The sequence below is a fragment of the Oncorhynchus keta genome, chromosome 30 (assembly GCF_023373465.1).
Source record: "Oncorhynchus keta strain PuntledgeMale-10-30-2019 chromosome 30, Oket_V2, whole genome shotgun sequence".
Taxonomy (NCBI): Eukaryota; Metazoa; Chordata; class Actinopteri; order Salmoniformes; family Salmonidae; genus Oncorhynchus; species Oncorhynchus keta.
This window is the reverse complement of record NC_068450.1, coordinates 6,236,088-6,308,176: the sequence shown is the minus strand read 5'-3', so window position 1 is coordinate 6,308,176 and position 72,089 is coordinate 6,236,088.

Sequence of the window (72,089 nt, the reverse complement as noted above, 5' to 3'; positions counted from 1 at the left end):
GGGAAAGGTGTTGTTCCTAATGGCAGACTGTCTCAGGGAAAGGTGTCATTCCTAATGGCAGGCTGTCTCAGGGAAAGGTGTTGTTCCTAATGGCAGACTGTCTCAGGGAAAGGTGTTGTTCCTAATGGCAGACTGTCTCAGGGAAAGGTAACATTCCTAATGGCAGACTGTCTCAGGGAAAGGTGTTGTTCCTAATGGCAGACTGTCTCAGGGAAAGGTGTTGTTCCTAATGGCAGGCTGTCTCAGGGAAAGGTGTTGTTCCTAATGGCAGGCTGTCTCAGGGAAAGGTGTTGTTCCTAATGGCAGACTGTCTCAGGGAAAGGCAACATTCCTAATGGCAGACTGTCTCAGGGAAAGGCAACATTCCTAATGGCAGACTGTCTCAGGGAAAGGCAACATTCCTAATGGCAGACTGTCTCAGGAAAAGGCATTGTTCATAATGGCAGACTGTCTCAAAGGCATTTTCATAATGGCAGGCTGTCTCAGGGAAAGGCAACATTCCTAATGGCACACTGTCTCAGGAAAAGGCATCGTTCATAATGGCAGGCTACGCTCATGTGTTCTCACTATGTTGAACCCTCTGGTCTGCCCATGCAAGGCCTCTTATATCCAGACAGACATGGTATTGGTTAGGGGGACGTCCCACAGCTGTCCAGACAGACATAGTATTGGTTAGGGACGTCCACAGCTGTCCAGACAGACATGGTATTGGTTAGGGGGACGTCCCACAGCTGTCCAGACAGACATGGTATTGGTTAGGGGGACGTCCCACAGCTGTCCAGACAGACATAGTATTGGTTAGGGGACGTCCCACAGCTGTCCAGACAGACATAGTATTGGTTAAGGGACGTCCCACAGCTGTCCAGACAGACATGGTATTGGTTAATGGGACGTCCCACAGCTGTCCAGACAGACATGGTATTGGTTAGGGGACGTCCCACAGCTGTCCAGACAGACATGGTATTGGTTAGGGGACGTCCCACAGCTGTCCAGACAGACATGGTATTGGTTAGGGGACGTCCCACAGCTGTCCAGACAGACATGGTATTGGTTAGGGGACGTCCCACAGCTGTCCAGACAGACATGGTATTGGTTAAGGGACGTCCCACAGCTGTCCAGACAGACATGGTATTGGTTAGGGACGTCCCACAGCTGTCCAGACAGACATGGTATTGGTTAGGGACGTCCCACAGCTGTCCAGACAGACATGGTATTGGTTAAGGGACGTCCCACAGCTGTCCAGACAGACATGGTATTGGTTAGGGGACGTCCCACAGCTGTCCAGACAGACATGGTATTGGTTAGGGACGTCCCACAGCTGTCCAGACAGTCATAGTATTGGTTAGGGGACGTCCCACAGCTGTCCAGACAGACATGGTATTGGTTAGGGGACGTCCCACAGCTGTCCAGACAGACATGGTATTGGTTAGGGGACGTCCCACAGCTGTCCAGACAGACATGGTATTGGTTAGGGGACGTCCCACAGCTGTCCAGACAGACATGGTATTGGTTAGGGGACGTCCCACAGCTGTCCAGACAGACATGGTATTGGTTAGGGGACGTCCCACAGCTGTCCAGACAGACATGGTATTGGTTAGGGGACGTCCCACAGCTGTCCAGACAGACATGGTATTGGTTAGGGGACGTCCCACAGCTGTCCAGACAGACATGGTATTGGTTAGGGGACGTCCCACAGCTGTCCAGACAGACATGGTATTGGTTAGGGGACGTCCCACAGCTGTCCAGACAGACATGGTATTGGTTAGAAGATAGCATGTGGAAATTGAAAAGAAACTGAGACAGATTAAAAGTTTAAACATCGTACACAGCTTGTTGAATGTCTTTGAGATTGCATTCTGTTGTTGATATTGAGATTGCATTCTGTTGTTGATATTGAGATTGCATTCTGTTGTTGATATTGAGATTGCATTCTGTTGTTGATATTGAGATTGCATTCTGTTGTTGATATTGAGATTGCATTCTGTTGTTGATATTGAGATTGCATTCTGTTGTTGATATTGAGATTGCATTCTGTTGTTGATATTGAGATTGCATTCTGTTGTTGATATTGAGATTGCATTCTGTTGTTGATATTGAGATTGCATTCTGTTGTTGATATTGAGAATTAAATGTTTTCAGCATGTGTAACGGTTGTCGTCGTCTGATGAGGAGGAATCGGACCAAAGCGCGGCGTTGTAAGTGTTCATGACTTTTATTAAACTGAACACTGAAACAAAAAACAACAAAGTGAATAACGAAACCAAAACAGTCCTGTCAGGTGCAGAAAACACTAAACAGGAAACACTAAACAGGAAACAGTCCTGTCAGGTGCAGAAAACACTAAACAGGAAACACTAAACAGGAAACAGTCCTGTCAGGTGCAGAAAACACTAAACAGGAAACACTAAACAGGAAACAGTCCTGTCAGGTGCAGAAAACACTAAACAGGAAACAGTCGTGTCAGGTGCAGAAAACACTAAACAGGAAACACTAAACAGGAAACACTAAACAGGAAACAGTCCTGTCAGGTGCAGAAAACACTAAACAGGAAACAGTCCTGTCAGGTGCAGAAAACACTAAACAGGAAACACTAAACAGGAAACACTAAACAGGAAACACTAAACAGGAAACACTAAACAGGAAACAGTCCTGTCAGGTGCGGAAAACAACTACCCACAAAACATAGGTGGGAAAAAGCTGCCTAAGTATGATTCACAATCAGAGACAACGATAGACAGCTGTCCCTGATTGAGAACCATACCCGGCCAAAAACAAAGAAATACAAAAACATAGAAAAAATAACATAGAATGCCCACCCCAAATCACACCCTGACCAAACCAAAATAGAGACATACAAAGCTCTCTAAGGTCAGGGCGTGACAGCATGTAGTCTGTCATTTATCCATGTTGTCATAACAACACTTGATATTGCTCCATAACTAACTATTTTTTTATATTTTTTTTTCATTCTATTTTCCAAAAGGTAAAACATTACATTCAATTGATATTTCAAATGTACAGTTTACTAAGCATATCAATTAATCTTCCCTGGTCCCTGGTTCTCATGGTAACGCAGACAGGATGTGGTGACTGACCTTGGGACACACACACACACACACACACACACACACACACACACACACACACACACACACACACACACACACACACACACACACACACACACACACACACACACACACACACACACACACACACACACACACACACACACAACAAGGTAATTCCCTGTCCCTTTAATATGCAGTAAAGGACCTCTGGTGCTTTGTGTTTCTCTCTCTATCTGTGATCGGGGTTAAACTGCAGCTGCTGTCCATTTGTTTAAGCCAATAAAAATGGCCCTGGCCCTCATTGTTTTGAACCAATCAAAATCAAACTGAGTGTTTATTTCTGTGACCTCTCTTGGTTGAATACAACGAGAGTTGAATTGCTCTATATGCAAAGGTATACCCTGAGCAGGAATACCGTATGTCCCCAATGACACTATAGTGCACTACTATTAACCAGGGCCCATAGGGCTCTTATCAAAAGTAGTGCACTAAATAGGGAATAAGGTATTCAGACCCTGAATACGTGTAGGCCTCTTGAAGCTGTTTAATGGTTTGGGTTGCTGGACTGGGAGAATAGAGCAGGAATAATCTGGGGATCCTCACTGGACTGGGAGAATAGAGCAGGAATAATCTGGGGATCACCACTGGACTGGGAGAATAGAGCAGGAATAATCTGGGGATCCTCACTGGACTGGGATAATAGAGCAGGAATAATCTGGGGATCCTCACTGGACTGGGAGAATACGGCAGGAATAATCTGGGGATCACCACTGGACTGGGAGAATAGAGCAGGAATAATCTGGGGATCACCACTGGACTGGGAGAATAGAGCAGGAATAATCTGGGGATCACCACTGGACTGGGAGAATAGAGCAGGAATAATCTGGGGATCCTCACTGGACTGGGATAATAGAGCAGGAATAATCTGGGGATCCTCACTGGACTGGGAGAATAGAGCAGGAATAATCTGGGGATCCTCACTGGACTGGGAGAATAGAGCAGGAATAATCTGGGGATCACCACTGGACTGGGAGAATAGAGCAGGAATAATCTGGGGATCCTCACTGGACTGGGAGAATCGAGCAGGAATAATCTGGGGATCCTCACTGGACTGGGAGAATAGAGCAGGAATAATCTGGGGATCACCACTGGACTGGGAGAATAGAGCAGGAATAATCTGGGGATCACCACTGGACTGGGAGAATAGAGCAGGAATAATCTGGGGATCACCACTGGACTGGGAGAATAGAGCAGGAATAATCTGGGGATCACCACTGGACTGGGAGAATAGAGCAGGAATAATCTGGGGATCACCACTGGACTGGGAGAATAGAGCAGGAATAATCTGGGGGTCCTCACTGGACTGGGAGAATAGAGCAGGAATAATCTGGGGATCCTCACTGGACTGGGAGAATAGAGCAGGAATAATCTGGGGATCCTCACTGGACTGGGAGAATAGAGCAGGAATAATCTGGGGATCCTCACTGGACTGGGAGAATAGAGCAGGAATAATCTCGGGATCCTCACTGGACTGGGAGAATCGAGCAGGAATAATCTGGGGATCACCACTGGACTGGGAGAATAGAGCAGGAATAATCTGGGGATCCTCACTGGACTGGGAGAATAGAGCAGGAATAATCTCGGGATCCTCACTGGACTGGGAGAATCGAGCAGGAATAATCTGGGGATCACCACTGGACTGGGAGAATAGAGCAGGAATAATCTGGGGATCCTCACTGGACTGGGAGAATAGAGCAGGAATAATCTGGGGATCACCACTGGACTGGGAGAATAGAGCAGGAATAATCTGGGGATCCTCACTGGACTGGGAGAATAGAGCAGGAATAATCTCGGGATCCTCACTGGACTGGGAGAATCGAGCAGGAATAATCTGGGGATCCTCACTGGACTGGGAGAATAGAGCAGGAATAATCTGGGGATCACCACTGGACTGGGAGAATAGAGCAGGAATAATCTGTGGGATAAACGAACAATGTGATCGTGTGGTGTGGTTGAATGTTGAGCCTTTAGGGGGCACTCTAGCACTATCACCATGTCTCTCTCTCTTCTCCTCTTCTCTTTATGCATGTCCCTCGTTCTCTGCCCTCCGCTTTCGCTCCCTCTCGCTCTTTCTCTTTATCTCTCTCTCTCTGTCCCCGTCTCTCTCTCATTCCCTGCACCTCTTCGCACTCAATACCTATTTTCTCCCTCTTTCTATCACTGCTTTACTCTCTCTGTAACGCCCACCCCCTCTCTCTCTTTCCATTTCTCCATTACTGCTTCTCTCTCTGTAAACCCCCCCTCTCTTTCTCCTTCTGCCACAGTTTGTCTCACTCTGAAACAGTCCACTCCCCATTACAGTTTGTCTCACTCTGTAATGGTCCCCACCGCCAGTCTGTTTCTCTCTGTAGCTGTCCCCCTCCCTCTGATACAGTCTGTTTCTCTCTGTAGCTGTCCCCCCTCGTCACAGTCTGTCTCTCTCTGTAGCTGTCCCCCCTCGTCACAGTCTAATATATAATATAATAATAATATATGCCATTTAGCAGACGCTTTTATCCAAAGCGACTTACAGTCATGTGTGCATACATTCTACGTATGGGTGGTCCCGGGAATCGAACCCACTACCCTGGCGTTACAAGCACCATGCTCTACCAACTGAGCTACAGAAGGTATGACGATATATGACAGTCTGTCTCTCTCTGTAGCTGTCCCCCCTCGTCACAGTCTGTTTCTCTCTGTAGCTGTCCCCTTCGTCACAGTCTGTCTCTCTCTGTATCTGTCCCCATGTCACAGTTTGTCTCTCTCTGTAGCTGTCCCCATCACAGTTTGTCTCTCTCGTTAACTGTCCCCCTCCCCCCTTCACAGTTTGTCTCTCTCTGTAACAACCCCCCTTCACAGTTTCTTTCTTTCTCTTGAACCCCCCGACATCATTAAAGTTTTTCTCGTTCTGTCATGCACCCCCTTTTGCAGGTCAAGACTCTCTCTCTTTCCCCCACTCTCTTTTCTACTCTCCCAACCATTCTCTTTCTCCCCCACTCTCTACCCCAATCTATTTTCCACTCTCACATCACCTCTCTCTCCCCACTCTCTTTTCTACCCTCCCAACCATTATCTTTCTCCCCCACTCTCTTTTCTACTCTCCCAACACCTCTCTCTGTGCCACTCTCTTTTCTACTCTCCCAACACCTCTCTCTCTGCCACTCTCTTTTCTACTCTCCCAACACCTCACTCTCTCCCCCACTCTCTTTTCTACTCTCCCAACACCTCTCTGTCCCCCACTCTCTCCCCCACTCTCTTTTCTACTCTCCAAAAACCTCTCATTCTCCCCCACTCTCCTTCCTTCTCTCCCAACACCTCTCTCTCCCCCACTCTCTTTTCTACTCTCCCAACTCCTCTCTCTCTCTCCCCGACTCTCTTTTCTACTCTTCCAACACCTCTCTCTCTCACCCACTCCCTTTTCTACTCTTCCAACACCTCTCTCTCTCTCTCTCTGCCACTCTCTTTTCTACTCTTCCAACACCTCTCTCTCTCTGCCACTCTCTTTTCTACTCTCCCAACACCTCTCTCTCCCCACTCTCTTTTCTACTCTTCCAACACCTCTCTCTCTCTGCCACTATCTTTTCTACTCTCCCAACACCTCTCTCTCTCCCCACTCTCTTTTCTACTCTCCCAACACCTCTCTATCCCCCACTCTCTCCCCCACTCTCTTTTCTACTCTCCCAACACCTCTCTATCCCCCACTCTCTCCCCCACTCTCTTTTCTACTCTCCCAACACCTCTCTCTCTCCCCCACTCTCTTTTCTACTCTCCCAACACCTCTCTCTCCCCCATTCTCTCCCCAACTCTATTTTCTTCTCTCCCAACACCTCTCCCTCCCCCACTCTCGTTTCTACTCTCCCAACACCTCTCTCTCTGCCACTCTATTTTCTACTCACCCAACACCTCTCTCCCCCACTCTCTTTTCTACTCTCCCAACACCTCTCTCTCCCCCACTCTCTTTTCTACTCTCACATCACCTCTCTCTCCCCCACTCTCTTTTCTACCCTCCCAACCATTATCTTTCTCCCCGACTCTCTTTTCTTCTCTCCAACACCTCTCCCTCCCCCACTCTATTTTCTACTCTCCCAACACCTCTCTGTCTGCCACTCTCTTTTCTACTCTCCCATCACCTCTCTCTGTGCCACTCTCTTTTCTACTCTCCCAACACCTCTCTCTCTGCCACTCTCTTTTCTACTCTCCCAACACCTCACTCTCTCCCCCACTCTCTTTTCTACTCTCCCAACACCTCTCATTCTCCCCCACTCTCTTTTCTACTCTCCCAACACCTCTCTGTCCCCCACTCTCTCCCCCACTCTCTTTTCTACTCTCCCAACACCTCTCATTCTCCACCACTCTCTTTCCTTCTCTCCTAACACCTCTCTCTCCCCCACTCTCTTTTCTACTCTCCCAACACCTCTCTCTCCCCCACTCTCTTTTCTACCTTCCCAATACCTCTCTCCCCCACTCTCTCCCCCACTCTCTTTTCTACTCTCCCAACACCTCTCATTCTCCCCCACTCTCTTTTCTTCTCTCCCAACAACTCTCTCTCCCCCACTCTCTTTTCTTCTCTCCCAACACTCTCTCTCCCCATTCTTTCCCCAACTCTCTTTTCTACTCTCAAACACCTCTCTCTCCCCACTCTCTTTCTACTCTCCCAACACCTCCCTGTCCCCCACTCTCTCCCCCACTCTCTTTTCTACTCTCCCAACACCTCTCATTCTCCACCACTCTCTTTCCTTCTCTCCCAACACCTCTCTCTCCCCCACTCTCTTTTCTACTCTCCCATCACCTCTCTCTCCCCCACTCTCTTTTCTTCTTTCCCAACACCTCGCTCTCCCCAACTCTCTTTTCTTCTCTCCCAACACCTCTCTCTCCCCCACTCTCTTTTCTACTCTCCCAACACCTCTCTGTCCCCCACTCTCTCCCCCACTCTCTTTTCTACTCTTCCAACACCTCTCTCTCTCTGCCACTCTCTTTTCTACTCTTCCAACACCTCTCTCTCTCTGCCACTCTCTTTTCTACTCTCCCAACACCTCTCTCTCCCCCACTCTCTTTTCTACTCTCCCAACACCTCTCTCTCCCCATTCTTTCCCCAACTCTCTTTTCTACTCTCCGAACACCTCTCTCTCTCCCCCACTCTCTTTTCTAATCTCCCAACACCTCTCTCTGTCCCCCACTCCCTTTTCTACTCTCCCAACAACTCTCTCTCCCACATTCTCTCCCCAACTCTCTTTTCTTCTCTCCCAACACCTCTCAATCCCCTAGTCTCTTTTCTACTCTCCCAACACCTCTCTCTCCCCCACTCTCTTTTCTTCTCTCCCAACAACTCTCTCTCCCCCACTCTCTTTTCTACTCTCCCAACACCTCTCTCTCTCCCCGACTCTCTTTTCTACTCTTCCAACACCTCTCTCTCTCCCCACTCCCTTTTCTACTCTTCCAACACCTCTCTCTCTCTGCCACTCTCTTTTCTACTTTCCCAACACCTCTCTCTCCCCCGACTCCCTTTTCTACTCTTCCAACACGTCTCTCTCTCTCCCCACTCTCTTTTCTACTCTTCCAACACCTCTCTCTCTCTGCCACTCTTTTTCTACTCTCCCAACACCTCTCTCTCCCCAACTCTCTTTTCTACTCTCCCAACACCTCTCTCTCCCCACTCTTTTCTACTCTCCCAACACTCTCTCTCTCCATTCTTTCCCCAACTCTCTTTTCTACTCTCCCAACACCTCTCTCTCTCCCACTCTCTTTTCTACTCTCCCAACACCTCTCTCTCTCTGCCACTCTCTTTTCTACTCTCCCAACACCTCTCTCTCGCCCCCACTCTCTTTTCTACTCTCCTAACACCTCTCTCCCCACTCTCTTTCTACTCTCCCAACACCTCTCTCCCCACTCTCTTTCTACTCTCCCAATACTCTCTCCCCCACTCTCTCCCCCACTCTCTTTTCTACTCTCCCAACACCTCTCATTCTCCCCCACTCTCTTTTCTTCTCTCCCAACAACTCTCTCTCCCCACTCTCTTTTCTACTCTCCCAACACCTCTCTCTCCCCCACTCTCTTTTCTACTCTCCTAACACTCTCTCTCCCCCACTCTCTTTCTACTCTCCCAACACCTCTCTCTCCCCCACTCTCTTTTCTACTCTCCCAACACCTCTCTCTCCCCACTCTCTTTTCTACTCTCCTAACACCTCTCTCTCCCCCACTCTGTTTTCTACTCTCCCAACACCTCTCTCTCCCCCACTCTCTTTTCTACCTTCCCAATACCTCTCTCCCCCACTCTCTCCCCCACTCTCTTTTCTACTCTCCCAACACCTCTCATTCTCCCCCACTCTCTTTTCTTCTCTCCCAACAACTCTCTCTCCCCCACTCTCTTTTCTACTCTCCCAACACCTCTCTCTCCCCATTCTTTCCCCAACTCTCTTTTCTACTCTCCAAACACCTCTCTCTCTCCCCCACTCTCTTTTCTACTCTCCCAACACCTCCCTGTCCCCCACTCTCTCCCCCACTCTCTTTTCTACTCTCCCAACACCTCTCATTCTCCACCACTCTCTTTCCTTCTCTCCCAACACCTCTCTCTCCCCCACTCTCTTTTCTACTCTCCCATCACCTCTCTCTCCCCCACTCTCTTTTCTTCTTTCCCAACACCTCGCTCTCCCCAACTCTCTTTTCTTCTCTCCCAACACCTCTCTCTCCCCCACTCTCTTTTCTACTCTCCCAACACCTCTCTGTCCCCACTCTCTCCCCCACTCTCTTTTCTACTCTTCCAACACCTCTCTCTCTGCCACTCTTTTCTACTCTTCCAACACTCTCTCTCTCTGCCACTCTTTTCTACTCTCCCAACACTCTCTCTCCCCACTCTCTTTTCTACTCTCCCAACACCTCTCTCTCCCCATTCTTTCCCCAACTCTCTTTTCTACTCTCCGAACACTCTCTCTCTCCCCACTCTCTTTTCTAATCTCCCAACACCTCTCTCTGTCCCCCACTCCCTTTTCTACTCTCCCAACAACTCTCTCTCCCACATTCTCTCCCCAACTCTCTTTTCTTCTCTCCCAACACCTCTCAATCCCCTAGTCTCTTTTCTACTCTCCCAACACTCTCTCTCCCCCACTCTCTTTTCTTCTCTCCCAACAACTCTCTCTCCCCCACTCTCTTTTCTACTCTCCCAACACTCTCTCTCCCCGACTCTCTTTTCTACTCTTCCAACACCTCTCTCTCTCCCCACTCCCTTTCTACTCTTCCAACACCTCTCTCTCTGCCACTCTCTTTTCTACTTTCCCAACACCTCTCTCTCCCCGACTCCTTTTCTACTCTTCCAACACGTCTCTCTCTCCCCACTCTCTTTTCTACTCTTCCAACACCTCTCTCTCTCTGCCACTCTCTTTTCTACTCTCCCAACACCTCTCTCTCCCCAACTCTCTTTTCTACTCTCCCAACACCTCTCTCTCTCCCCCACTCTCTTTTCTACTCTCCCAACACCTCTCTCTCCCTTCTTTCCCCAACTCTCTTTTCTACTCTCCCAACACCTCTCTCTCCCACTCTCTTTTCTACTCTCCCAACACCTCTCTCTCTCTGCCACTCTCTTTTCTACTCTCCCAACACCTCTCTCTCTCCCCCACTCTCTTTTCTACTCTCCTAACACCTCTCTCTCCCCCACTCTCTTTTCTACTCTCCCAACACCTCTCTCTCCCCCCCTCTCTTTCTACTCTCCCAATACCTCTCTCCCCACTCTCTCCCCACTCTCTTTTCTACTCTCCCAACACCTCTCATTCTCCCCACACTCTTTTTTCTTCTCTCCCAACAACTCTCTCTCCCCCCACTCTCTTTCTACTCTCCCAACACTCTCTCTCCCCCACTCTCTTTTCTACTCTCCTAACACCTCTCTCTCCCCCACTCTCTTTTCTACTCTCCCAACAACTCTCTCTCCCCACTCTCTTTCTACTCTCCCAACACCTCTCTCCCCCACTCTCTTTTCTACTCTCCTAACACCTCTCTCTCCCCCCACTCTGTTTTCTACTTCTCCCAACACCTCTCTCTCCCCACTCTCTTTTCTACCTTCCCAATACCTCTCTCCCCACTCTCTCCCCCACTCTCTTTTCTACTCTCCCAACACCTCTCATTCTCCCCCACTCTCTTTTATTCTCTCCCAACAACTCTCTCTCCCCACTCTCTTTTCTACTCTCCCAACACCTCTCTCCCCATTCTTTCCCCAACTCTCTTTTCTACTCTCCAAACACCTCTCTCTCTCCCCCCACTCTCTTTTCTACTCTCCCAACACCTCCCTGTCCCCCACTCTCTCCCCACTCTTTTCTACTCTCCCAACACCTCTCATTCTCCACCACTCTCTTTCCTTCTCTCCCAACACCTCTCTCTCCCCCACTCTCTTTTCTACTCTCCCATCACCTCTCTCTCCCCCACTCTCTTTTCTTCTTTCCCAACACCTCGCTCTCCCCAACTCTCTTTTCTTCTCTCCCAACACCTCTCTCTCCCCCACTCTCTTTTCTACTCTCCCAACACCTCTCTGTCCCCCACTCTCTCCCCCACTCTCTTTTCTACTCTTCCAACACCTCTCTCTCTCTGCCACTCTCTTTTCTACTCTTCCAACACCTCTCTCTCTCTGCCACTCTCTTTTCTACTCTCCCAACACCTCTCTCTCCCCCCCACTCTCTTTTCTACTCTCCCAACACCTCTCTCTCCCCATTCTTTCCCCAACTCTCTTTTCTACTCTCCGAACACCTCTCTCTCTCCCCCACTCTCTTTTCTAATCTCCCAACACCTCTCTCTGTCCCCCACTCCCTTTTCTACTCTCCCAACAACTCTCTCTCCCACATTCTCTCCCCAACTCTCTTTTCTTCTCTCCCAACACCTCTCAATCCCCTAGTCTCTTTTCTACTCTCCCAACACCTCTCTCTCCCCCACTCTCTTTTCTTCTCTCCCAACAACTCTCTCTCCCCCACTCTCTTTTCTACTCTCCCAACACCTCTCTCTCTCCCCGACTCTCTTTTCTACTCTTCCAACACCTCTCTCTCTCCCCCACTCCCTTTTCTACTCTTCCAACACCTCTCTCTCTCTGCCACTCTCTTTTCTACTTTCCCAACACCTCTCTCTCCCCGACTCCCTTTTCTACTCTTCCAACACGTCTCTCTCTCCCCCACTCTCTTTTCTACTCTTCCAACACCTCTCTCTCTCTGCCACTCTCTTTTCTACTCTCCCAACACCTCTCTCTCCCCAACTCTCTTTTCTACTCTCCCAACACCTCTCTCTCTCCCCCCACTCTCTTTTCTACTCTCCCAACACCTCTCTCTCTCCATTCTTTCCCCAACTCTCTTTTCTACTCTCCCAACACCTCTCTCTCTCCCACTCTCTTTTCTACTCTCCCAACACCTCTCTCTCTCTGCCACTCTCTTTTCTACTCTCCCAACACCTCTCTCTCTCCCCCACTCTCTTTTCTACTCTCCTAACACCTCTCTCTCCCCCACTCTCTTTTCTACTCTCCCAACACCTCTCTCTCCCCCACTCTCTTTTCTACTCTCCCAATACCTCTCTCCCCCCACTCTCTCCCCCACTCTCTTTTCTACTCTCCCAACACCTCTCATTCTCCCCCACTCTCTTTTCTTCTCTCCCAACAACTCTCTCTCCCCCACTCTCTTTTCTACTCTCCCAACACCTCTCTCTCCCCCCCACTCTCTTTTCTACTCTCCTAACACCTCTCTCTCCCCCACTCTCTTTTCTACTCTCCCAACACCTCTCTCTCCCCCACTCTCTTTTCTACCTTCCCAATACCTCTCTCCCCCACTCTCTCCCCCACTCTCTTTTCTACTCTCCCAACACCTCTCATTCTCCCCCACTCTCTTTTCTTCTCTCCCAACAACTCTCTCTCCCCCACTCTCTTTTCTACTCTCCCAACACCTCTCTCTCCCCCCCACTCTCTTTTCTACTCTCCTAACACCTCTCTCTCCCCCACTCTCTTTTCTACTCTCCCAACACCTCTCTCTCCCCCACTCTCTTTTCTACCTTCCCAATACCTCTCTCCCCCACTCTCTCCCCCACTCTCTTTTCTACTCTCCCAACACCTCTCATTCTCCCCCACTCTCTTTTCTTCTCTCCCAACAACTCTCTCTCCCCCACTCTCTTTTCTACTCTCCCAACACCTCTCTCTCTCCCCGACTCTCTTTTCTACTCTTCCAACACCTCTCTCTCTCCCCCACTCCCTTTTCTACTCTTCCAACACCTCTCTCTCTCTGCCACTCTCTTTTCTACTTTCCCAACACCTCTCTCTCCCCGACTCCCTTTTCTACTCTTCCAACACGTCTCTCTCTCCCCCACTCTCTTTTCTACTCTTCCAACACCTCTCTCTCTCTGCCACTCTCTTTTCTACTCTCCCAACACCTCTCTCTCCCCAACTCTCTTTTCTACTCTCCCAACACCTCTCTCTCTCCCCCACTCTCTTTTCTACTCTCCCAACACCTCTCTCTCCCCATTCTTTCCCCAACTCTCTTTTCTACTCTCCCAACACCTCTCTCTCCCACTCTCTTTTCTACTCTCCCAACACCTCTCTCTCTGCCACTCTCTTTTCTACTCTCCCAACACCTCACTCTCTCCCCCACTCTCTTTTCTACTCTCCCAACACCTCTCTCTCTCCCCACTCTCTTTTCTACTCTCCTAACACCTCTCTCTCCCCCACTCTCTTTTCTACTCTCCCAACACTCTCTCTCCCCCACTCTCTTTTCTACTCTCCCAATACCTCTCTCCCCCACTCTCTCCCCCACTCTCTTTTCTACTCTCCCAACACCTCTCATTCTCCACCACTCTCTTTCCTTCTCTCCCAACACCTCTCTCCCCCACTCTCTTTTCTACTCTCCCAACATCTCTCTCTCCCCCGACTCCGTTTTCTACTCTTCCAACACCTCTCTCTCTCTGCCACTCTCTTTTCTACTCTTCCAACACCTCTCTCTCTCTGCCACTCTCTTTTCTACTCTCCCAACACCTCTCTCTCTCCCCCACTCTCTTTTCTACTCTCCCAACACCTCTCTCTCCCCATTCTTTCCCCAACTCTCTTTTCTACTCTCCGAACACCTCTCTCTCTCCCCCACTCTCTTTTCTAATCTCCCAACACCTCTCTCTCTCCCCCACTCCCTTTTCTACTCTCCCAACAACTCTCTCCCACATTCTCTCCCCAACTCTCTTTTCTTCTCTCCCAACACCTCTCCCTCCCCCAGTCTCTTTTCTACTCTCCCAACACCTCTCTCTCCCCCACTCTCTTTTCTACTCTCCCAACACCTCTCTCTCTCTGCCACTCTCTTTTCTACTCTCCCAACACCTCACTCTCTCCCCCACTCTCTTTTCTACTCTCCCAACACCTCTCTCTCTCCCCCACTCTCTTTTCTACTCTCCTAACACCTCTCTCTCCCCCACTCTCTTTTCTACTCTCCCAACACCTCTCTCTCCCCCACTCTCTTTTCTACTCTCCCAATACCTCTCTCCACCACTCTCTCCCCCACTCTCTTTTCTTCTCTCCCAACAACTCTCTCTCCCCCACTCTCTTTTCTACTCTCCCAACACCTCTCTCTCTCCCCCACTCTCTTTTCTACTCTCCTAACACCTCTCTCTCCCCCACTCTCTTTTCTACTCTCCCAACACCTCTCTCTCCCCCACTCTCTTTTCTACTCTCCCAATACCTCTCTCCCCCACTCTCTCCCCCACTCTCTTTTCTACTCTCCCAACACCTCTCATTCTCCCCCACTCTCTTTTCTTCTCTTCCAACAACTCTCTCTCCCCCACTCTCTTTTCTACTCTCCCAACACCTCTCTCTCTCCCGACTCTCTTTTCTACTCTTCCAACACCTCTCTCTCTCCCCCACTCCCTTTTCTACTCTTCCAACACCTCTCTCTCTCTGCCACTCTCTTTTCTACTCTTCCAACACCTCTCTCTCTCTGCCACTCTCTTTTCTACTTTCTCAACACCTCTCTCTCCCCGACTCCCTTTTCTACTCTTCCAACACGTCTCTCTCTCTGCCACTCTCTTTTCTACTCTTCCAACACCTCTCTCTCTGCCACTCTCTTTTCTACTCTCCCAACACCTCTCTCTCCCCAACTCTCTTTTCTACTCTCCCAACACCTCTCTCTCTCCCCCACTCTCTTTTCTACTCTCCCAACACCTCTCTCTCCCCATTCTTTCCCCAACTCTCTTTTCTACTCTCCCAACACCTCTCTCTCTCCCACTCTCTTTTCTACTCTCCCAACACCTCTCTCTCTCCCCACTCTCTTTTCTACTCTCCCAACACCTCTCTCTCCCCCACTCTCTTTTCTACTCTCCCAATACCTCTCTCCACCACTCTCTCCCCCACTCTCTTTTCTTCTCTCCCAACAACTCTCTCTCCCCCACTCTCTTTTCTACTCTCCCAACACCTCTCTCTCTCCCCCACTCTCTTTTCTACTCTCCTAACACCTCTCTCTCCCCCACTCTCTTTTCTACTCTCCCAACACCTCTCTCTCCCCCACTCTCTTTTCTACTCTCCCAATACCTCTCTCCCCCACTCTCTCCCCCACTCTCTTTTCTACTCTCCCAACACCTCTCATTCTCCCCCACTCTCTTTTCTTCTCTCCCAACAACTCTCTCTCTCCCCCACTCTCTTTTCTACTCTCCCAACACCTCTCTCTCTCCCGACTCTCTTTTCTACTCTTCCAACACCTCTCTCTCTCCCCCACTCCCTTTTCTACTCTTCCAACACCTCTCTCTCTCTGCCACTCTCTTTTCTACTCTTCCAACACCTTTCTCTCTCTGCCACTCTCTTTTCTACTTTCTCAACACCTCTCTCTCCCCGACTCCCTTTTCTACTCTTCCAACACGTCTCTCTCTCTGCCACTCTCTTTTCTACTCTTCCAAAACCTCTCTCTCTCTGCCACTCTCTTTTCTACTCTCCCAACACCTCTCTCTCCCCAACTCTCTTTTCTACTCTCCCAACACCTCTCTCTCTCCCCCACTCTCTTTTCTACTCTCCCAACACCTCTCTCTCCCCATTCTTTCCCCAACTCTCTTTTCTACTCTCCCAACACCTCTCTCTCTCCCACTCTCTTTTCTACTCTCCCAACACCTCTCTCTCTCTGCCACTCTCTTTTCTACTCTCCCAACACCTCACTCTCTCCCCCACTCTCTTTTCTACTCTCCCAACACTCTCTCTCGCCCACTCTCTTTTCTACTCTCCTAACACCTCTCTCCCCACTCTCTTTTCTACTCTCCCAACACCTCTCTCTCCCCACTCTTTTCTACTCTCCCAATACCTCTCTCCCCCACTCTCTCCCCCACTCTCTTTTCTACTCTCCCAACACCTCTCATTCTCCCCACTCTCTTTTCTTCTCTCCCAACAACTCTCTCTCCCCACTCTCTTTCTACTCTCCCAACACTCTCTCTCCCCACTCTCTTTTCTACTCTCCTAACACCTCTCTCTCCCCAACTCTATTTTCTACTCTCCCAACACCTCTCTCTCCCCCCCACTCTCTTTTCTACTCTCCCAATACCTCTCTCCCCCACTCTCTCCCCCACTCTCTTTTCTACTCTCCCAACACCTCTCATTCTCCCCCACTCTCTTTTCTACTCTCCCAACACCTCTCTCTCTCCCCCACTCTCTTTTCTACTCTCCTAACACCTCTCTCTCCCCAACTCTCTTTTCTACTCTCCCAACACCTCTCTCTCCCCCACTCTCTTTTCTACTCACCCAATACCTCTCTACCCCACTCTCTCCCCCACTCTCTTTTCTACTCTCCCAACACCTCTCATTCTCCCCCACTCTCTTTTCTACTCTCCCAACACCTCTCTCTCTCCCCGACTCTCTTTTCTACTCTTCCAACACGTCTCTCTCTCCCCCACTCCCTTTTCTACTCTTCCAACACCTCTCTCTCTCTGCCACTCTCTTTTCTACTCTTCCAACATCTCTCTCTCTCAGCACTCTCTTTTCTACTTTCCCAACACCTCTCTCTCCCCGACTCCCTTTTCTACTCTTCCAACACCTCTCTCTCTCTGCCACTCTCTTTTCTACTCTTCCAACACCTCTCTCTCTCTGCCACTCTCTTTTCTACTCTCCCAACACCTCTCTCTCCCCAACTCTCTTTTCTACTCTCCCAACACCTCTCTCTCTCCCCCACTCTCTTTTCTACTCTCCCAACACCTCTCTCTCCCCATTCTTTCCCCAACTCTCTTTTCTACTCTCCCAACACCTCTCTCTCTCCCACTCTCTTTTCTACTCTCCCAACACCTCTCTCTCTCTGCCACTCTCTTTTCTACTCTCCCAACACCTCACTCTCTCCCCCACTCTCTTTTCTACTCTCCCAACACCTCTCTCTCCCCCACTCTCTTTTCTACTCTCCTAACACCTCTCTCTCCCCCACTCTCTTTTCTACTCTCCCAACACCTCTCTCTCCCCCACTCTCTTTTCTACTCTCCCAATACCTCTCTCCCCCACTCTCTCCCCCACTCTCTTTTCTACTCTCCCAACACCTCTCATTCTCCCCCACTCTCTTTTCTTCTCTCCCAACAACTCTCTCTCCCCCACTCTCTTTTCTACTCTCCCAACACCTCTCTCTCCCCCACTCTCTTTTCTACTCTCCCAACACCTCTCTCTCTGCCACTCTCTTTTCTACTCTCCCAACACCTCTCTTTTATTTATTTTTTATTTCACCTTTATTTAACCAGGTAGGCTAGTTGAGAACACCTTTATTTAACCAGGTAGGCTAGTTGAGAACACCTTTATTTAACCAGGTAGGCTAGTTGAGAACACCTTTATTTAACCAGGTAGGCTAGTTGAGAACACCTTTATTTAACCAGGTAGGCTAGTTGAGAACACCTTTATTTAACCAGGGAGGCTAGTTGAGAACACCTTTATTTAACCAGGTAGGCTAGTTGAGAACACCTTTATTTAACCAGGTAGGCTAGTTGAGAACAAGTTCTCATTTGCAACTGCGACCTGGCCAAGATAAAGCATAGCAGTGTGAACAGACAACACAGAGTTACACATGGAGTAAACAATTAACAAGTCAATAACACAGTAGAAAAAAGGGGGAGTCTATATACAATGTGTGCAAAAGGCATGAGGTAGGCGAATAATTACAATTTTGCAGATTAGCACTGGAGTGATACATGATCAGATGGTCATGTACAGGTAGAGATATTGGTGTGCAAAAGAGCAGAAAAGTAAATAAATAAAAACAGTATAAAAACAGTATGGGAATGAGGTAGGTGAAAATGGGTCGGCTATTTACCAATAGACTATGTACAGCAGCAGCGATCGGTTAGCTGCTCAGATAGCTGATGTTTGAAGTTGGTAAGGGAGATAAAAGTCTCCAACTTCAGCGATTTTTGCAATTCGTTCCAGTCACAGGCAGCAGAGTACTGGAACGAATGGTGGCCAAATGAGGTGTTGGCTTTAGGGATGATCAGTGAGATACACCTGCTGGAGCGCGTGCTACGGATGGGTGTTGCCATCGTGACCAGTGAACTGAGATAAGGCGGAGCTTTACCTAGCATGGACTTGTAGATGACCTGGAGCCAGTGGGTATGGCGACGAATATGTAGCGAGGGCCAGCCGACTAGAGCATACAAGTCGCAGTGGTGGGTGGTATAAGGTGCTTTAGTGACAAAACGGATGGCACTGTGATAGACTGCATCCAGTTTGCTGAGTAGAGTGTTGGAAGCCATTTTGTAGATGACATCGCCGAAGTCGAGGATCGGTAGGATAGTCAGTTTTACTAGGGTAAGCTTGGCGGCGTGAGTGAAGGAGGCTTTGTTGCGGAATAGAAAGCCGACTCTTGATTTGATTTTCGATTGGAGATGTTTGATATGAGTCTGGAAGGAGAGTTTGCAGTCGTGCCAGACACCTAGGTACTTATAGATGTCCACATATTCGAGGTCGGAACCATCCAGGGTGGTGATGCTAGTCGGGCATGCGGGTGCAGGCAGCGATCGGTTGAAAAGCATGCATTTGGTTTTACTAGCGTTTAAGAGCAGTTGGAGGCCACGGAAGGAGTGTTGTATGGCATTGAAGCTCGTATGGAGGTTAGATAGCACAGTGTCCAATGACGGGCAGAAAGTATATAGAATGGTGTCGTCTGCGTAGAGGTGGATCAGGGAATCGCCCGCAGCAAGAGCAACATCATTGATATATACAGAGAAAAGAGTCGGCCCGAGAATTGAACCCTGTGGCACCCCCATAGAGACTGCCAGAGGACCGGACAACATGCCCTCCGATTTGACACACTGAACTCTGTCTGCAAAGTAATTGGTGAACCAGGCAAGGCAGTCATCCGAAAAACCGAGGCTACTGAGTCTGCCGATAAGAATATGGTGATTGACAGAGTCGAAGGCCTTGGCAAGGTCGATGAAGACGGCTGCACAGTACTGTCTTTTATCGATGGCGGTTATGATATCGTTTAGTACCTTGAGTGTGACTGAGGTGCACCCGTGACCGGCTCGGAAACCAGATTGCACAGCGGAGAAGGTAGTGGGATTCGAGATGGTCAGTGACCTGGTTGTTGACTTGGCTTTTGAAGACCTTAGATAGGCAGGGCAGAATGAAGCATATCCCAGTTTAGGTCACCTAACAGAACAAACTCTGAAGCTAGATGGGGGACGATCAAGTCACAAATGGTATCCAGGGCACAGCTGGGAGCTGAGGGGGGTCGGTAGCAGGCGGCAACAGTGAGAGACTTATTTCTGGAGAGAGTAATTTTCAAAATTAGTAGTTCGAACTGTTTGGGTATGGACCTGGAAAGTATGACATTACTTTGCAGGCTATCTCTGCAGTAGACTGCAACTCCTCCCCCTTTGGCAGTTCTATCTTGACGGAAGATGTTATAGTTGGGTATGGAAATCTCTGAATTTTTGGTGGCCTTCCTGAGGTCACCGCATGTGTGGGAGGTGGGACAAAGGAGGTAACAGGGGTATGAAGAGTGGAACTAGGGGCTCCATTGTGAACTAAAACAATGATCACTAACCTGAACAACAGTATACAAGGCATATTGACATTTGAGAGAGACATACAGCGAGGCATACAGTAATCACAGGTGTTGAATTGGGAAAGCTAGCTAAAACAGTAGGTGAGACAACAACAGCTAGTCAGCTAGCACAACAACAGCAGGTAAAATGGCGTTGACTAGGCAACGGGGCCGACAGATAAAACAAACAAGCAGAATGGAGTACCGTGATTAATGGACAGTCCAGCGTGCATCAGCTATGTAGCCAAGAGATCAGTGTCCAGGGGGCAGCGGTGGATGGGGCAGGGGGGCTGGACTGGCGAGTGTTATCCAGGTTAAAAAAAACTAACAATGACTAAATAGCTTGTAGCTAGTTAGCTGGTTAGCGTCTGGAGGTTCTTGAGTGTGTTCTAAAATATTAAAAATAATAGTGATTCCGTATCACATTGGGTGAGGCAGGTTTCCGGAAGGTATAAACAATTTAAAAATCAAAAAGAGATAGAAAGTAAATATGGGTTCAGAGAGTGTTTGGGACGCGGCGATTCAGACGGTTAGCAGGCCTGTGCTAACAAGCTAACAGTTCGTAGGCCCGGGCTAGACAGGGTAGCAGGGGTGTGCTACAGGTGCTCTGGCCGGGCTAGCTTCAAGCTAAGTGGGTGGAAACGCTAGCCAAGGGTAATCATCCGGGGTTGCAGTTTAGCTAGATAGCTAGTTGTGAAGATCCAGCTGAAAAATGTTCCGTTTGCGGTGGGAATCCGGGGATGAAAAATAAATAGGTCCGTTATGCTCTGGTTAGAGTCGCGTTGTTCGAACTGGCGAGAGCTTTCCGGGCTAAAGGTTAGCTTTTCTACTCTCCCCTACACCTCTCTCTCTCCCCCACTCTCTTTTCTACTCTCCCAGTCAGTCTCTTTCTCCCCACTCTCTCCCCCATTCTCTTTTCTACTCTCCCAACCCCTCTCTCTCTCCCCCACTCTCTCCCCCATTCTCTTTTCTACTCTCCCAACCCCTCTCTCTCTCCCTCACTCTCTCCCCCATTCTCTCTTCTACTCTCCCAACCCCTCTCTCTCTCCCTCACTCTCTCCCCCATTCTCTTTTCTACTCTCCCAACCCCTCTCTCTCTCCCTCACTCTGTCCCTCTCCTCCCACATCCATATGAAAGACATAAAATATGAATCACAGTATGTTAACCTTTTTCCACCACTCCTATTCTTTATTCATTACATTTACATAATGCAGATGGATATAATTAATATGCCATTCCTATCCACATAGTCTGGGACATGACAATGTCGCCTTACAAACACGATATAATAATGGAAGTCTCATGATAAAATAAAATAGTTTTGTATTTATCATCTCTCTTCATCTGTTTGTTTTTTCTAAAATTCTGGCTCGGTGTATTGCTCACTAGTTTTAATGGTACTTCAGAGGAGAAGTCCTTCACCATTCACATCTACTCAAGATTAGCACATCTGCCTCCCTGTGTAGATTGTTTAGTATAGGTACAATATAAAAAACACTAATGAGTTACCCGTAGAGACCATGGTTGATTGCATCTCAGATTATTTATAGTTTATGTTTAGATAGCAGCCTGGCAGGCGTCACCTTGGAGACCAGTAGCAGGCTGAGATCTTAAGCATTCTGTTGTTGTCGTGAGAAAAAAAGCAGAGCGATATCTGTCTCTGTCGTTTCAAATGACGAGAAGAGGACATGCGGAAAACATTTTAAATATTGTTTTTGTTCCTAAATCTTTTTTTAACAAACATTCACAAACATTAAGGTAGCCAGTACAATTATCTGTAGTTTAAACTCTAAGGATCCGCCTATTTTTTTTCAATTTTGCCTAAAATGAGATACCCAAATCTAACTGCCTGTAACTCAGGCCCTGAAGCAAGGATATGCAGATTCTTGGTACCATTTGAAAGGAAACACTTTGAAGTTTGTGGAAATGTGAAAGGAATGTAGTAGAATATAACACAATAGATCTGGTAAAAGATAATACAAAGATAAAAACCAACCGTTCTTATTTTTTTGTACCATCATCTTTGAAATTCAAGAGAAAGGCCATAATGTATTATTCCAGCCCAGGTGCAGTTTAGATTCTGGCCACTAGATGGCAACATTGTATGTGCAAAGTGTTATACTGATCCAATGAAACATTGCATTTCTGTTCAAAGTTAAGCATCAAGACTGTCCAACTGTTCCGTCCGCTAGGGACATTTTCCTTTATGACGTCATTGGTAATCAATGTATGATTCATTCTGTGTATATGTAATTCTGTGTGGTTAATTAGGTATTTAGTAAATATATAATTCAACCCAATATTGTATTGCTGATTCAGCTAGTTAGCCAGGGTTCGTGAAGATAACCAATAATTCTACGATGTTCAGATGAGACTGAAATAAGGTGATGATTAATTTTGACTGCTATTGATGTAAAATATTACTAGGTCTTTAAGAGTTTATTCGGAAGATACTGAATGAACCCATATGGCTCTAGTCAAAAGTAGTTCACTATTTAATGAAATGGGTGTGATTTGGGACACAGACAAAATACGTTGAAGTTACTGTCTGGTCAGCAGTTTCTCAGCAGACAGAGATGTAGTTAGAGGGATGATTGATATTATATTTAATACCCAGAGTTATTATTGGACCAGACAGAAGGAGAGGTGTCCATACAGCAGACAGAGATGTAGTTAGAGGGAAGATTGATATTATATTTACTACCCAGAGTTATTATTGGACCAGACAGAAGGAGAGGTTTCCATAAAGTAGACAGAGATGTAGTTAGAGGGATGATTGATATTATATTTACTACCCAGAGTTATTATTGGACCAGACAGAAGGAGAGGTTTCCATACAGTAGACAGAGATGTAGTTAGAGGGATGATTGATATTATATTTACTACCCAGAGTGATTATTGGACCAGACAGAAGGAGAGGTTTTGAAGACTTCCCCCCACCACTACAGTTGACTAATGCAGTTTCATCTTGTCACTTAATGAATTAGATTCTTATTTAAATCTGCACAAGTAATGAGATGAATTCAAATGATATAGCAGAGACTGTGCATTAATTCACGCAGGCAAACACACGTGCCCGTACACACAGACAGACAGACAGACAGACAGACAGACAGACAGGCGCGCGCGCACACACACACACACACACACACACACACACACACACACACACACACACACACACACACACACACACACACACACACACACACACACACACACACACACACACACACACACACACACACACACACAGCCTCCAACCAGCAGCAGAGTTGGAGTTGGTTAAAGGCGCTAGTCTCCCGTCCTGACAGCACTGCAGCGACTGGCTGAGGAACGGGATCCCATTAGTGCTCAAAATGGCTTAAAAATGCCACAGTCACGCTACCCATTACGGCTCAAAATGTCACAGTCCCATGTTGTTAACAACGCTTTATTACTGCTGGCAAAATGACAGGAACTAACTACTGCAGTGGAGCGGACACTGACAGGTTTTTTCATACAATATACTTTATTGAAGCTACACAATACACTAAGAAAATGTTCCATTCACTAACTACATGTCGTGTCAATGTCTTGGTTAAATTACATGTTAGTTAAACTGACCCCCCAAAAAAAAAAACCTGTTGTTTTAAAATCTCTAAATCCTATGTAAAATATCTTTGATAACAAATCTTGTGAAATGACATGCTCTTACAAACAAAAGGAAATACATGTTGAGCTACGGTAGGTGTAGTATTGTGGAGAAACAGGTGGCTGTTCAGCTGCCATTGTGTTGATGAGAGTGGAATACGGACGTGGTCTAACTACGGTATCATGTTGACACTTTGCTTTAGTCTCCTAGGTAACGGCAGTTGTGTAATTCCATATTATTACCTGACCAGAAGTTGAACCAGTCCATTGTTGCGTGTTTCACAACAACACTTATTGTGAAGCAGAGGGTGTGTCATCGAGGTTAGTGATGCTGGAGAAGAGAAGCTGGACCTGTCTAGGAAAAAGCTGAAAGATAAGGGCTGCCAACGCCACAACCTACATCATTCCTGACTATGTGTATCTATGTGTATGAGGTCTATAATGCTGCTAAAAGAGTTAAATAAGAGGACCTTTCCAGTGAGACATCCAACCATAGACCTCTCATCTCCATCTGTTAAGTTCCTCTCACTCACTCACTCATTCACTCACTCATTCACTCACTCATTCACTCACTCACTCACTCACTCACTCACTCACTCACTCACTCACTCACTCACTCACTCACTCACTCACTCACTCACTCACTCACTCACTCACTCACTCATCTCCATCTGTTAAGTTCCCCTCACTCACTCACTCACTCACTCACTCACTCACTCACTCACTCACTCACTCACTCACTCACTCACTCACTCACTCACTCACTCACTCTCTCACTCACTCATCTCCATCTGTTAAGTTCCCCTCACTCACTCACTCACTCACTCACTCACTCACTCACCACTCACTCACTCACTCACTCACTCACTCACTCACTCATCTCCATCTGTTAAGTTCCCCTCACTCACTCACTCACTCACTCACTCACTCACTCCTCACTCACTCACTCACTCACTCACTCATCTCCATCTGTTAAATTCCCCTCACTCACTCACTCACTCACTCACTCACTCACTCACTCACTCACTCACTCACTCACTCACTCATCTCCATCTGTTAAGTTCCCTCACTCACTCACTCACTCACTCACTCACTCACTCACTCACTCACTCACTCACTCACTCACTCACTCACTCACTCACTCACTCACTCACTCACTCACTCACTCACTCACTCACTCACTCACTCACTCACTCACTCACTCACTCACTCACTCACTCACTCACTCACTCACTCACTCACTCACTCACTCACTCACTCACTCACTCACTCACTCACTCACTCACTCACTCACTCACTCACTCACTCACTCACTCATCTCCAAGATTCCTGGCCATGTGTATGTGGTCTATACACTCCTAAGATAATAGGCCTTACGTCAACATTCCCCAAGCAGTCACTTCCTGACTCTTGGACGTCTCTTCTCATTTGTTTAGATTCCCCCGTCCACCCCCTTCCTCTGTATCTGAATCAGATGAATACAATCTAGCATGCCAGGGAATCAAACAGGAATCAAACAGGAATCAAACAGGAATCCAACAGGAATCAAACAGGAACATGGAATCTGCATGGCAAAACAGCTAGTTCACAGATCCTAGACTGACTGACATGTATTTACATGACTGTGAAGTATATTTGTATTTACATGACTGTGAAGTATAGTTGTATTTACATGACTGTGAAGTATAGTTGTATTTACATGACTGTGAAGTATAGTTGTATTTACATGACTGTGAAGTATAGTTGTATTTACATGACTGTGAAGTATAGTTGTATTTACATGACTGTGAAGTATAGTTGTATTTACATGACTGTGAAGTATAGTTGTATTTACATGACTGTGAAGTATAGTTGTATTTACAGGACTGTGAAGTATAGTTGCATTTACATGACTGTGAAGTATATTTGTATTTACATGACTGTGAAGTATAGTTGTATTTACATGACTGTGAAGTATAGTTCTATTTACATGACTGTGAAGTATAGTTGTATTTACATGACTGTGAAGTATAGTTGTATTTACATGATTGTGAAGTATAGTTGTATTTACATGACCGTGAAGTATAGTTGTATTTACATGACTGTGAAGAATGCCTGCCTGACCACACTGCCTGCCCCCGACCCTGAGCCTGCCTGACTGACCACACTGCCTGCCTCTGACCCTGAGCCTGCCTGCCTGACTGACCACACTGCCTGCCCCTGACCCTGAGCCTGCCTGCCTGACCACACTGCCTGCCCCTGACCCTGAGCCTGCCTGCCTGACCACACTGCCTGCCCCTGACCCTGACCCTGACACTGAGCCTGCCTGCCTGACCACACTGCCTGCCCCTGACCCTGACCCTGAGCCTGCCTGCCTGACCACACTGCCTGCCCCTGACCCTGACCCTGCCTGCCTGACCACACTGCCTGCCCCTGACCCTGAGCCTGCCTGCCTGACCACACTGCCTGCCCCTGACCCTGACCCTGCCTGCCTGACCACACTGCCTGCCCCTGAGCCTGACCCTGACACTGAGCCTGCCTGCCTGACCACACTGCCTGCCCCTGACCCTGACCCTGACCATGAGCCTGCCTGCCTGACCACACTGCCTGCCCCTGACCCTGACCCTGCCTGCCTGACCACACTGCCTGCCCCTGACCCTGAGCCTGCCTGCCTGACCACACTGCCTGCCCCTGACCCTGACCCTGCCTGCCTGACCACACTGCCTGCCCCTGAGCCTGCCTGCCTGACCACACTGCCTGCCCCTGCCCCTGAGCCTGCCTACCTGACCACACTGCCTACCCCTGAGCCTGCCTGCTTGACCACACTGCCTGCCCCTGCCCCTGAGCCTGCCTACCTGACCACACTGACTACCCCTGAGCCTGCCTGCCTGACCACACTGCCTACCCCTGACCCTGAGCCTGCCTGCCTGACCACACTGCCTGCACCTGACCCTGAGTCTGCCTGCCTGACCACACTGCCTGCGCCTGACCCTGAGCCTACCTGCCCGACCACACTGCCTGCCCCTGACCCTGAGCCTGCCTGCCTGACCACACTGCCTGCCCCTGCCCCTGAGCCTGCCTACCTGACCACACTGCCTACCCCTGAGCCTGCCTACCTGACCACACTGCCTGCCCCTGACCCTGCCTGCCTGCCAGACCACACTGCCTGCCCCTGACCCTGCCTGCCTGCCTGACCACACTGCCTGCCCCTGACCCTGCCTGCCTGCCAGACCACACTGCCTGCCCCTGACCCTGCCTGCCTGCCTGACCACACTGCCTGCCCCTGACCCTGCCTGCCTGCCTGACCACTGCCTGCCCCTGACCCTGCCTGCCTGACCACACTGCCTACCCCCCCTGACCCTGAGCCTGCCTGCCTGACCACACTGCCTGCCCCTGACCCTGCCTGCCTGACCACACTGCCTACCCCTGACCCTGACCCTGAGCCTGCCTGCCTGACCACACTGCCTACCCCTGACCCTGAGCCTGCCTGCCTGACCACACTGCCTGCCCCTGACCCTGACCCTGCCTGCCTGACCACACTGCCTGCCCCTGAGCCTGCCTGCCTTATCACACTGCCTGCGCCTGACCCTGAGCCTGCCTGCCTGACCACACTGCCTGCCCCTGCCCCTGAGTCTGCCTGCCTGACCACACTGCCTACCCCTGACTCTGAGCCTGCCTGCCTGACCACACTGCCTGCCCCTGAGCCTGAGCCTGCCTGCCTGACCACACTGCCTACCCCTGAGCCTGCCTGCTTGACCACACTGCCTACCCCTGACCCTGAGCCTGCCTGCCTGACCACACTGCCTGCCCCTGACCCTGACCCTGAGCCTGCCTGACCACACTGCCTACCCCTGAGCCTGCCTGCTTGACCACACTGCCTAACCCTGACCCTGACCCTGAGCCTGCCTGACCACACTGCCTACCCCTGACCCTGAGCCTGCCTGCCTGACCACACTGCCTGCCCCTGACCCTGACCCTGAGCCTGCCTGACCACACTGCCTACCCCTGAGCCTGCCTGCTTGACCACACTGCCTGCCCCTGACCCTGACCCTGAGCCTGCCTGACCACACTGCCTACCCCTGAGCCTGCCTGCCTGACCACACTGCCTACCCCTGACCCTGAGCCTGCCTGACCACACTGCCTACCCCTGACCCTGAGCCTGCCTGCCTGACCACACTGCCTGCCCCTGACCCTGACCCTGAGCCTGCCTGACCACACTGCCTACCCCTGAGCCTGCCTGCTTGACCACACTGCCTGCCCCTGACCCTGACCCTGAGCCTGCCTGACCACACTGCCTACCCCTGAGCCTGCCTGCTTGACCACACTGCCTGACCCTGACCCTGAGCCTGCCTGCCTGACCACACTGCCTGCCCCTGAGCCTGAGCCTGCCTGCCTGACAACACTGCCTACCCCTGAGCCTGCCTGCCTGACCACACTACCTACCCCTGACCCTGAGCCTGCCTGCCTGACCACCACACTGCCTGCCTCTGACCCTGAGCCTGCCTGACTGACCACACTGCCTACCCCTGACCCTGAGCCTGCCTGCCTGACCACACTGCCTGCCTCTGACCCTGAGCCTGCCTGACTGACCACACTGCCTACCCCTGACCCTGAGCCTGCCTGCCTGACCAAACTGCCTGCCCCTGACCCTGAGCCTGCCTGACTGACCACACTGTCTGACCCTGACCCTGAGCCTGCCTGCCTGACCACACTGCCTGCCCCTGACCCTGCCTGCCTGACCACACTGCCTGCCCCTGACCCTGAGCCTGCCTGCCTGACCACACTGCCTGCCCCTGACCCTGATCCCCCTCTGGTTTCCTGACCTCTGACCTGCCTTGACCTGCCCCTGTTGGACTATTATATCATTGTTTATTCAACGTGGTCTGCATCTGGCTCTTAACTTCATACCTGATTGGTTTGTCCAGTTAATTCATGTATTTTTTAATTCATACTTGTTTCTGTACTGTTTGCCAACTTCTTATGTAAAGAAACTGGTACCTATTGACAATAGTTGTACTATATTACTGTATGCTACTAGTTTCAAGACGTTTTTATGAGATTCTCCTTCATTCTAAGAATATGCAGAAAATAACATTCAGATTCTAAATGAGAACATGTACAAAGGAACACTGAGTTCAAGTACCATTCAGTTTTCTGTGCTTCTCTCTCTCTCTCTCTCTCTCTCTCTCTCTCTCTCTCTCTCTCTCTCTCTCTCTCTCTGTAGTGGGAAGCTTATTAAATCTGCACGCTAGTGTAATAACCTATTATTTTTTGTCATATAAAAGTTTGCTCTCCTCCCTCCCCCCTCCTATCTCCCTCCTCTTCAATAGAGAGGCTGAACAGCTTGATGTTATCCTTGTAGCTTTGCCACAGAGAACAAAATGGCTTCCGGCGGAATGGTTTGAATGGAAACTATGGAAACTATGGAAACTATGGACCGCGCTCATCTCCAATATTCCGGAACCAACTTGGATACTATGGACCGGGCTCATCTCCAATATTCCGGAACCAATTTGGATACTATGGACCGGGCTCATCTCCAATATTCCGGAACCAACTTGGATACTATGGACCGGGCTCATCTCCAATATTCCGGAACCAACTTGGATACTATGGACCGGGCTCATCTCCAATATTCCGGAACCAACTTGGATACTATGGACCGGGCTCATCTCCAATATTCCGGAACCAACTTGGATACTATGGACCGGGCTCATCTCCAATATTCCGGAACCAACTTGGATACTATGGACCGGGCTCATCTCCAATATTCCGGAACCAATTTGGATACTATGGACCGGGCTCATCTCCAATATTCCGGAACCAACTTGGATACTATGGACCGGGCTCATCTCCAATATTCGGAACCAACTTGGATACTATGGACCGGGCTCATCTCCAATATTCGGAACCAACTTGGAAACTATGGACCGGGCTCATCTCCAATATTCCGGAACCAACTTGGATACTATGGACCGGGCTCATCTCCAATATTCGGAACCAATTTGGATACTATGGACCGGGCTCATCTCCAATATTCCGGAACCAACTTGGATACTATGGACCGGGCTCATCTCCAATATTCCGGAACCAACTTGGATACTATGGACCGGGCTCATCTCCAATATTCGGAACCAACTTGGATACTATGGACCGGGCTCATCTCCAATATTCTTGGATACTATGGGAACCAACTTGGATACTATGGACCGGGCTCATCTCCAATATTCCGGAACCAACTTGGATACTATGGACCGGGCTCATCTCCAATATTCGGAACCAACTTGGATACTATGGACCGGGCTCATCTCCAATATTCCGGAACCAACTTGGATACTATGGACAATATTGGGATACCAACTTGGATACTATGGCGCTCATCTCCAATATTCGGAACCAACTTGGATACTATGGACCGGGCTCATCTCCAATATTCCGGAACCAACTTGGATACTATGGACCGGGCTCATCTCCAATATTCGGAACCAACTTGGATACTATGGACCGGGCTCATCTCCAATATTCGGAACCAACTTGGATACTATGGACCGCGCTCATCTCCAATATTCCGGAACCAACTTGGATACTATGGACCGGGCTCATCTCCAATATTCCGGAACCAACTTGGATACTATGGACCGGGCTCATCTCCAATATTCCGGAACCAACTTGGAAACTATGGACCGGGCTCATCTCCAATATTCCGGAACCAACTTGGAAACTATGGACCGGGCTCATCTCCAATATTCCGGAACCAACTTGGATACTATGGACCGGGCTCATCTCCAATATTCGGAACCAACTTGGATACTATGGACCGGGCTCATCTCCAATATTCCGGAACCAACTTGGATACTATGGACCGGGCTCATCTCCAATATTCCGGAACCAACTTGGAAACTATGGACCGGGCTCATCTCCAATATTCCGGAAGCAACTTGAATATCTTCACTCAGAATCTATCACCACTTAATTTATTTTATTTTGTTATGTAGGCAGTTAAGAACAAATTCGTATTTACAAAGACGGCCTACCCTGGAAAAAACATGAACTCGGACGAACCTGGAGCCAATCTCCCCCTATAGTCAGTCAATCAATCAGAGCTCTTGTTCTAACTAGCGTCGCTGCATATTACACTACCTTGGATGTATCACAGTGACACCCTATTCCATATGTATTGCACTGCTTTCGACCAGAGTCGTATGGGGCTTAAGATGCCATTGAGGACATAGCCATATTCTCTGGCCAGACTAGGAGCGTGACGACGACGACGACGACGGGGGACCAACTTGAATATCTTCACTCAGAATCTATCACCACTTAATTTATTTTATTTTGTTATGTAGGCAGTTAAGAACAAATTCGTATGTACAAAGACGGCCTACCCTGGAAAAAACACTAACTCGGACGAACCTGGGTAAATTGGACAGAAATCACGATGACTCTTCTGACACACGAGTCAAGGCCTTCATAGTCCAACGTTAACAGATTAGCTGTCTGGGCGGCTGACATGATTTGACTGGCAGAGCGACAGAGCCCCGGCATCATCCCTCATCGTCTGTGACAAAGTCCCCTCACTTAGTGTCAGCTTAGATGTGAACTCTGCATGCCAGCCCCGATGGGAGATCTACCGACGACAGAAACAAGGAGCTTTTAGCCAAGGTTTCCAATCGTGTGGTTCTGGAAACAATCATTAAAGTGTGATTACAACTGGAGTTATTGCTCCCCTTGTTGAGAATATTAACGTGGGCATCCTACAGAATGCCTTTGCTAAAAGAAACACGTCAAATTACAATATGCAAACGATATGCAAATGTTTGGCCAATCACAAATAAGGCACATGTGAATGCCAGCCATATGAAAAAGTATCACATTCAATCATCATCAACCAACAAACGTAAAGTCATGTTGAACCTTGAAAACACGAAAGACCGCTTTTTAAGTTTTGCCAGCCAAGTACAACCACCTTTACAACCACCCCAGGAGGATCGGGTGGTTCAAAAGTAGAATTAACTCATGGTAGGTAATACTTTCTATTATTAGCTTAACTAGCTAGCTATGTTATCATTTGTTATTTAACTGTATATCCGTTCGAGTAAACTAGGCTTTTCTATTGCTGTTATGTTCCTTGACTTTTAATTCAAATATCGCCTGAACGTGAAGCGTCGTTGAACTGAACTGACGAGCTAGCAGCAGCTACCGTGGTACGTGCACGAGCACGGACGGCGTCGATTAAGCTGAGTGTCATTATTGTAACTTTTATAGCAATTGCACCCGTCAGATTTCAACCATTCAGGAGACGGAGTCCAAAGGCTGCAAACAGGGAGAAGTCGGCTGATAAACGAGGGTCTTCCTGATCGCTGAGCCTACGGTCCAGCTGCTGAACAGGATAGGTACATTGGCCCTATATCCATGTAGTACATGAGGAGACACTAGCGCTTGCTCTGTAAGTAAACTAGTTGTGAATCCATCTTGTGAAAGAATCTAGGTGAGAATGTATCTTGCGGTCTATCTTGTGATAGATTGAAGGTTTATTTTTAAAGATCTGTTTCCTTAAGGATACTTTATATTAGATTTAAATAATGTTTCCATGTCTCAGTTTGTTTAGAGTATCCTGTGACGATATCCATAGTTGGTCAGGAGGAGAGCAGCTTCTTGAAGTTGTTTTTGGGGGGGGAAACATTCCCCCAGATGAATCCAAATGTAGCGACCTTTAAGACAGACAGAAGGAGGAGGCTCATTCCCCTACAGATTGGCTAGGGAGGTCTGCCCTGCCCTGCACTTAAGATTGAAGGTATTTGATAGCTTATGTGTTAGGAAGGGGGAGGTATATTGAGCTTTATTATGTCACGTGATAAACGGCAGAGGTAATGAATTAATTTGAAAAGAAACTGGATTTCCCCTCTGTATATAAAAGTTAATAAGTAATTGAAAAACTAGCGATTTCTTGTATTTTTATGTTAAAGGAAACTAAGGGAGGAGACAACCTCGGAGACAGAGACTCCACCTATGGAGACAGGCCTCCCTGTTGCCTCATCACAAGCTTCAGTGACACTAGAGATTTGGAATGTTAAATTACCTTTTACACTTGTATCATCCAATTTCAAATGATAATATTAGTTACAGGATTCCCATGGTAACCAGAATGGCTTTATTCATTACTGTCCCCGTGTTGATTTGAGTCTCTAGAGGAAGTGCGAGAGATCCGGCGTTTTCAACACAAGGCCTACCATTTTCTCTCTGGCTGCAGACCAGGCGAACATATGTTTAATGATACAACTTAGTAAATCATCATTGGCATTCCAACAGGAAACACTTACTTTTTCATACACAAAACAGATTAATTCAATACTTATATTTGCCACAGGAGATGAAACGTCGGCGTTTTGAGGAGTGGGAGAGCAGGCGGAAGAAGGTAATGGGATTCTCTGTATTATGTAAGACATAAACACAGACGTTCTGTATATTACTTTGGAAATAATGGACGTCGCAGCGGGACAAGGTAGAGCCGAGTCACTTTGCGGAGTTTATTTTTCCAAGGTAATGTGCAGAACTGAGGCGTTTAGCCCTCTTAGATCACAGAAAATAATACTTAAATCCTGCTGCTTCTTGCTCCCGCCACCACCAAAATCAAAATGTATTTTTTATTTGAGATAGTTTCAAATAGCCACCCGTTGCCTTGATGACAGCTTTGCACACAATTTTTTTTATACCACCATTTTTAAAATGCAACAGAGGTCCCAAATCGAGACATCACTCTGGTTGTAGTTCCGATGGTGTCCACAAGATGGCAGCAGTGAAATGTGCAAAGTTTCAGACAGATAACTTGACGTATGAGCAAGTTACATGGCATTTAGTGTGAAGTCACCCAGGTACATTTGGGAGGAGCTGATGTGGTATTTATGGGGTATTTTATGTAGGCCAGTGTCAATTTAATCAATTTAAAATTCAGGTTGTACCAAAACAAAATGTGGAAAAAAGGGACTGTATACCGAGGAATAGGGACACAATTCTTTCATGGCCATATAACCAGATAAATCATTAGTTTTTTACGATGTTAAGATTGTAAAAATGTCTGGTATTGAGGAGGCATAAGCGTATCCACTTCTACGTATTAGCGTATCCAGATCAGTTTATGGTTGCCATCGATGTGCCACAAAGATTTTGGGCTTGGAACTCTGTACTGCCTCCTGTGTAGCCGCTGCTGCATGGCTGTCCTCACTCTCGCAGCTCCCTGGGGGTTGATCAGGATCTGTCTGACCCTCATCCGCTGGACTCAAACACTTTCTCCTCTTAAGCGTGCCCTCACAGACTCTGCACCAAGTTCTTCCTTCTGCCCTATCTGCTCTTTGATCCTCTCATCCAGCTGAGCGTCTGATAACGGTCTGTAGGACCTAAAAAGCAGAAATTTACGAAATACAAAAAGAAGACACAAAGATACATCAATCGGGAACGTGATCAAATCTAGAGAGAATGTCGAGATTTCCCTCTCGTGTTACAATTGCTTCATTCAATTACGATAATTTACCTCCTACGCTGCTTGACCACGGAGTGCGACACATTGAGAACATCTAACCTTTGTCTGATGGTCACATGACAATCTATGACGCACTCCAGCTGCTCCTCGGTGATCCGATCGAGCCTTCCGTCCTAAGGGGCTTGATAGGCTCCTAATATTAAAAAACAATACATAATTAATTACGAAATACACTCCTAAAAATATTTTTTTTTAGGTCAAAAAGACTACAAGATATAGAATTTAGGAACAGCATTAAATAGACCAACCAAATGTTGTTCGTTTTTTTCCATTGATTGACATTGCTGGACACAAAATCACAGACTGGATACAGGAGACTTAATAACATAGGACAAGTAAAACGATACAATCTCAGCCTTTGCCACGCATGCCGTGCAAACAAAAATACATGATAGAAATGTCCCAACTTGCCATCTTGGTTCCCATTGTTGGATGTCCTTTACCTCTTGAAGGAACTCCTCTGGTCCTTCTGTGGCTCAGTTGGTAGAGCATGGCGCTTGTAACGCCAGGGTAGTGGGTTCGATTCCCGGGACCACCCATACATAGAATGTATGCACACATGACTGTAAGTCGCTTTGGATAAAAGCGTCAGCTAAATGGCATATATTATTATTATTATTATTACAACAACAATTAGATTGCTGGCAAATCTCTTCTTTAATCAAATGACCGCTTGCCCACCGAAGGCTCAATAACATGGTCTCTATCCTGAAAAACACACTGCATACCCGATTGGTCCAGTGACATTTTTTTTTTTTTTATGTAGCTAACAACCCCTAAAGTCTTCTTGTCTAAACTGTGCAAACTCTCAGCCTCTGACCTCCGGTGACAGCCGTGCATTGACAGGCGATGCCGTTTTAACTAGCTACAAACTAGCTAAAAACAAAAAAAAAATTCATACAGACATCGCTAGCTAGCTACTGTACAGCAGTTATCTACCGTACAACAACTAGTTAACATTTGATAGATTCCATGACTAGATTATTGACAATTAACATTAGCTAGCTATCTTGTCAATAGCAGGCAGATCTAGCTAGCCAGCTAACGCCGTTGGTAGCTAGGTCGCGTTATATTATCTAGCTACTTCTTTTTTGCAGCTGTTACACCCCTCCCTCTCAACACTTACGTTAGCTAGCTACCGCTAACGAATGTGTTCAAATATGAACGTGCCCAATTATTACGTGACTTGCAGTTTTAATTTAGGTCCTGATTGGTCAACGACCTTATTTGACGCATCAAATAATGTTATTTGACGTAATCTTTTTTTTGACACGCAAAAGACCCAAACGGTGTTCCAAACCACATGGGTGTTAAAACTAATAAAAAAGTTTATTCTCGACCACCATCAGAACATGAACCCTCCAATTGGTTCTGTTGGTAAGTATGAAGAAAAAAAAAGTTTATTCTCGAACACCATCAGAACATGAACCCTCCAATTGGTTCTGTTGGTAAATATGAAGAAAAAAAAGTTTATTCTCAACCACCATCAGAACATGAACCCTCCAATTGGTTCTGTTGGTAAGTATGAAGAAAAAAAAAGTGTATTCTCGACCACCATCAGAACATGAACCCTCCAATTGGTTCTGTTGGTAAGTATGAAGGAAAAAAAAGTTTATTCTCAACCACCATCAGAACATGAACCCTCCAATTGGTTCTGTTGGTAAGTATGAAGGAAAAAAAAGTTTATTCTCAACCACCATCAGAACATAAACCCTCCAATTGGTTCTGTTGGTAAGTATGAAGAAAAAAAAAGTTTATTCTCAACCACCATCAGAACATGAACCCTCCAATTGGTTCTGATGGCAAGTATGAAGAAAAAAAAGGGAAAAAAATATTCAAAGAGTGCCCCCTGTGTACCATTACCCTTCGCCAGGATTTCAGAAGAACAGTGGTTCAAATGGTGGACTGATTGAAATATGTCAGAATGCTTGCCAATCTGTACCCTCGTCACCTCTACACTAGTTGAAAGCCACCAGGCCTCTCTGAGCAGCAGGGATCCATGGTGGCGGCTGTGTCCTGTCTTATGGTTTCGCTCGTTAGCTATTGCTTTCTCTGTCAAACCGAGCCAAGATGCTCCAAAAAAGAGCCAACAACCTTAAGGGAAGGAGTGTGGAGATGGAGAGAAAGTCTGAGTCACAAATGTCACCCCTATTGCCTATATATTCCTATGGGCCCTGGTCAAAAGTAGAGCATTATATAAGGATTAGGGTGCCATTTGGGAATAAGCCGAAGGCTATGCTCTGCATGGATGACTGATAGTTCGTTGGAGACAATATGGCTACCTGTTGGAGTGTCAAGAAGGCCCTTGGGTGATGTTGGATAGCAGAGCAATGTTACAAAGCCTGAGATTGCCAGCTCCCTCTCTCTCTCTCTCTCTCTCTCTCTCTCTCTCTCTCTCTCTCTCTCTCTCTCTCTCTCATGTGAGAGAAAGCTAATTACAAAGATAATTAGCTATAAGATATTTTCCACATAAGGTTCCCATAGGGCTCTGGTCAAAAGCAGTGCACTATGTAGGGAATAGGGTGCCATTTGGGACATAAGCAGTGATTGAAGGACAAGACCGCGAACACCGCTTGGTGCATAACGTTGGCCTCGATTGGATTGTCATGTAGCCACTTATAGGATTTTAACATGGAGATGGTTATCGCTTCAAAACACGTCAGTCGGATGGAAAATGGACGAACTGAGAAGAAACAACGTCAGTCGGATGGAAAATGGACAAACTGAGAGAGAAACAACGTCAGTCGGATGGAAAATGGACGAACTGAGAAGAAACAACGTCAGTCGGATGGAAAATGGACGAACTGAGAAGAAACAACGTTTTCAGTCGGATGGAAAATGGACGAACTGAGAAGAAACAACGTTTCAAGTAAAAACATTGAAAGGAAATATTGAGTTGTTCGTTATCATCTTTTGAATATGACAATATTGGTGTGTGTGATTTGTTGTGTGTGTGGTGTGTGTGTGTGGTTTGTTGTGTGTGTGGTTTGTTGTGTGTGTGTGTGATTTGTTGTGTGTGTGTGTGGTTTGTGTGTGTGTGGTTTGTGTGTCTGTGGTGTGTGTGTGTGTGTGTGGTTTGTTGTGTGTGTGTGTGTGTGTGTGGTGTGTGTGGTTTGTTGTGTGTGTGTGTGATTGTGGGTTTGTTGTGTGTGTGTGTGTGGTTTGTTTGTGTGTGTGTGTTTGGTGCGTGGTGTGGGTTTGTGTGTGGTGTTTGTGTGTGTGGTTTGTTGTGTGTGTGGTGTGTGTGTGTGTGGTGTGGTGTGTGTGGTTTGTTTGTGTGTGTGATGTGTGGTGCGTGGTGTGGGTTTGTTGTGTGTGTGATGTGTGGTGCGTGGTGTGGGTTTGTTGTGTGTGTGATGTGTGGTGTTGTGTGTGGGTTTGTGGTGTGTGGTGGTTGTGGTGTGTGGTGTGGTTTGTTGTGTGTGTGTGTTTGTTGTGTGGGTTTGTGTGTGTGTGATGTGTGGTGTGGGTTTGTTGTGTGTGTGATGTGTGGTGGTTTGTTGTGTGTGTGTGTGTGTGTGTGGTGTGTGTGGTGTGTGGTTTGTTGTGTGTGTGATGTGTGGTGCGTGGTGTGGGTTTGTTGTGTGTGTGATGTGTGGTGCGTGGTGTGTGTTTGTGTGTTTGTGTGTGTGTGTGTGTGGTGTGGGTTTGTTGTGTGTGTGATGTGTGGTGCGTGGTGTGGGTTTGTTGTGTGTGTGATGTGTGGTGTGTGTGTTTGTGTGTGTGTGTGTGTGGTGTGTGTTGTGTGTGTGGTGTGGGTTGTGGGTTTGTTGTGTGTGTGATGTGTGGTGCGTGGTGTGGGTTTGTTGTGTGTGTGATGTGTGGTGTGGGTTTGTTGTGTGTGTGATGTGTGGTGCGTGGTGTGGGTTTGTTGTGTGTGTGATGTGTGGTGTGTGGTGTGGGTTTGTTGTGTGTGTGATGTGTGGTGCGTGGTGTGGGTTTGTTGTGTGTGTGATGTGTGGTGCGTGTGGTGTGTGTGGTTTGTTGTGTGTGTGGTGTGTGTGGTGCGTGGTGTGGGTTTGTTGTGTGTGTGTGTGGTTTGTTGTGTGTGTGTGTGTGGTGCGTGTGATGTGTGGTGCGTGGTGTGGGTTTGTTGTGTGTGTGATGTGTGGTGCGTGGTGTGGGTTTGTTGTGTGTGTTGTGTGTGTGTGTGTGTGTGGTGTGTGTGATGTGTGGTGCGTGGTGTGGGTTTGTTGTGTGTGTGATGTGTGGTGCGTGGTGTGGGTTTGTTGTGTGTGTGATGTGTGGTGCGTGGTGTGGGTTTGTGGTGTGTGTGATGTGTTGCGTGGTGTGGGTTTGTTGTGTGTGTGGTGTGTGTGTGGTGTGTGTAGAGAATAAGCCGTGTGTTTGTATGTGTGTGGTGTGTGTGTGGTGTGTGTAGAGCCGTGTGTTTGTATGTGTGTGGTGTGTGTGTGGTGTGTGTAGAGCCGTGTGTTTGTGGGTGTGTGGTGTGTGTGTGGTGTGTGTAGAGAATAAGCAGTGTGTTTGTTGTGTAAAGATGTTTGATGGGTCAGAGCTGATTAAACCGTTGAGTTACATCATTACAGAAAAACGTTGTTTTTAAAAAGTAAACAGCCAATGGTGCAGCTTTCTGATCGCTACAAATTAGTTTCGCTGTAACAAATCAGTCGAACACGATATCACAGAGACCTTCTTCTTAACACCAAAGATATCCTACTTTCTCAATTTAATTGGTGGTGGACCGATGTAATTAGATGTAATTCTCATTATTGTTTCTTTGATGATTTTATTGTTTGACCTTTTGTTGTTTCATATTTATATTTATATTTATATTTATATTTATATTTATATATATATTTATATTTATATTTATATATATATTTATATTTATATTTATATTTATATTTATATATATATATTTATATTTATATTTAAATTTATATATATATTTATATTTATATTTATATTTATATATATATTTATATTTATATTTCATACTTTGTGAAAAAAGACATAATTGTATTTCAGTGGTCACTGTGGATAGTTATGTTGTAGAAACAATCTGAAAATACGCATATTCTACAATTGGCCTAATTGAGATTTTTCTTTAAAAATAATAATTTCAAAGAATGAAAATGGCTTCAAAGAGAAACTGATGATTACTTTAAAAGTTGCACACATAACCCAATAACTTAGAAAATAGATTGTAATCAAATCATATCAACGTGTATTTGTCACGTGCGCCCGAGTACAACAGGTACCACAGTGAAATGCTGAATACAACAGGTGTAGTAGACCTTACAGTGAAATGCTGAATAGAACAGGTGTAGTAGACCTTACAGTGAAATGCTGAATACAACAGGTGTAGTAGACCTTACAGTGAAATGCTGAATACAACAGGTGTAGTAGACCTTACAGTGAAATGCTGAATACAACAGGTGTAGTTACAGTGAAATGCTGAATACAACAGATGTAGTAGACCTTACAGTGAAATGACCAGTAGACCTTACAGTGAAATGCTGAATACAACAGATGTAGTAGACCTTACAGTGAAATGCTGAATACAGTGAAATGCAGATGTAGTAGACCTTACAGTGAAATGCTGAATACAACAGGTGTAGTAGACCTTACAGTGAAATGCTGAATACAACAGGTGTAGTAGACCTTACAGTGAAATGCTGAATACAGGTGTAGTAGAACAGTGGTGAATAGTATAGTCGACCTTACAGTGAAATGCTGAATACAACAGGTGTAGAAATCTGAATACAACAGATGTAGTAGACCTTACAGAGAAAAATACAGGTGTAGTCGACCTTACAGGCTGAATACACAGTAGACCTTACAGAGGCTATACACAGTAGAGAGGCTATATACAGTAGAGGCTATATACAGTAGAGAGGCTATATACAGTAGAGAGGTTATATACAGTAGAGAGGTTATATACAGTAGAGAGGCGATAACAGTAGCGAGGTTATATACAGTAGAGAGGTTATATACAGTAGAGAGGTTATATACAGTAGAGAGACTATATACAGTAGAGAGGTTATATACAATAGCGAGTCTATAACAGTAGCGAGGCTATAACAGTAGAGAGACTATATACAGTAGAGAGGCTATATACAGTAGAGAGGTTATATACAGTAGAGAGGTTATATACAGTAGAGAGGCTATATACAGTAGAGAGGCTATATACACTAGAGGCTATATACAGTAGAGAGGCTATATATATACAGTAGAGCTATATACACTAGAGGCTATATACACTAGAGGCTATATACAGTAGAGGCTATTTACAGTAGAGGCTAGTCTATTACAGCTATAACAGTAGAGGCTATATACAGTAGAGGCACAGTAGAGATACTAGTAATAGCTATAACTCTACTACTAACAGTACTATAACAGTAGAGAGCTATAACAGAGGCTATTTCCAGAGACTATATACAGTAGAGGTTATATTTACAATAGAGAGGCTATAACAGTAGAGAGGCTATATACAGTAGAGAGACTATATACAGTAGAGAGACTATATACAGTAGAGAGGCTATATACAGTAGAGAGGTTATATACAATAGCGAGTCTATAACAGTAGCGAGGCTATAACAGTAGAGAGACTATATACAGTAGAGAGACTATATACAGTAGCGAGGCTATAACAGTAGAGAGACTATATACAGTAGAGAGACTATATACAGTAGAGAGGCTATAACAGTAGAGAGACTATATACAGTAGAGAGGCTATAACAGTAGAGAGACTATATACAGTAGAGAGGTTATATACAGTAGCGAGGCTATAACGGTAGCGAGGCTATAACGGTAGCGAGGCTATAACAGTAGCGAGGCTATATACAGTAGCGAGGCTATAACAGTAGAGAGACTATATACAGTAGAGAGGCTATATACAGTAAAGAGGCGATAACAGTAGCGAGGGTATAACAGAAGAGAGGTTATATACAATAGCGAGTCTATAACAGTAGCGAGGTTATAACAGTAGAATATATAATAAGCTATATAGAGAGGCTATAACATTTAGCTACAGACGCTTTAACAAAGAGACTATATACAGCTATAACAGACTATATACAGTGAGAGGTTATATACAGTAGAGAGGCTATTACAGTAGAGAGACTATAACAGTGGGTTATATACAGTAGAGGAATCAGTAAGAGACTATATACCCTATAACAGTAGAGAGGCTATAAGCGCCAGTAGATGCTCTAGACTATATACAGTAGAGAGGCTATAACTGAGACTATATACAGTAGAGAGGCTATATACAGTAGAGAGACTATATACAGACTATATACAGTAGCGAGGCTATAACAGTAGAGAGACTATATACAGTAGAGAGGCTATAACAGTAGAGAGACTATATACAGTAGAGAGGCTATAACAGTAGAGAGACTATATACAGTAGAGAGGTTATATAACAGTAGAGAGACTATATACAGTAGAGGCTATAACAGTAGAGGACTATATACAGTAGAGGCTATATACAGTAGAGGCTATAACGAGGCTATATACAGTAGCGAGGCTATATACATAGCGAGCTATAACAGTAGAGAGGCTATAACAGTAGAGAGGTTATATACAGTAGAGGCTATAACAGTAGAGAAACTATATACAGTAGAGAGGCTATAACAGTAGAGAGACTATATACAGTAGAGAGACTATATACAGTAGAGAGGCTATAACAGTAGAGAGACTATATACAGTAGCGATGCTATAACAGTAGAGAGACTATATACAGTAGCGAGGCTATAACAGTAGAGAGACTATAACAGTAGAGAGGCTATATACAGTAGAGAGACTATAACAGTAGAGAGGTTATAACAGTAGAGAGACTATATACAGTAGAGAGGCTATATACAGTAGAGAGACTATATACAGTAGCGAGGCTATAACAGTAGAGAGACTATATACAGTAGAGAGGCTATAACAGTAGAGAGACTATATACAGTAGAGAGGCTATAACAGTAGAGAGACTATATACAGTAGAGAGGTTATATACAGTAGCGAGGCTATAACGGTAGCGAGGCTATAACAGTAGCGAGGCTATATACAGTGGCGAGGCTATATACAATAGCGAGTCTATAACAGTAGCGAGGCTATAACAGTAGAGAAACTATATACAGTAGAGAGGCTATAACAGTAGAGAGACTATATACAGTAGAGAGACTATATACAGTAGAGAGGCTATAACAGTAGAGAGACTATATACAGTAGCGATGCTATAACAGTAGAGAGACTATATACAGTAGCGAGGCTATAACAGTAGAGAGACTATAACAGTAGAGAGGCTATATACAGTAGAGAGACTATAACAGTAGAGAGGCTATATACAGTAGAGAGGCTATAACAGTAGAGAGACTATATACAGTAGAGAGGCTATAACAGTAGAGAGACTATAACAGTAGAGAGGCTATATACAGTAGAGAGGCTATAACAGTAGAGAGACTATATACAGTAGAGAGGCTATATACAGGCACCGGTTCGTCTGTGTCCATAGCCAGGTTCTGATCAGCAGTAGTAGGATTAGTGTGGCGTTTCAAACATAGACAAAGGCCTGTGTTTTATCTGTCAAGCTGAAATTGTGCAGGTTCCAACGACAGAAGTGTAAAGGTCAATTCCGATTGAGCTGACATTTGCAGCGTTCACCGTGACTTCTAAACTTGGGAACATTTTCTTTAAATTTAAATATCGCCGTAAAGCTGAACATTCATGTGAAATGAATAGAGCCCTAGACACAGAGGTTGTATCTGAATACCCATACCCCCAAAGTCATGCTCTCATACCCCCATACCCATAGCCATGCTCCCATACCCAAATAGCCATGCTCCCATACCCCCATAGTCATGCTCTCATACCCCCATACCCATGCTCCCATACCCATAGCCATGCTCCCATACCCATAGCCATGCTCCCATACCCCACAGCCATGCTCCCATACCCCATACCCATAGCCAGGCTCCCATACCCCATACCCCCATAGCAATGTTCCCATACCCCATACCCCAAACCCCCATAACCATGCTCCCCTACCCCCATACCCATAGCCAAGCTCCCATACCACCATAGCCATGCTCCCATACCCCCAAAGCCATGCTCCCATACCCCCATAGCCATGCTCCCATACCCCCATACCCATGCTCCCATACCCCATAGCCATGCTCCCATAACCCCATAGCCATGCTCCCATACCCCCATACCCATAGCCATGCTCCCATACTCCCATACCCATAGCCATGCTCCCATACCACAATAACCATGCTCCCATACCTATAGCCATGCTCCCATACCCCCAAACCCCCATAGCCATGCTCACCTACCCAATACCCCCATAGCCATGCTCACATATACCCTTAGCCATGCTCCCATACCCCCAAAGCCATGCTCCCATACCCCCATAGCCATGCTCCCATACCCCCATACCCATGCTCCCATACCCCCATAGCCATGCTCCCATAACCCCATAGCCATGCTCCCATACCCCCATACCCATAGCCATGCTCCCATACTCCCATACCCATAGCCATGCTCCCATACCACAATAACCATGCTCCCATACCTATAGCCATGCTCCCATACCCCCATAGCCATGCTCCCATACCCCCATAAACCCCCATAGCCATGCTCACCCATACCCTCCCATAGCCATGCTAGCCATGCTCCCATACCCCCATAGCCATGCTCCCCTACCCCCATAGCCATGCTCCCATACCCCCATAGCCATGCTCCAATACCCCCATACCCCATACCCCCATATCCATGCTCCCATACCCCTATAGCTATGCTCCCATACCCCCATAGCCATGCTCCCATAACCCATACCCCCATAGCTATGCTCCCATACCCCCATAGCCATGTTCCCATAGCCATGCTCCCATACCCCCATAGCCATGCTGCTCCAATACCCCCATAGCCATGCTCCCATGCTCCCCCCCATACCCATAGCCATGCTCCCATACCCCCATAGCCATGCTCCCATATACCCATAGCCATGCTCCCAACCCCCTCCCATAGCCCTCCCCCAATAGCCAAGCTCCCATACCCATCGCCATGCTCCCATATACCCATAGCCATGCTCCCATACCCCCATAGCCATGCTCCCATACCCCCATAGCCATGTTCCCATAGCCATGCTCCCATACCCCCATAGCCATGCTCCCATAGCCATGCTCCCATACCCCCATAGCCATGCTCCAATACTCCCATAGCCATGCTCCCATACCCCCATACCCATAGCCATGCTCCCATACCCCCATAGCCATGCTCCCATATACCCATAGCCATGCTCCCATACTCCCATACCCCCATAGCCATGCTCCCATACCCCCATAGCCATGCTCCCATATACCCATAGCCATGCTCCCATACCCCCATAGCCATGCTCCCATACCCCCATAGCCATGCTCCCATACCCCCATAACCATGCTCCACCCCGATACCCCCATACCCCCATAGCCATGCTCCCATAGCCATGCTCCCATACCCCCATAGCCATGCTCCCATACCCCCATAGCCATGCTCCCATACCCCCATAGCCATGCTCCCATAGCCATGCTCCCCCCCATAAGCCATGCTCCCATACCCCCCCCCATAGCCATGCTCCCATACCCCCATAGCCATGCTCCCATAGCCATGCTCCCATACCCCCATAGCCATGCATACCCCATACCCCCATAGCCATGCCCATAGCCATGCTCCCATACCCCCATAGCCATGCTCCCATACCCCCATAGCCATGCTCCCATACCCCCCCATGCTCCCATACCCCCATAGCCATGCTCCCATACCCCCATAGCCATGCTCCCATACCCCCTCCCATAGCCATGCTACCCCCATATGCTCCCCCCCATAGCCATGCTCCCATACCCCCATAGCCCCCATACCCCCATAGCCATGCTCCCATACCCCCATACCCCATAGCATATGCTCCCCCCATAGCCATGCTCCCATGCTCCCATACCCCCATAGCCATGCTCCCATACCCCCATAGCTCCCATACCCCCATAGCCATGCTCATACCCCCATAGCCATGCTCCCATACCCCCATAGCTATGCTCCCATACCCCCATACCCCCAGCCATGCTCCCATACCCCCATAGCCATGCTCCCATACCCCCATAGCCATAGCCATGCTCCCATATACCCTCCCATCCCATACCCCCATAGCCATGCTCCCATACCCCCATAGCCCCCCCCCATGCTCCCATACCCCCATAGCCATGCTCCCATACCCCATAGCCATGTAAACAAACAAAGAACCCCCATAGCCATTATTTTACCCCAGCCATGCTCCCATGAGCTTTTAATGCCAGGATAGCCATTGTACTAGCCATGCTCCCATACCCCATAGCCCCCATTTACATGCCTCATACCCCCATAGCCATTTTTATACCCCAAGTAGCCATGCTCCCATACCCCCATAGCCATGCTCCCACACTATTGAGGGATAGCCATGCTCCCATACCCCCAAGATGTCTTTTCAGCCATGCCAAGCCATGTATTTGAGCCATGCTCCCAAGCCATGCTCCCATACGGTAAACAAACAAAGAACATGTTATTTTATGTGTGAGCTTTTAATGCCAGGATGTTGTACTCATTTACAATTTTTATCAAGTAGATTTCGCTGCACACTATTGAGGGAGTGAAGAGTCTTTTCAGAGCCAAGTGTATTTGACAACGGCTGATAATCAGAAAAGAGGACAGGCTATTTCAAAAGACTGTATCAAAATGAGACGACGGCTGAAAATCACATAAGAGGACAGGCTATTTCAAAATGAGACGAAGGCTGAAAATCACATAAGAGGACAGGCTATTTCAAAATGAGACGAAGGCTGGTAATTAGAAAAGAGGACAGGCTGTATCAAAATGAGACGATGGAGGGAAACAATGTATTTGCGCTTTTGATGGCATATGGGTGAGAATAGTATGTTGATATTAGTAGCTTACTGCAAACATTTCTACAAAACAGTATGTTCTACGATTAGTACATATTATGTAGTTTAATAAGTTAATGATATATATATGAGAGAGAGAGAGAGAGAGAGAGAGAGAGAGAGAGAGAGAGAGAGAGAGAGAGAGAGCCAGCCAGCCAGCCAGCCAGAGAGAGAGAGAGAGAGAGAGCCAGCCAGAGAGAGCCAGCCAGCCAGCCAGCCAGCCAGCCAGAGAGAGCCAGCCAGAGAGAGAGAGAGAGCCAGCCAGAGAGAGCCAGCCAGAGAGAGCCAGCCAGCCAGAGAGAGCCAGCCAGAGAGAGCCAGCCAGAGAGAGAGAGAGCCAGCCAGAGAGAGCCAGCCAGAGAGAGAGAGAGCCAGAGAGAGCCAGCCAGAGAGAGCCAGCCAGAGAGAGCCAGCCAGAGAGAGAGAGAGCCAGAGAGAGCCAGCCAGAGAGAGCCAGCCAGAGAGAGCCAGCCAGAGAGAGAGAGCCAGCCAGAGAGAGCCAGCCAGAGAGAGCCAGCCAGAGAGAGAGAGCCAGAGAGAGAGAGCCAGAGAGAGAGCCAGCCAGAGAGAGAGCCAGAGAGAGCCAGAGAGAGAGAGCCATAGAGAGCCAGCCAGAGAGAGCCAGCCAGAGAGAGAGAGCCAGAGAGAGAGAGCCAGAGAGAGAGAGCCAGAGAGAGAGCCAGAGAGAGAGCCAGAGAGAGAGAGATTCAGTCTCATTGGATGAAGCAGACAGACATTGGATGAAGCAGACAGACATTGGATGAAGCAGACAGACAGTATCATCAGGTGTAGTACACAGACAGAGGATGTCTGACATTCTTCAGACAAAAGTCCATCCACAGAAGCCAGCCAGGAGAGCCAGCCAGCAGCAGAGCCTCCACCCTGCCTGGAGCCAGAAGAGGCCAGCCAGAGAGAAGAGCCAGAGAGAGAGAGCCAGCCAGAGAGAGTCAGCCAGAGAGAGTCCCCAACCCTGTCCTTCCCAGCCCAGCCTCATCCGTCCCCAACCCTGCCCTTCCCAGCCATGCCTCATCCGTCCAGCCAACCCAGCCTTCCAGAGAGATCTCTGTCTCATTGTCCTCAACCCTGCCCTTCCCAGCCCTGCCTCATCCGTCCTCAACCCAGCCCTTCCCAGCCCTGTAGTCCACGACCTCAACCCTGACATTCTTCAGACATAAGTCCATCCAGAATTTTTCCCCAACCCTGTCCTTCCCAGCCCTGCCTCATCCACAGCCAACCCTGCCCTTCCCAGCCCTGCCTCATCCGTCCCCAACCCTGTCCTTCCCAGCCCTGCCTCATCCGTCCCCAACCCTGCCCTTCCCAGCCATGCCTCATCCGTCCCCAACCCTGCCCTTCCCAGCCCTGCCTCATCCGTCCCCAACCCTGCCTCCTTCCCATCTCTGCCTCATCCGTCCCCAACCCTGCCCTTCCCAGCCCTGCCTCATCCGTCCCCAACCCAGCCCTTCCCAGCCCTGCCTCCTACGACCTCAACCCTGCCCTTCCCAGCCATACCTCATCCGTCCCCAACCCTGCCTCATCCATCCCCAGCCCTGACTCATCCGTCCCCAGCCCTGCTTTTCCCACCCCCTTCCCACCCTCCCCTACGATCAACCCTACCCTTCCCAGCCATACACTCATCCTGTTATCTTCCCAGCCATGCCTCATCTGTTCCCCAACCCTGCCCTTCAGCCATGCCTCATCTGTTAACCCTGCCTCATCCATCCCCAGCCCTGGCCTCATCCTTCCCAAGCCCTACTTTTCCCACCCTCCAACCTGTTTAAAGTCCCAGAAAGACAGAACAGCTCTTGAGGACATAATAACAGTCTGTTTCTGAACCAATCAGAAAGACAGAACAGTCTGTTATATCAGACAGAACAGCTCATGAGGACATAATAACAGTCTGTTTAAAGATGCTAGTCAGTCTGTTATATCAACCCAGCCTCTTTACATAATAACAGTCTGTTTAAAGATGAACCAATCAGAAAGACAGAACAGCTCATGAGGACATAATAACAGTCTGTTTAAAGATGAACCAATCAGAAAGACAGAACAGCTCATGAGGACATAATAACAGTCTGTTTAAAGATGAACCAATCAGAAAGACAGAACAGCTCATGAGGACATAATAACAGTCTGTTTAAAGATGAACCAATCAGAAAGACAGAACAGCTCATTAGAGGTGGAAAACAACGTGTTACGACAACATCTATCAGATTATTAGTTTTATCGTGTTCTGAGAACAGAAACCCTTTTAGATGAATCCAACACATTTTATTGCCCTTCACTTTGTTGACTTCATCAGATCTATAAAGACACTTAGACATTAAGTTTTCTATTCTAAAGAAAATACAAGTATAGCTGATACTTATTTGGGAAACCAAATCAATCTTAAAAATACAGACTCTTAGAATCCCTGCCAATATTCTTTCCAGAATTACAAATTTCCCCACCAAAAAAATGTATGAAGAACTCTAAAGACAATTTGCATTTGAGAATTACTTTCCTCAAAAAACATCTCCGTTATTAAAACAACCAAAACCATGTACTATAGGGGTTAATTTCAACATAGTGTTTTCCAACTCATGCTTCTCTCATCTCATCTCAGAACTAGAACGGTGGGAGGTGGAAGACGGGAGGGTTAAAACACCAGGAGGCTGGTGAGGGGAGGACGGCTCATAATAATGGCTGGAATTGAGTGAACGGAATGGTATCAAACACGTTCTAATTCCGTTGCAGCCATTAAAGTTCCACCAGCAATACCCGAGTAGAACGGAGCAGGGGGAGAGTAGCAGAGATGCTGTGTAGTTGTGTAGGCAGAGATGCTGTGTAGTTGTGTAGGTAGAGATGCTGTATAGGTCTGTAGGTAGAGATGCTGTATAGGTCTGTAGGTAGAGATGCTGTATAGGTAGAGATGCTGTATGGTCTGTAGGTAGAGATGCTGTATAGGTCTGTAGGTAGAGATGCTGTATGGTCTGTAGGTAGAGATGGTGTATAGTTGTGTAGATAGAGATGCTGTATAGGTCTCTAGGTAGAGATGCTGTATAGGTCTATAGGTAGAGATACTGTATAGGTCTGTACGTAGAGATGCTGTATAGTTGTGTAGGTAGAGATGCTGTATAGGTATGTAGGTAGAGATGCTGTATAGGTAGAGATGCTGTATAGGTCTGTAGGTAGAGATGCTGTATAGGTCTATAGGTAGAGATTCTGTATAGGTCTGTAGGTAGAGATGCTGTATAGGTAGAGATGCTGTATAGGGGTGTAGGTAGAGATGGTGTATAGTTGTGTAGATAGAGATGATGTATAGGTCTTTAGGTAGAGATGCTGTATAGGTCTGTAGGTAGAGATGCTGTATAGTTGTGTAGGTAGAGATGATGTATAGGTCTATAGGTAGAGATGCTGTATAGGTCTGTAGGTAGAGATGCTGTATAGGTCTGTAGGTAGAGATGCTGTATAGGTCTGTAGGTAGAGATGCTGTATAGGTCTGTAGGTAGAGATGCTGTACAGGTCTGTAGGTAGAGATGCTGTATAGGTCTGTAGGTAGAGATGCTGTATAGGTCTGTAGGTAGAGATGCTGTATAGGTCTGTAGGTAGAGATGCTGTATAGGGCTGTAGGTAGAGATGCTGTATAGGTCTGTAGGTAGAGATGCTGTATAGGTCTGTATGCTGTATAGGTCTGTAGAGATGCTGTATAGGTCTGTAGGTAGAGATGCTGTATAGGTCTATAGGTAGAGATGTTTGTATAGGTCTGTAGGTAGAGATGCTGTATAGGTCTGTAGGTAGAGATGCTGTATAGGTCTGTAGGTAGAGATGCTGTATAGGTCTATAGGTAGAGATGCTGTATAGGGCTGTAGGTAGAGATGCTGTATAGGTCTATAGGTAGAGATGCTGTATAGCACTGTATATAGAGATGCTGTATAGGTCTGTAGGTAGAGATGCTGTATAGGTCTATAGGTAGAGATGCTGTATAGGCCTGTAGGTAGAGATGCTGTATAGGTCTATAGGTAGAGATGCTGTATAGGTTTGTAGGTAGAGATGCTGTATAGTTGTGTTGGTGCAACGCAGATGGCAGTTCGAACTTTGAACTTTGATTGATGGCGGACCGTAACATAGCAACAAGTTTTTCCCTTTCATTGTTTTCTTTGTGATGAGAGGTGAGGTAGTTAATACCAGGGCATGATGGATGGCATAAGGCACGGGGTTTGGCTCGCCACTTCGTCTTGCCCGTTCTGGCACACGAATAGAGACCAGTTGATAGAAGCAATTAATTGTAGAGGAAGTTCCCGAAATTAAAAATGAGACGGCTGGGAGGTGGTGGTGGTCGTAAACTGAGAGCAAATTCCAAGGTGCTTTCTGATTATGAAACATAGCAAATAGGGAACGGGATACAAATAAAAATGTTTAGATGAGATAATCTGTTGTATCTTTAGAGGAAAATACAAATATGTTTGCCTGTGGATATTGTTCCCTTGAACGTGGCTGTATCAGAACGCCAAGCCAAGCAAACCCCTTCAACACCCCACACCACTGTGTGTGATAGAAGTACCACAACGCAATGGTGCCGACATTATATTTGTGTGTTTGATACAGCTTTGTTCCCTTTTATATGCTACATTAATTAGCTAAGTAATTAGAGACAACCATTTAATTCAAGGGTTTTACGGAGGATGCTTCATTTTTAGAACGATGACCGCTGACCATTAATTACGCTGCACACCTCATTTCCAACGACAACAATGGTGGTCGACAGGACTGGGATAAGGAGCTCGATGCGGCGCGGAAGCATGAATGATCATGGTCTTCCAGTAAGTCATTAGCTGGTTCATTAAGAAAGCACCGTTAGAGGCAGAAAGTAACACACTGGGAATCACTATAGTCCAATCACACAGCTATTTACTGAACCAAACATCGACGTCCTAGTGAATCGCAGCAAACCACATCCACACGACATAATGATGTCTTCTTTATCCGTATGCGCTGGTATAAGCAGAAAGTAACACCCTCTAATCATAATCTACTCACTGTCCAAACATCTACTGTATATCAGATACTATTAATCACAGCTAACCACATCATATTGAATGATGGCCCTCTCTACTCCTATTTGTTGTTTTGACCAATGACCTGCCACTGGTATTAAACAAAGCATGTGTGTCTATGTATGATGATGATTCAACCACATAACCATCAGCAACCACAGCTAATGAAGTCACTGAAACCCTTAACAAAGAGTGGCAGTCTGTTTTGGAATGGATGGCCAGTAATACACTGGCTCTGAACATCTCTAAAACTAAGAGTATTTTATTTTTCCCAAAATAATTCCTTACGTTCTAGACCTCAGCTGAGTTTGGTAATGAATGGTGTGCCTGTTGAACAAGTTGAGGAGACTAAATTACTTGGCGTTACCTTAGATTGTAAACTGTCATGGTCAAAACATATAGATTCAATGGTTGTAAAGATGGGGAAATGTCTTGCTGTAAGAAACCAATTCTCTGCTTTTATGAAACCACACTCCTGCCATGCCCTGACTAGAGTAAGCTGTTTATTCTCTGTGTTGGTTGGGGCGTGATGGTGACTTGGGTGGGTCATCTAGGTGATTAATGGTTTATGTTGGCCTGTTATGGTTCCCAATCAGAGACAGCTGTTTATTCTCTGTGTTGGTTGGGGTGTGATGGTGACTTGGGTGGGTCATCTAGGTACATTTGTTGTTGGCCTGATATGGTTCCCAATCAATCAAACAGCTATTTATCGTTGTCTCTGATTAGGGATCATATTTAGGTAGCCATTTTCCCCATTGTTAGTTGTGGGATCTTGTCTATGTTTAGTTGCCTGTCAGCACTAGTTTGTATAGCTTCACGTTTCATTTGGTTGTTTGTTGTTTTTGCTCGTTCATTAAAAAGAGAATGTACGCGTAACACGCTGCGCCTTGGTCCGGTCCTTATGACAAACGTGACAACTCCGAAAAGCAAGTCCTGCAGGCTCTAGTTTAGTCTTATCTTGATTATTGTCCAGTCACGTGTTCCAGTGCTGCAAAGAAAGACCTAGTTAAGCTGCAGCTGGTCCAGAACAGAGTAGCAAGTCTTGCTCTTCATTGTAATCAGGGTGCTAATATCAACACTATGCTGCCAGTCTCTATTGGCTAAGAGATGAGGAGAGACTGACTGCATCACTTCTGTTTATAAGAAACGTGTTGAAAATCCTAAATTGTTTGAATAGTCAACTTACACACAGCTCTGACACACACATTTCCCCCGTCAGACATGCCACCAGGGTCTTTTTCACAGTTCCCAAATCCAGAACAAGTAGACTATTATATATAACTCCGTTCCATCTCATATCGATAAAGCAACACCTCACGGCACAACACCTCTCCCTATTGGACCCAGATAGTTTGTGTCTATGTATTGATACACAATGCCTCTCCCCTATTGGACCCAGATAGTTTGTGTCTATGCATTGATATGTAGGCTACTGTAACGGCGTTCTTCGTTTGAAAGAGAGTCGGACCCGAAATGCAGCGTGGTGGTTACTCATGTCTTTAATAAATGAATCGCGATACATGAAATAACTTAATCAAATACAAAACAACAAACGGAACGTGAAACCTAATTACAGCCTATCTGGTGAAAACTACACAGAGACAGGAACAATCACCCACGAAATACAAAGTGAAACCCAGGCCACCTAAATACGGTTCCCAATCAGAGACAACGAGAATCACCTGACTCTGATTGAGAACCGCCTCAGGCAGCCAAACCTATGCTACACCCCTAATCAGCCGCGATCCCAAATACTACAAACCCCAATACGAAACACAACAAAATAAACCCATGTCACACCCTGGCCTGACCAAATAATTAACGAAAACACAAAATACTAAGACCAAGGCGTGACAGCTACATGTGCCATTTTTACATTGATGTAGTTCTGTCCTTGAGCTGTTCTTGTCTATGTATTTAATGTTCTGTATTATGTTTAGTGTTTTGTGTGAACTCCAGGAAGAGTAGCTGCTGCTTTCGCTACAGCTAATGGGGATCCTAGTAAAATACCAAAAATTATGTCTCCTTTAGTGTTATATCCTGTGTGTTATCTGAGTCCTGGACTTGATGGAGGTAAATCTGGTACTTAAATGCATAACTGATGCTGTTGGAGAGCTTCGGAGAGGGAACCCTAACCCTAACCCTAACCCTAACCCTAACCCTATGGCCAATCCTCCTCCATGCAGGCCAATCCTCCTCCATGCAGGCCAATCCTCCTCCATGCAGGCCAATCCTCCGAGATGCAGGCCAATCCTCCTCCATGCAGGCCAATCCTCCTCCATGCAGGCCAATCCTCCGAGATGCAGGCCAATCCTCCTCCATGCAGGCCAATCCTCCGAGATGCAGGCCAATCCTCCTCCATGCAGGCCAATCCTCCGAGATGCAGGCCAATCCTCCTCCATGCAGGCCAATCCTCCTCCATGCAGGCCAATCCTCCTCCATGCAGGCCAATCCTCCTCCATGCAGGCCAATCCTCCTCCATGCAGGCCAATCATCCTCCATGCAGGCCAATCCTCCTCCATGCAGGCCAATCCTCCTCCATGCAGGCCAATCCTCCTCCATGCAGGCCTATCATCCTCCATGCAGGCCAATCCTCCTCCATGCAGGCCAATCCTCCTCCATGCAGGCCAATCCTCCTCCATGCAGGCCAATCCTCCGAGATGCAGGCCAATCCTCCTCCATGCAGGCCAATCCTCCTCCATACAGGCCAATCCTCCTCCATGCAGGCCAATCCTCCGAGATGCAGGCCAATCCTCCTCCATGCAGGCCAATCCTCCGAGATGCAGGCCAATCCTCCTCCATGCAGGCCAATCCTCCTCCATGCAGGCCAATCCTCCTCCATGCAGGCCAATCCTCCTCCATGCAGGCCAATCCTCCTCCATGCAGGCCAATCCTCCTCCATGCAGGCCAATCCTCCGAGATGCAGGCCAATCCTCCTCCATGCAGGCCAATCCTCCTCCATGCAGGCCAATCCTCCTCCATGCAGGCCAATCCTCCGAGATGCAGGCCAATCCTCCTCCATACAGGCCAATCCTCCTCCATGCAGGCCAATCCTCCTCCATACAGGCCAATCCTCCTCCATGCAGGCCAATCCTCCTCCATGCAGGCCAATCCTCCTCCATGCAGGCCAATCCTCCTCCATGCAGGCCAATCCTCCTCCATACAGGCCAATCCTCCTCCATGCAGGCCAATCCTCCTCCATGCAGGCCAATCCTCCTCCATGCAGGCCAATCCTCCTCCATACAGGCCAATCCTCCTCCATACAGGCCAATCCTCCTCCATGCAGGCCAATCCTCCGAGATGCAGGCCAATCCTCCGAGATGCAGGCCAATCATCCTCCATGCAGGCCAATCATCCTCCATGCAGGCCAATCCTCCTCCATGCAGGCCAATCATCCTCCATGCAGGCCAATCCTCCTCCATGCAGGCCAATCCTCCTCCATGCAGGCCAATCCTCCTCCATGCAGGCCAATCCTCCTCCATGCAGGCCAATCCTCCGAGATGCTACTGATTTCACAAAAACATAAACATCACATACTATCAACTACGCCATACTGATATATACAGTATTAGATACTGCTGAGGCCTTTATCATACTGATATATACAGTATTAGATACTGCTGAGGCCTTTATCATACTGATATATACAGTATTAGATACTGCTGAGGCCTTTATCATACTGATATATACAGTATTAGATACTGCTGAGGCCTTTATCATACCGATATATACAGTATTAGATACTGCTGAGGCCTTTATCATACTGATATATACAATATTAGATACTGCTGAGGCCTTTATCATACCGATATATACAGTATTAGATACTGCTGAGGCCTTTATCATACCGATATATACAGTATTAGATACTGCTGAGGCCTTTATCATACTGATATATACAGTATTAGATACTGCTGAGGCCTTTCATACTGATATATACAGTATTAGATACTGCTGAGGCCTTTATCATACTGATATATACAGTATTAGATACTGCTGAGGCCTTTATCATACTGATATATACAGTATTAGATACTGCCGAGGCCTTTATCATACTGATATATACAGTATTAGATACTGCTGAGGCCTTTATCATACTGATATATACAGTATTAGATACTGCTGAGGCCTTTATCATACTGATATATACAGTATTAGATACTGCTGAGGCCTTTATCATACTGATATATACAATATTAGATACTGCTGAGGCCTTTATCATACTGATATATACAGTATTAGATACTGCTGAGGCCTTTATCATACCGATATATACAGTATTAGATACTGCTGAGGCCTTTATCATACTGATATATACAGTATTAGATACTGCTGAGGCCTTTATCATACTGATATATACAGTATTAGATACTGCTGAGGCCTTTATCATACTGATATATACAGTATTAGATACTGCTGAGGCCTTTATCATACTGATATATACAGTATTAGATACTGCTGAGGCCTTTATCATACTGATATATACAGTATTAGATACTGCTGAGGCCTTTATCATACTGATATATACAGTATTAGATACTGCTGAGGCCTTTATCATACTGATATATACAGTATTATATACTACTGAGGCATTTATCAGGTGTTGTCTAGACACAATGGATTTATGTATAGTATACACACTACCGTTCAAAAGTTTGGGGTCAATTAGAAATGTCCTTGTTTTTGAAAGAAAATACATTTTTTTTGTCCATAAAAAGACCCATCAAATTGATTAGGAAAAAAAGTGTAGACATTGTTAATGTTTTAAATGACTATTGTAGCAGACGCTTTTTAATGGAATATCTACACAGGCCCATTATCAGCAACCATCACTCCTGTGTTCCAATGGCGCGTTGTGATAGTTAATCAAAGTCTATCATTTTAACATACTCATTGATCATTAGACAACCCTGGGTTCGATTACAGGGTTCGATTACAGGCTCAAAATGGCCAGAAACAAAGACCTTCTTCTGAAACTCATCAGTCTATTCTTGTTCTGAGAAATGAAGGCTATCCCATGCGAGAAATTGCCAAGAAATTGAAGATCTCGTACAACCCTGTGTAGTACTTACCTTCACAGAACAGCTCAAACTTAGGACTTTATAGTATATATGTATAGTACTTAGTACTTTATAGTATATACGCAGAGTGCTTAATTTATATAGTACTTAGGACTTTATAGTATGTATGTGTAGTTTTTATTTTATATAGTCCTTAGTGCTTTTATAACATATTAGTTATAGTGCCTAAACACTTAACTGATGCTTTTGAAAGCTTCAGTAGACTGAACCTGGTACTATGGGCATAAGTCAGTGATGCAGGTCCATGGATGGTGTGAGTGGTCAATTTATTTTCCTCCATTTGTTCCAGCCTGCTGTCTACTGATGCAGTAGACTGGATATCATTTACTTCTGTTGATTATTGAATCATAGAAGGAGAGAAAAGAAACCCAGAGCATAATAGCCTTGGCTGGCCAGACCGCTCCTGCTGCCGCGCTGCCTCCTGTCCTAATGAAGTTGGGACCAAACCGGGTCTATCCTCAATCGATTCAGAAAAAATGACTTTCGCTGAAAATTACCGTAATGAAACATGAAGAGCCCAGAGCTGTGGCTGGGAGGAAGGGGACGAGCTGCCTTAGGAGAGAAAGACTGTTGAAGAACCCAGAGCTGTGGCTGGGAGGAAGGGGATGAGCTGCTGTAGGATAGAACGACTGTTGAAGTGCTGTGGCTGGGAGGAATATCATTGTGTTTGAATCATTATTATATTTAGTTTCGTTTTATCTGAAAATTATCACTTTTTAAATGTTTTACTGATTTTATTTTTAATTAAATTCACTTACGATGATGGTCCTCCCGTTCCTCCTCTGAAAAGCTTCTATTAGGAATTAGCAGGCCATTTGGGATACACACATAGCTAGCTATTTTCACTGGAGTGGTCATGCAAAGGAGAGAGAGAGAGAGAGAGAGAGAGAGAGAGAGAGAGAGAGAGAGAGAGAGAGAGAGAGAGAGAGGCAGAGAGAGAGAGACAGAGAGACAGAGAGAGAGAGAGAGAGAGAGAGAGAGAGAGAGAGAGGCAGAGAGAGAGACACAGAGAGAGAGAGAGAGAGAGAGTCAGAGAGAGAGAGACAGTAGAGAGAGACAGAGAGAGAGAGAGAGACAGGGAGACAGAGACAGAGAGAGAGCCAGAGAGAGAGAGACAGTAGCAAGAGAGAGAGACAGAGAGAGAGACAGAGAGAGAGAGAGAGAGAGAGGAGGGAGAGAGAGAGAGAGAGAGAGAGAGAGAGAGAGAGAGAGAGAGAGAGAGAGAGAGAGAGAGAGAGAGAGAGAGAGACAGAGAGCCAGAGAGAGAGAGAGAGAGACAGAGAGAGAGAGAGAGAGGGAGACAGAGACAGAGTGAGAGAGAGAGAGACAGAGACAGAGTGAGAGAGAGAGAGAGAGAGAGAGAGAGAGAGAGAGAGAGAGAGAGAGAGAGAGAGCGAGAAAGGGGAATGCTTTTCTTTTGTCTTTGTTTGTGGTGTAGTTATTACGCAATCATCCACACTGAATCAAAGACAATAAATCAAAGATAATTGATTGAAATGCTGTCGCTGGGCATTCTTCAGAGCATCAATCACATTTACAAACAATTATGAGGATTATTGCAAATATTTCAGATGCGTTGAGAGAGACCACTAGACAGACACAAGATGTTGTGGGCGTCTGGCCTTGGCTGTTGGCAACGAGACACAGTCCTATAAAGAAGACCAGGGGCCACAGAGTTCCGATTCCCTCCTTAAGTGCAATAATAAAAACGAATACAAATTAAAATATGTTTTGGAAAGTACCAGAGTTCATTCAGTCTGACACAGATAAACAACGTGATAGAAGGAAAGTGAATCATTCTTCCTAAAGGACAGAACAAACCTTTGACCTGTCATAAAAGTAGAGAATAACATAGAGGATATACTTTGGATCATTTTGGCACATGGAAGGATTTCAAAAAGGTTTTCAGTCCTGGAGATGATACATCAATTAGAAGAGCACTTAACGGAGAGGGAGGAGGAAAGATGATTTGAACACCCTGATAGAAGCCGAGAGGGAGGAGGAAAGATGATTTGAACACCCTGATAGAAGCCGAGAGGGAGGAGGAAAGATGCTTTGAACACCCTGACAGAAGCCGAGAGGGAGGAGGAAAGATGCTTTGAACACCCTGATAGAATCCGAGAGGGAGGAGGAAAGATGATTTGAACACCCTGATAGAAGCCGAGAGGGAGGAGGAAAGATGCTTTGAACACCTGATAGAAGCCGAGAGGGAGGAGGAAAGATGCTTTGAACACCCTGATAGAAGCCGAGAGGGAGGAGGAAAGATGATTTGAACACCCTGACAGAAGCCGAGAGGGAGGAGGAAAGATGCTTTGAACACCCTGATAGAAGCCGAGAGGGAGGAGGAAAGATGCTTTGAACACCCTGATAGAAGCCGAGAGGGAGGAGGAAAGATGATTTGAACACCCTGATAGAAGCCGAGAGGGAGGAGGAAAGATGCTTTGAACACCCTGATAGAAGCCGAGAGGGAGGAGGAAAGATGCTTTGAACACCCTGATAGAAGCCGAGAGGGAGGAGGAAAGATGATTTGAACACCCTGACAGAAGCCGAGAGGGAGGAGGAAAGATGATTTGAACACCCTGACAGAAGCCGAGAGGGAGGAGGAAAGATGCTTTGAACACCCTGATAGAAGCCGAGAGGGAGGAGGAAAGATGCTTTGAACACCCTGATAGAAGCCGAGAGGGAGGAGGAAAGATGATTTGAACACCCTGATAGAAGCCGAGAGGGAGGAGGAAAGATAATTTGAACACCCTGATAGAAGCCGAGAGGGAGGAGGAAAGATGCTTTGAACACCCTGATAGAAGCCGAGAGGGAGGAGGAAAGATGCTTTGAACACCCTGATAGAAGCCGAGAGGGAGGAGGAAAGATGATTTGAACACCCTGACAGAAGCCGAGAGGAGGAGGAAAGATAATTTGAACACCCTGATAGAAGCCGAGAGGGAGGAGGAAAGATCCTTTGAACACCCTGACAGAAGCCGAGAGGGAGGAGGAAAGATGCTTTGAACACCCTGATAGAAACCGAGAGGGAGGAGGAAAGATGATTTGAACACCCTGACAGAAGCCGAGAGGGAGGAGGAAAGATGCTTTGAACACCCTGATAGAAGCGGAGAGGGAGGAGGAAAGATGCTTTGAACACCCTGATAGAAGCCGAGAGGGAGGAGGAAAGATGCTTTGAACACCCTGACAGAAGCCGAGAGGGAGGAGGAAAGATGATTTGAACACCCTGATAGAAGCCGAGAGGGAGGAGGAAAGATGATTTGAACACCCTGATAGAAGCCGAGAGGGAGGAGGAAAGATGATTTGAACACCCTGATAGAAGCCGAGAGGGAGGAGGAAAGATGATTTGAACACCCTGATAGAAGCCGAGAGGGAGGAGGAAAGATGATTTGAACACCCTGATAGAAGCCGAGAGGGAGGAGGAAAGATGCTTTGAACACCCTGACAGAAGCCGAGAGGGAGGAGGAAAGATGATTTGAACACCCTGATAGAAGCCGAGAGGGAGGAGGAAAGATGATTTGAACACCCTGATAGAAGCCGAGAGGGAGGAGGAAAGATGCTTTGAACACCCTGATAGAAGCCGAGAGGGAGGAGGAAAGATGCTTTGAACACCCTGATAGAAGCCGAGAGGGAGGAGGAAAGATGCTTTGAACACCCTGACAGAAGCCGAGAGGGAGGAGGAAAGATGCTTTGAACACCCTGATAGAAGCCGAGAGGGAGGAGGAAAGATGCTTTGAACACCCTGATAGAATCCGAGAGGGAGGAGGAAAGATGATTTGAACACCCTGATAGAAGCCGAGAGGAGGAGGAAAGATGCTTTGAACACCCTGATAGAAGCCGAGAGGGAGGAGGAAAGATGCTTTGAACACCCTGATAGAAGCCGAGAGGGAGGAGGAAAGATGATTTGAACACCCTGACAGAAGCCGAGAGGGAGGAGGAAAGATGATTTGAACACCCTGACAGAAGCCGAGAGGGAGGAGGAAAGATGCTTTGAACACCCTGACAGAAGCCGAGAGGGAGGAGGAAAGATGCTTTGAACACCCTGATAGAAGCCGAGAGGGAGGAGGAAAGATGATTTGAACACCCTGACAGAAGCCGAGAGGGAGGAGGAAAGATAATTTGAACACCCTGATAGAAGCCGAGAGGGAGGAGGAAAGATGCTTTGAACACCCTGATAGAAGCCGAGAGGGAGGAGGAAAGATGATTTGAACACCCTGATAGAAGCCGAGAGGGAGGAGGAAAGATGCTTTGAACACCCTGATAGAAGCCGAGAGGGAGGAGGAAAGATGATTTGAACACCCTGATAGAAGCCGAGAGGGAGGAGGAAAGATAATTTGAACACCCTGATAGAAGCCGAGAGGGAGGAGGAAAGATCCTTTGAACACCCTGATAGAAACCGAGAGGGAGGAGGAAAGATGATTTGAACACCCTGACAGAAGCCGAGAGGGAGGAGGAAAGATGCTTTGAACACCCTGATAGAAGCCGAGAGGGAGGAGGAAAGATGCTTTGAACACCCTGATAGAATCCGAGAGGGAGGAGGAAAGATGATTTGAACACCCTGATAGAAGCCGAGAGGGAGGAGGAAAGATGCTTTGAACACCCTGATAGAAGCCGAGAGGGAGGAGGAAAGATGCTTTGAACACCCTGATAGAAGCCGAGAGGAGGAGGAAAGATGATTTGAACACCCTGACAGAAGCCGAGAGGGAGGAGGAAAGATGATTTGAACACCCTGACAGAAGCCGAGAGGGAGGAGGAAAGATGCTTGAACACCCTGATAGAAGCCGAGAGGGAGGAGGAAAGATGCTTTGAACACCCTGATAGAAGCCGAGAGGGAGGAGGAAAGATGATTTGAACACCCTGACAGAAGCCGAGAGGGAGGAGGAAAGATAATTTGAACACCCTGATAGAAGCCGAGAGGGAGGAGGAAAGATGCTTTGAACACCCTGATAGAAGCCGAGAGGGAGGAGGAAAGATGATTTGAACACCCTGACAGAAGCCGAGAGGGAGGAGGAAAGATGCTTTGAACACCCTGATAGAAGCCGAGAGGGAGGAGGAAAGATGCTTTGAACACCCTGATAGAATCCGAGAGGGGAGGAGGAAAGATGATTTGAACACCCTGATAGAAGCCGAGAGGGAGGAGGAAAGATGCTTTGAACACCCTGATAGAAGCCGAGAGGGAGGAGGAAAGATGCTTTGAACACCCTGATAGAAGCCGAGAGGGAGGAGGAAAGATGATTTGAACACCCTGACAGAAGCCGAGAGGAGGAGGAAAGATGATTTGAACACCCTGACAGAAGCCGAGAGGGAGGAGGAAAGATGCTTTGAACACCCTGATAGAAGCCGAGAGGGAGGAGGAAAGATGCTTTGAACACCCTGATAGAAGCCGAGAGGGAGGAGGAAAGATGATTTGAACACCCTGATAGAAGCCGAGAGGGAGGAGGAAAGATGATTTGAACACCCTGATAGAAGCCGAGAGGGAGGAGGAAAGATGATTTGAACACCCTGATAGAAGCCGAGAGGGAGGAGGAAAGATGATTTGAACACCCTGACAGAAGCCGAGAGGGAGGAGGAAAGATGCTTTGAACACCCTGATAGAAGCCGAGAGGGAGGAGGAAAGATGATTTGAACACCCTGATAAAAGCCAAGAGGGAGGAGGAAAGATAATTTGAACACCCTGATAGAAGCCGAGAGGGAGGAGGAAAGAACCTTTGAACACCCTGACAGAAGCCGAGAGGGAGGAGGAAAGATGCTTTGAACACCCTGATAGAAGCCGAGAGGGAGGAGGAAAGATGATTTGAACACCCTGATAGAAGCCGAGAGGGAAGAGGAAAGATGCTTTGAACACCCTGATAGAAGCCGAGAGGGAGGAGGAAAGATGATTTGAACACCCTGATAGAAGCCGAGAGGGAGGAGGAAAGATGCTTTGAACACCCTGATAGAAGCCGAGAGGGAGGAGGAAAGATGCTTTGAACACCCTGATAGAAGCCGAGAGGGAGGAGGAAAGATGCTTTGAACACCCTGATAGAAGCCGAGAGGGAGGAGGAAAGATGCTTTGAACACCCTGATAGAAGCCGAGAGGGAGGAGGAAAGATGATTTGAACACCCTGATAGAAGCCGAGAGGGAGGAGGAAAGATGATTTGAACACCCTGATAGAAGCCGAGAGGGAGGAGGAAAGATGATTTGAACACCCTGATAGAAGCCGAGAGGGAGGAGGAAAGATGATTTGAACACCCTGATAGAAGCCGAGAGGGAGGAGGAAAGATGATTTGAACACCCTGATAGAAGCCGAGAGGGAGGAGGAAAGATGATTTGAACACCCTGATAGAAGCCGAGAGGGAGGAGGAAAGATGCTTTGAACACCCTGATAGAAGCCGAGAGGGAGGAGGAAAGATGCTTTGAACACCCTGATAGAAACCGAGAGGAGGAGGAAAAGATGATTTGAACACCCTGACAGAAGCCGAGAGGGAGGAGGAAAGATGCTTTGAACACCCTGATAGAAGCCGAGAGGAGGAGGAAAGATGCTTTGAACACCCTGATAGAATCCGAGAGGGAGGAGGAAAGATGATTTGAACACCCTGATAGAAGCCGAGAGGGAGGAGGAAAGATGCTTTGAACACCCTGATAGAAGCCGAGAGGGAGGAGGAAAGATGCTTTGAACACCCTGATAGAAGCCGAGAGGAGGAGGAAAGATGATTTGAACACCCTGACAGAAGCCGAGAGGGAGGAGGAAAGATGATTTGAACACCCTGACAGAAGCCGAGAGGGAGGAGGAAAGATGCTTTGAACACCCTGATAGAAGCCGAGAGGGAGGAGGAAAGATGCTTTTAACACCCTGATAGAAGCCGAGAGGGAGGAGGAAAGATGATTTGAACACCCTGACAGAAGCCGAGAGGGAGGAGGAAAGATAATTTGAACACCCTGATAGAAGCCGAGAGGGAGGAGGAAAGATGATTTGAACACCCTGATAGAAGCCGAGAGGGAGGAGGAAAGATGATTTGAACACCCTGATAGAAGCCGAGAGGGAGGAGGAAAGATGATTTGAACACCCTGATAGAAGCCGAGAGGGGAGGAGGAAAGATGCTTTGAACACCCTGATAGAATCCGAGAGGGAGGAGGAAAGATGATTTGAACACCCTGATAGAAGCCGAGAGGGAGGAGGAAAGATGCTTTGAACACCCTGATAGAAGCCGAGAGGGAGGAGGAAAGATGCTTTGAACACCCTGATAGAAGCCGAGAGGGAGGAGGAAAGATGATTTGAACACCCTGACAGAAGCCGAGAGGGAGGAGGAAAGATGATTTGAACACCCTGACAGAAGCCGAGAGGGAGGAGGAAAGATGCTTTGAACACCCTGATAGAAGCCGAGAGGGAGGAGGAAAGATGCTTTTAACACCCTGATAGAAGCCGAGAGGGAGGAGGAAAGATGATTTGAACACCCTGACAGAAGCCGAGAGGAGGAGGAAAGATAATTTGAACACCCTGATAGAAGCCGAGAGGGAGGAGGAAAGATGCTTTGAACACCCTGATAGAAGCCGAGAGGGAGGAGGAAAGATGATTTGAACACCCTGACAGAAGCCGAGAGGGAGGAGGAAAGATGCTTTGAACACCCTGATAGAAGCCGAGAGGGAGGAGGAAAGATGATTTGAACACCCTGACAGAAGCCGAGAGGGAGGAGGAAAGATAATTTGAACACCCTGATAGAAGCCGAGAGGGAGGAGGAAAGATCCTTTGAACACCCTGACAGAAGCCGAGAGGGAGGAGGAAAGATGCTTTGAACACCCTGATAGAAGCCGAGAGGGAGGAGGAAAGATGATTTGAACACCCTGATAGAAGCCGAGAGGGAGGAGGAAAGATGATTTGAACACCCTGATAAAAGCCGAGAGGGAGGAGGAAAGATGATTTGAACACCCTGATAGAAGCCGAGAGGGAGGAGGAAAGATGCTTTGAACACCCTGATAGAAGCCGAGAGGGAGGAGGAAAGATGCTTTGAACACCCTGATAGAAGCCGAGAGGGAGGAGGAAAGATGCTTTGAACACCCTGATAGAAGCCGAGAGGGAGGAGGAAAGATGCTTTGAACACCCTGATAGAAGCCGAGAGGGAGGAGGAAAGATGATTTGAACACCCTGATAAAAGCCTAGAGGGAGGAGGAAAGATAATTTGAACACCCTGATAGAAGCCGAGAGGGAGGAGGAAAGATAATTTGAACACCCTGATAGAAGCCGAGAGGGAGGAGGAAAGATAATTTGAACACCCTGATAGAAGCCGAGAGGGAGGAGGAAAGATGCTTTGAACACCCTGATAGAAGCCGAGAGGGAGGAGGAAAGATAATTTGAACACCCTGATAGAAGCCGAGAGGGAGGAGGAAAGATGCTTTGAACACCCTGATAGAAGCCGGGCTCTGTATTGTTTTCAGGTTAATGTTGGAAAAACCTTTGTTTAAAAAGTTCTGTCCATACAGACCGAAGTATATAAAGAAGAGAAAGTAAAAGTAAAGTAAATTAAATACATTGTTTCTTCATATCTGTTCCGTGTGTTCTACTTCCGACCACGTAGATCTTCAGTGAAATGTTTTGGGGAAACAACTGTCTCTTGTAACACTCATCTTGTCGTAAGACTCATTCCTTCTAACACATAGCTGCTATGATTGGCTTTCTTAGGATACAAGATTTATAATTGTTCTGCCCCGAGGTGCAGGATTGTACTCATTTTATTATTCAAGAATGTTCTAAAAGAATACCAGTGCATTGTTGATAGATATTTTAGTAATTTTCCTCTAACAACTTCCATCCGTAACCTCCAGCTTTCGTTCTGTGAAGCCCAGGCTCAAGGTTGGTGTTACACGGTGTAGTTAGGATTCGAGAGAGAGAGAGAGAGAGAGAGAGAGAGAGAGAGAGAGAGAGAGAGAGAGAGAGAGAGAGAGATGTGGGGGGAGGGGGGTGAGAGAGAGAGAGAGATGGGAGGTAGAGAGAGAGAGAGAGAGAGAGACGGGAGGTAGAGAGAGAGAGAGGGGGAGAGAGAGAGAACGGGAGGTAGAGAGAGAGAGAGGGGGAGAGAGAGAGAGAGATGGAAGGTAGAGAGAGAGAGAGAGATAGAGAGAGAGAGAGAGAGAGAGAGAGAGAGAGAGACGGGAGGTAGAGAGAGAGAGAGGGGGAGAGAGAGAGAACGGGAGGTAGAGAGAGAGAGAGGGGAGAGAGAGAGAGAGAGATGGAAGGTAGAGAGAGAGAGAGACAGAGAGAGAGAGAGAGAGAGAGAGAGAGAGAGAGAGAGAGAGAGAGAGAGAGAGAGAGGGAGAGAGAGAGGAGAGAGAGAGAGAGAGAGAGAGAGAGAGAGAGAGAGAGAGAGAGAGAGAGAGAGAGAGAGAGAGAGAGAGAGAGAGAGAGAGAGAGAGAGAGAGAACCATATGCTAGTAATCATGCTGTGGTTTTTGAACATCATTTTTCTGCAATGTAATAAGTTCAGAGGCTCCAGTGAAAACAAGTCGTTTGGAATAAGCTGTTCTCTCCCCACTGAATTCCCCAAAAGAAGTCTCTCCCATTTCGCCTCCTTTCCTAGTCCTCGTTTCCCTTCCGTTATTTACTAGCTCTGCACTTTCCTCCCATCTCCTTAAAGGCTCACCAAATCCCCCCCGTGTGAGTGTCTAATGATGCAAATAGCCAAAGTGCTAGAAGTCAGAATATTGGTGTTGAGCCCTGTAGGGGGAAGAGAAGGGAAGGAAACAGAAGGGGACCAAGAGGAAGAATCCTTTTCTCCTTGTTATTGGAGACTCAAAATGGTGGAATTTGGGGATGGGGGGTTAAAGGGGGTAAAAAATATTGATTACTGAGTCATTATTATTGCTGTTAAAATAATCGATATATTGTTTATGTTACCCTCCCTCTCCATAGTTCAACCCCATGTTGAGAAAATACATACTGTGATAAAATCAGTATCCTGTGAGAAACCAATTATCTACCCTCTCCCAATCCTACCCCATCTCTCCTCCCCGGCCCACCCCCTCTCCCATCCCGTGGTCATGGCTAGCTTAGCTCAGAATAACCACAGCTTCTTATAGTTTTACTCAGTTTACACTGACGATGTGTCCTTCAATTTGGGCAGTTTGGGCAGTGTACTTTAACCTCAACCCATTTCATTGTAAAACGGACCTATTTCTGTGGTCTAGTGTGGGTTAACTTGGTGGCTGCCCGGACCAACAATAGCTGTGTTCTACTGGTTCATTACCGCTCACATAGTGTCTTGGAGGCTCCAAAAAGGGCCAAGTGGTTTGAAGGTCCTGGAGGCACGTCAGCAACATCGGCCTGGAATCCTCCGGAACCTTCCAAATGGACCTATAGCCTGTATGTACTATGGCTCCATCTGCGACAACCCTACCGCCCTGAAACCTTGGCCTGTTAGACATACTTCCTCTGGCTATAGGTCCATGCCTTTCTTCTGACCACCCAGCCCTGTTTATCCTTCTGCCGGCCAGACAGACATAAATCCTCTGGCTATCAGTCCACCACCACCACCACCACCATCCATCCACAGCAATCCATTGCCTCCACAACACAAACAACTCTGTGCTAAACAATAAAAACTATTTTAAAAAACAATAAACAATTAACAATAAAACAACAATAAACAATAAAAACAAACAATGTGGAATGATGTTTTAGCGTAAGCATCATTTTGTGTTTTTAGTTTTTACAAGTTTTTTTTAAAGCAGCAGAGATGGGCCAAACAGTGTTATTTTACTGCCCTCGACATTTCATGGATGCCTCACTAGAGCTGCCTCACAAGAGCTATATCACTAGAGCTGCCTCACAAGAGCTATATCACTAGAGCTGCCTCACAAGAGCTATATCACTAGAGCTGCCTCACAAGAGCTATATCACTAGAGCTGCCTCACTAGAGCTGTATCACTAGAGCTGCCTCACTAGAGCTGCCTCACTAGAGCTGTATCACTAGAGCTGCCTCACTAGAGCTGTATCACTAGAGCTGACTCACTAGAGCTGCCTCACTAGAGCTGCCTCACTAGAGCTGCATCACTAGAGCTGTATCACGAGAGCTGTATCACTAGAGCTGTATCACTAGAGCTGCCTCACTAGAGCAGCCTCACTGGAGCTGCCTCACTAGAGCAGCCTCACTGGAGCTGCCTCACTAGAGCTGCCTCACTAGAGCTGCCTGATAAGAGCTGCCTCACTAGAGCTGCATCACTAGAGCTGTATCACTAGAGCTGTATCACTAGAGCTGTATCACTAGAGCTGCCTCACTAGAGCTGTATCACTAGAGCTGCCTCACTAGAGCTGTATCACTAGAGCTGCCTCACTAGAGCTGCCTCACTAGAGCTGCCTCACTAGAGCTGCCTCACTAGAGCTGCCTCACTAGAGCTGTATCACTAGAGCTGTCTCACTAGAGCTGCCTCACTAGAGCTGCCTCACTAGAGCTGCCTCACTAGAGCTGCCTCACTAGAGCCGTATCACTAGAGCTGTCTCACTAGAGCTGCCTCACTAGAGCTGCCTCACTAGAGCTGCCTCACTAGAGCTGCCTCACTAGAGCTGTATCACTAGAGCTGCCTTACTAGAGCTGTATCACTAGAGCTGCCTCACTAGAGCTGCCTCACTAGAGCTGTATCACTAGAGCTGTCTCACTAGAGCTGCCTCACTAGAGCTGCCTCACTAGAGCTGTATCACTAGAGCTGTCTCACTAGAGCTGCCTCACTAGAGCTATATCACTAGAGCTGCCTCACTAGAGCTGCCTCACTAGAGCTGCCTCACTAGAGCTGCCTCACTAGAGCTGCCCCACTAGAGCTGCCTCACTAGAGCTATATCACTAGAGCTGCCTCACTAGAGCTGCCTCACTAGAGCTGCCTCACTAGAGCTGTATCACTAGAGCTTTCTCACTAGAGCTGACTCACTAGAGCTGCCTCACTAGAGCTATATCACTAGAGCTGACTCACTAGAGCTGCCTCACTAGAGCTGCCTCACTAGAGCTGCCTCACTAGAGCTGTATTATTGACACATGGAATATTACGCCCAAGTGTATAAATGGTGTATTCTCATTTTAAATATAGTTCTGTCCTTGAGTTCATACCAAGTCATTTGATTTGATTAAGTGCTGTCCTTGAGTTCATACCAAGTCATTTGATTTGATTAAGTGCTGTCCATGAGTTCAGTACAGTGCACGATCAAAAGGGTGCGAACACCCCTTCAAATTAGTGGATAACGGCTTTTTCAGACACATCCGTTGCTGACAGGTGTTTAAAAATCGAGAACACAGCCATGCAATCTCCAGAGACAAACATTGGCAGTAGAATAGCCTTACCGAAGGGTTCAGTGACAACAGTGTCATAGGATGCCACTTTTCCTACAAGCCAGTTTGTCAAATTTCTGCCCAGGTCAGCGGTAAGTGGTGTTATTGTGGGAATGTCTAGGCTCAAGCCGCGAAGTGGTAGGCCAAACAAGCCGACTGCTGAATTGCATAGCATGTAAAACTCATCTGTACTCGGGTTGCAACACTCACTACCGAGTTCCAAACTGCCTCAGGAAGCAACATCAGCACAACACACTTTGTCGGGAGCTTCATGAAATGGGTTTCCATGGCCATGCAGCCACACACAAGTCTAAGATCACCATGTGCTATAACAAGCGTCTGCTGAAGAGGTGTAAAGCTTGCCGGCGTTGGACTCTGGAGCAGTGGAAACACGTTCTCTGGAGGGATGAATCCCGCTTCACCATCTGGCAGTCCGACGGATGAATCTGGGATTGGCGGTTGCCAGAAGGACACTATCTACCCGAAAGCATAGTGCCAACTGTAAAGTTTGGAGGAGAATGAATAATGGTCTGGGGATGTTTTTTATGGTTTGGGCTTGGCCGCCGAAATCTTAACACTACAGCATACAATGAATGACATTGTAGACTTCCAACTGTGTGGCAACAGTTTGAGGAAGGCCCTTTCTTGTTTCTGCATGACAATGCCCCTTTGTACAAAGTGAGGTCCATACAGAAGTGGAAGAACTTTACTGGCCTGCACAGAGCCCTGATGTCAACCCCTTGATTGCCCGACATCACTAATGCTCTTGTGGCTGAATGGAAGCAAGTCCACGCAGCAATGTTCCAACATCTAGTGGAAAGCCTTCCCAGAAGAGTGGAGGCTGTTATAGCAGCAATATTCCAACATCTAGTGGAAAGCCTTCCCAGAAGAGTGGAGGCTGTAATAGCAGCATTGTTCCAACATCTAGTGGAAAGCCTTCCCAGAAGAGTGGAGGCTGTTAGAGCAGCAATGTTCCAACATCTAGTGGAAAGCCTTCCCAGAAGAGTGGAGGCTGTTATAGCAGCAATGTTCCAACATCTAGTGGAAAGCCTTCCCAGAAGAGTGGAGGCTGTTATAGCAGTAATGTTCCAACATCTAGTGGAAAGCCTTCCCAGAAGAGTGGAGGCTGTTATAGCAGCAATGTTCCAACATCTAGTGGAAAGCCTTCCCAGAAGAGTGGAGGCTGTTATAGCAGCAATGTTCCAACATCTAGTGGAAAGCCTTCCCAGAAGAGTGGAGGCTGTTATAGCAGCAATGTTCCAACATCTAGTGGAAAGCCTTCCCAGAAGAGTGGAGGCTGTTATAGCAGCAATGTTCCTACATCTAGTGGAAAGCCTTCCCAGAAGAGTGGAGGCTGTTATAGCAGCAATGTTCTAGTGGAAAGCCTTCCCATCTGTTATAGCAGCAATGTTCCTACATGGAAAGCCTTCCCAGAAGAGTGGAGGCTGTTATAGCAGCAATGTTCCAACATCTAGTGGAAAGCCTTCCCAGAAGAGTGGAGGCTGTTATAGCAGCAATGTTCCAACATCTAGTGGAAAGCCTTCCCAGAAGAGTGGAGGCTGTTATAGCAGCAATGTTCCAACATCTAGTGGAAAGCCTTCCCAGAAGAGTGGAGGCTGTTATAGCAGCAATGTTCCTACATCTAGTGGAAAGCCTTCCCAGAAGAGTGGAGGCTGTTATAGCAGCAATGTTCCAACATCTAGTGGAAAGCCTTCCCAGAAGAGTGGAGGCTGTTATAGCAGCAATGTTCCAACATCTAGTGGAAAGCCTTCCCAGAAGAGTGGAGGCTGTTATAGCAGCAATGTTCCTACATCTAGTGGAAAGCCTTCCCAGAAGAGTGGAGGCTGTTATAGCAGCAATGTTCCAACATCTAGTGGAAAGCCTTCCCAGAAGAGTGGAGGCTGTTTTGGAAGCTAAAGGGGGACCAACAAGTAAACTACAGTCCGGGAAAAAGTGGGCCTCTTATAAACGTATTTCATGCAATTTTACTTCATTTTACACGACTGGAGACTTTTTAATACCCCACAAATGATCGAAATGGCAGGCTACTTTGACAAACTGAGAATCTGAGATCATTAAAAACTACCTTGTCTTGAATCCATCAATAGCCTAGGCCTATGTGTGTGAATCCATCAATAGCCTAGGCCTATGTGTGTGAATCCATCAATAGCCTAGGCCTAGGTGTGTGAATCCATCAATAGCCTAGGCCTAGGTGTGTGAATCCATCAATAGCCTAGGCCTAGGTGTGTGAATCCATCAATAGCCTAGGCCTAGGTGTGTGAATCCATCAATAGCCTAGGCCTAGGTGTGTGAATCCATCAATAGCCTAGGCCTAGGTGTGTGAATCCATCAATAGCCTAGGCCTAGGTGTGTGAATCCATCAATAGCCTAGGCCTCGGTGTGTGAATCCATCAATAGCCTAGGCCTAGGTGTGTGAATCCATCAATAGCCTAGGCCTAGGTGTGTGAATCCATCAATAGCCTAGGCCTAGGTGTGTGAATCCATCAATAGCCTAGGCCTAGGTGTGTGAATCCATCAATAGCCTAGGCCTAGGTGTGTGAATCCATCAATAGCCTAGGCCTCGGTGTGTGAAGACATCAATAGCCTAGGCCTAGGTGTGTGAAGACATCAATAGCCTAGGCCTAGGTGTGTGAATCCATCAATAGCCTAGGCCTAGGTGTGTGAAGACATCAATAGCCTAGGCCTAGGTGTGTGAAGACATCAATAGCCTAGGCCTAGGTGTGTGAAGACATCAATAGCCTAGGCCTCGGTGTGTGAAGACATCAATAGCCTAGGCCTAGGTGTGTGAATCCATCAATAGCCTAGGCCTAGGTGTGTGAATCCATCAATAGCCTAGGCCTAGGTGTGTGAATCCATCAATAGCCTAGGCCTAGGTGTGTGAATCCATCAATAGCCTAGGCCTAGGTGTGTGAATCCATCAATAGCCTAGGCCTAGGTGTGTGAATCCATCAATAGCCTAGGCCTAGGTGTGTGAAGACATCAATAGCCTAGGCCTAGGTGTGTGAATCCATCAATAGCCTAGGCCTAGGTGTGTGAATCCATCAATAGCCTAGGCCTAGGTGTGTGAATCCATCAATAGCCTAGGCCTAGGTGTGTGAATCCATCAATAGCCTAGGCCTAGGTGTGTGAATCCATCAATAGCCTAGGCCTAGGTGTGTGAATCCATCAAGCCTAGCCTAGGAATCCCAATAGCCTAGGGTGTAGCCTGAATCCATCAATAGCCTAGGCCTAGGTGTGTGAATCCATCAATAGCCTAGGCCTCGGTGTGTGAATCCATCAATAGCCTAGGCCTAGGTGTGTGAATCCATCAATAGCCTAGGCCTCGGTGTGTGAATCCATCAATAGCCTAGGCCTCGGTGTGTGAATCCATCAATAGCCTAGGCCTCGGTGTGTGAATCCATCAATAGCCTAGGCCTCGGTGTGTGAAGACATCAATAGCCTAGGCCTAGGTGTGTGAATCCATCAATAGCCTAGGCCTAGGTGTGTGAATCCATCAATAGCCTAGGCCTAGGTGTGTGAATCCATCAATAGCC